The sequence below is a fragment of the Mixophyes fleayi genome, chromosome 10 (genome assembly GCF_038048845.1).
Source record: "Mixophyes fleayi isolate aMixFle1 chromosome 10, aMixFle1.hap1, whole genome shotgun sequence".
NCBI classification, from domain to species: domain Eukaryota; kingdom Metazoa; phylum Chordata; class Amphibia; order Anura; family Limnodynastidae; genus Mixophyes; species Mixophyes fleayi.
In genome coordinates, this window is record NC_134411.1 from 55,529,980 (window position 1) to 55,602,068 (window position 72,089).

Here is a 72,089-nt window from a genome sequence, read left to right on the forward strand (position 1 = left end):
GCGTGGGCAAAATCTTGGATACGCGCATGGGAGGAGGTGATCAGGGGGGAAGAGAGGCGACAGTCATAGGCAGATCCAATTCAAGTTTAGAGAATGTTTCGATATATAGCCCTTTTATATGTGTTGGATAAAAGGATGATCGTTTTTTGAAAAGATTTTTGGATTCAACACTAAACTCATTCTCATTATTGTCAATATTAATTTCCTTCTTTTTCATAAGGAAAAACTTTTTGATTGTCAATTTTCTTATGAATTTCTGTAGGTCCAGATATATCTTGAACGGGTCTGGTCTAGAAGAAGGGGCAAATTTAAGACCCTTTGAAAGCAAGGATAACTCTCCCTGTGTAAGTTGACGAGAACTCAAATTGAAAACATTATTGGGAGGGTTCTGCTCATTAGCATCTTTAATGTCCTTTTCCTTCAATAATATTTTTCTGATCTTCAGTTTTTGTTTAAATTTAAAAAATCTAACAGACTTTCCACCTCTTTGTCCTCTCTTCTTTGTATTATTTTTATTGAATAAGGGATTAGTGATATGATTCTTATCCTTACTGTCTAAAGGGATGAGGTTCAGAACCTCCTCCTTGTCTTCCTCTGCCACTGAGATTTTTTCTTTGGCAAACGAAGAGTTAAGTGGGAAAAAGAAAGATTCGAAACACCAAATCTATTAGGGGATTCGAAATTCGTAGATTTTGTATATTTATCATAAGTCTCTTTTCTAAATTTCTTAGATGGATAACGCCACTGAGAAAACTCATCAGGACCCTTGAAGATCATCAGGGATTTTCCTCTATCAAAAGCCTCTAATGGAGGTGTTCTTGTACTACTTAAATTCGTATTACTGGAATAATAGTTATTCTTATCCGGGATTTCTTTATTGTTCCTAAGGAGGTTAAGGTCTCCAGAAAATTTCTTTGATTTCTTAGAAACAAGAAATTTTGTGTCTCGATCTATCTTATTTCTAATGATATGTAAACTATCCTTCACATCACTGAGATCTTCAAAGGGAGTGATAAGAGATTGAAGGCTCAAAATTTCCTCTTCCATTTTGATAATTGAGACCTCTTATTTTGTAGGATAAGTTCCATTAAAGAGAAAGAACATTGTTTAAGAATCAAATCCCATTTTTCTTTAAATTCTATGGAAGCTGATGAATAAGAAGGGTTCTTAGTAATTTGTAGACCTTTAAGGATAAGGTGATCTGCCACATACTGTTTGTCCAAGGTGGCAACCTCCCACCATATCCTATTCTCTTTTAGTAATATACTTTCCAATTTATCTAATACTGAATCTAAATTTTCATCACATAACTTTACCGAAGAAGTGTTTCTGTCAAAAACATTGTTAGCTAAATCAATACGATCAGTCAAATGGGGAAACATAGTATCGCTGAATGAGGACAAGTATGTGTGTTTCAAAAAGCAAATATAATAGTTCTTCTATCATAATACTGGTTGCAATAAACAAATAGTATCCACAGGGTGCAGTTAGATAATCAGAGCTGTGGCATAGCTTAAGCTTAAGTTAAGCAGGATGCCTCAGACAATAGCCTGAGTCTCTTTTCAGAAGGAAATAAACATTCAGTGAAGGGGAGTACATTGCTAACTACCTGTCAAGTTTTATTGCTTGGGGTTGGGACAGTAGCCTACCAAAAGCTAATAAGGTGCTAATTTAAAGGATGAGTATTGATAAGTCATAGTATTGATAATATGTATAGTGAAGGTGATAGTAAAATTAGCGCCGATCTTTGTATGTTCACCCTAACGGTCCACTACTGGTGGTCAAAGAACCTGCATATCCCTATTGTAGATATATACAAATTGCCCCCTGGTAATTAGAAGTAAGCCTTAATATAAGCACACATCGATACCGAAATCAGCGGCAGTGCAGCCACTATCAGCTAGTACTTCCGGGTCTGTGACGTCATCACGCCCGACGTACGTTTCGCCTTTAGCTTTTTCAAAGGATCCTAGTGCGATAACTACTTCTTTTTTTCTTGTACATATTATTAGTGTACAGTTAATTATTATAATTATGAAATTATGTAGTTAAATAATAATCAGCACTCAGTGATTTAAATAAAATAGTAATATTCACTAAATTATCTTGATTACGATTCAATGTTATAATGTATGTTTTCTAATTTGCATGTTCCTAAATAATAAAATATGTATTATCCATTCAATATTGTGCATTTAGTGAATATAATAAAACAATAACATTTAATTGGTTACCCAAAAGGTTATTTTAAGCTATAATATATGTCCTTGAATATACATGCTCTTCAATATATGATCCATAATGTGACCCCTCTGAATGTAATATAGCAGTCTGATATACAACATCCTTATGGATTACTTATAGAGATACATTTAATGAATGATGTTTTATTTCCTCTTTTTGAATAAAATATTTATTATCTATGTTCTTTTAAGATCTCTTGTATAATTTCTGAATTCAATTTCTATCCTATTAAATTGCATTGAATGCATTAAGTAGCCACAGACTTTCTATCCAACAACAACGGGTTAAAAACTGAAATCTTCTTATCCAATCCAACATTAGCAAATCTGATTGGTTCATTGAACTTTAAAAGCCTCGTTTTTGATGTCAGTCAGTTTGCCTTGACAAAGCTTAACAGGGAAATGTGCGTTGGGCTTCTTTGCTATGCATGACTAATCCATTATCAGATATTTACTTAGTTTGAATTAGCAATTTATCAGCTTTTGGTAGGATACTGTCCCAACCCCAAGCAAGAAAACTTGACAGGTAGGAAGCAATTAACCCTGCTTCACTGAATGTTTATTTATCCTTCTGAAAGGAGACTCAGGTTATTGTCTCAGCAACCTGCTTACCAACTAAGCTATGCTACAGCTCTGGTTATCTAACTGCATCCTGTGGATACCATTTGTTTATTCCAACCAGTATTATAATAGGAGAACTAAGCAATAATAATTTTTTATGATTTAAACTGCTAATAACTTGTTATGTCAACTGGTTCTGAAACCAAATAATTAGAATAAACCTGTGTGACTGACATTTTACTGTAGCAACAATATCAAAAAGGATTATAATCGATTTCAACGAATATATTTTTTCCAGCAATTACTGATATGGGACAATATTACTGGAATATCAACATATTTATTTAAATTAATGTTTATTTGGAAATTGACTCCTTCTACGCTGATTATTTAAGCTAAGGAGTTCTATTAATATATATAAGTAAGTAATAAGAGTCATACATGGCAAGTTTTAAAACACTTTATTTTCACTTGTTCACATTTATATTTTGGTGCTCTTTAGAATCAAACTTTTTATCTTTTACTAATAAAAGTTATGTTTTATTCCAATTACTTGGTACATGTGCATTTCAAATAGGAGACCTAATACTACAAAGTGCACCTTTAAGATCCAGTTTTTTTTTCTCTTTTTTGTTTACTTCTGATTATTTGGTTACTGGATTTTAGCACAGCAATGCAAGAATGATCGCAACATATATCTAGAAATTTTGAGAATATGATACCGAAAAAATGTACAAATAGATGTGTAGTTGGTGTGTCTAACTAATGCGACAACATCCTTTTTTTCTGAACCATGATTACTTGTAAGGAAACACGTGCAGTCATCATTGCTTTGCACAAAAAGGGCTTCACAGGCAAGGATATTGCTGCTAGTAAGATTGCACCTACATCAACCATTTATCGGGTCATCAAGAACTTCAAAGAGAGAAGTTCAATAGTTGGGAAGAAGGCTTCAGGGCGCCCAATAACATCCAGCAAGTGCCAGGATCATCTCCTAAAGTTGATTTTGCTCCGGAATAGGGGCACCACCAGTGCAGAGCTTACTCAGGAATGGCAGCAGGCAGGTGTGCGTGTATCTGCACACACAGTGAGTCAGGGGGGATCTAGAAAATAATTTTACCGGGGCGATTTAGGGGGGCAATTTAGTCCCCGCCCCCTTTTTGACAGCTAGGTTTGCCTACAACTGCACACTATGTGCAGGTCTGTTCGGCAGAGACAGGCAGGGAGAGTGTGCTGCCCGGCCGCTCTGATTGTTTTTAAAACACTGTGTACACAAAATGTAAAACCGCTGACGTGACGCCTCAATAGGTGTGCAGCCAAATATGTACCACAAAAGACCCACTAGTACTTCAAAATATAGACATGTAACAAACAAATGGATACATATATATGGCGCTGCCTACACGCCCACTGTGTCCTAGGATGGACAAACAAAGGTGTTCTCCAAACAGATTTCTGAAATGTAAGATCATAAATACAGAGACAATAATAGTGTAGTACGTTCAAGATAACAGCTGTTAATAAAGAATACTCCCATGTAAATCCCGTGCGTGGATATTTCTATTGTGCACCCGTGTCTTCACTCTTTCTGTGACCCCCAAAGGGTATGTGCTTACTAGAATATAGATGGTAACACGCCAGAATAGGATCGAGTAGCACGGATACAAGTTCAGCAGTCCCCAAACTCGAAAAAACATAACAGAAAAGCAATCTAGCGCATTATCTTTTTAATAAAAATGAATAAAAACCGAAGACAAGCGGACTCGTACCAGAGAACAACGTTATCAGTGCATGGTAAGTAGAATACCCAATATCCTCACCGCAACCTCTCCGTCTGTTCGCGTGCAGCGTTCTCAGTCCCGGTTCCAAATGTATGTCCATCCTAGGACACAGTGGGCGTGTAGGCAGCGCCATATGTATGTATCCATTTGTTTGTTACATGTTTTTAAAACACAATCATGGCAGCCGGGCAGCACACTCTCCCTGTCTGTCTCTGCCGAACAGACCTGCACATACTGTTCAGTCGCCGGCAGCAAGCGTCTGCAGGTGATTGTCCCGATTGCCCCCCCCCCATCCCAACTGGATCCGCCACTGCAGTGAGGAGATGAATTTTGAAGGACGACCTGGTCTCAAGAAGGCCAGCAAAGAATCCACTTCTCTCCAGGAAAAACATCAGGGACAGACTGATATTCTGCAAAAGGTATAGGGATTAGAGTGCTGAGGACCAGTATAAAGTAATTTTCTCTGATAAATCCCCTTTCAGATTGTTTGTGGCATCTGGAAAAACGCTTTTCCGTAGAAAGAAAGGTGAGCGCTACCATCAGTCCTCTGTCATACCAACAGTAAAGCATCCTGAGACCATTCATGTGAGGGGATTGTTTCTCAGCCAATGGAGTGGATTCACTCTCATTTTCCCTAAGACCACAGTCATGAATAAAGAATGGTACCAAAACATCCTCCAAGTGCAATTTTCACAACCATCCAAGAACAGGTTAGTGATGAAATATGCCTTTTCCAGCATGATGGAGCACCTTTCCATAAGGCAAAAGTGATAACTAAGCCTTTGACACTTATGAAATGCTTGTAATTTTACTTCAGTATATCATAGCAACATCTAACAAAACGGTCTAAAACACTGAAAAAGCAAACTTTGTGAAAACTAATAATTGTGTCATTCTCAAAACTTTTCGCCATGATGACTATAGACAAGGGGGGAGGGTCATATCTGTATTAACATTGCCTCTAAATTTGTCAATTGACTGCACTGACAGAAGTTACAATTGGACCATTACAGTCTAAACATGGAGCACATTGCCATAAGGCAAAATTGATAACTAAGTAGCTCGGGGATCAAAAAAATCTAAATTTTGGGTCCATGGCCAGGAAACTCCCCAGGCCTTAACCCATTGAGAACTTGTGGTCATTCCTCAAGAGGCGGGTGGACAAAAAAGGCCCACAAATTCTGACTCACTCCAAGCATTGATTAGACAAGAATGTCCATCAGTCAGTATGTGGCCCAGAAGTTGATTGACAGCATGCCAGGGCGAATTGCAGAGGTCTTCAAAAAGAAGGGTCTAAACTGCTAATTTTGACTCTTTGCATAAATATTTTTTTTATGTAATTGTCAATAAAAGCCTTTGACACTTATGAAATGCTTGTAATTTTACTTCAGTATATCATTGCAACATCTGACAACATGGTCTAAAAACACTGAAGCAGCAAACTTTGAGAAACCCAATACTTGTGTCATTCTCAAAACTTTTCACCATGATGACTATAGACAAGTGGGGGGGGGCATATCTGTATTAACATTGCCTCTAAATTTTTAAATTGACTGCACTGACAGAAGTTACAATTGAACCATTACAGTCTAAACATTCCTTTCTTCTAGCTGCAACAGGGATTTAATATGTACAATTAATTAAGTAATATACTCTACTTCTGATGGTGTTTTTTTTAGATTTTCCAGGAAGGTATGCACAGGAGGTACAAATTATTTTGAACACTCGAAAAAGGCTAATGATGCACTCCTTGGTCATAGAGACAGGTCCATCGCAGGTAGAAGAAATATTATCACACCTACCGGTTACCTTATGGACCGAAAATGGACAAGACACTGGATTGATGGTGACTGTAGCTCCTATAACTGTTCATCTAAAAAGTGTAGGCAAGTGTTACACACTCGCCTTTCCTCGCTCCAGCGCCGTCCTCTCTCCCTGCATCTGACAGCGCTTCTGTGTATCGGTATTCACATGACCGTATGCTGGATGGGGGAATTTGAATCACTGTGTATATAAACTTCGCTCTGACACTCGTTCAGTGTCAGAACAACTTGTGTATATCCTGACTCTGTTCCTGTGTGCCTTGCTTGTTTCCTGTGTACCAGTTCCTGCCTGTCTGACCATCCCTGCTCTCCTGCATTTGTGTATCGGCTTGACTACCCATTGTTTCAGTGCTATCCGTCTTTAGTGTTACAGACCTTTGATTGTCCTGACCTTGCTCCTGCCTGTTGATTCGTAATTCCACTGCCAAATTGTGTTACCAGACCCCACTTGTCCTGACTCTGATTTGCCTGATGACTCTATACTATGTCGCCAGCCTGTGTATCGGACCCGACTGTCTGACCAATCTCTTCATGGCCACCTGTTACCTCTACTTCCACAGTGCTACATCTAGAGGCAGACCTGTGGGCCGTGTTTTAGGGCTGTTGATTCAGGGCTGTTACAACGGACAGGATAGCTGAACTCGTGCCCTGAGAAGGGCATGTGAGTTGGCAGAGGATAAACTCAATAATATGGACTCTTTTGGGGTAATGCATGACTTTGGGGCACTCTGCTTAGGAATTTTATGACAGCAGCAGGCACACCCGCAGCACACTCACACCACATATAAGGACTTCTGACAGTGATACATCTACCCAAGGAAGTAGACGTTATCAAGTGTAAAGATACATATAATAGGGACCCTACATCACTTGGTAATGACAGAGTGGATGAGGCAGCTAAGAGAGCAGCAAGTGATCTCTAAAAATAAATTTGACCAAATTAATGACTTTTGAAGCTTTCTGTCTGGAAGTTGAAGGGATGTGGTGAAGAGTCTCCGGACTCTGGATAGATGGACAAGGTAGGCCAGTGGCTTCCAAAGCATATGTCACCTAGGTAAGGAGGGTATGTGCAAATTGTTTAGGGCATACTGATGTGCACTGGGTGTCTCTTCACAAGCTGGCAAGAAGGCAATGTCTTGTATTTGCTTGTCTGAGAAAGAACATGGGAAGAGCGATACCAACAGAGCCATCCCACATTCTCCCTACAGATGGACCTTTGCAGGTCATACATATCGACTTTATAGAAATACCACCCTGTAGGACTCTCAAGTATGTATTAGCATGTATCAATGTGTTTTCTAACTGGGTAAAGGCTTATCCAGCTGCTTAGAATACTGTTGTTTTTACTGCTAAACAAATGTCCAGGAGTTATTTGGTTTGATATACCCAAAATCATTGAAAATGATTGGGGTACACATTGTTCTGGGGTGTCTTTTATCTTATATATATTAACTCATGTTTAATGATAGTAAGATACATACTCCTTATAGGCCACAAGCCAGTGGGAAAGTAGAAATGGTAAATTGTACTATCAAGAACAAATTGAGTAAGGTGATTGCTGAAACTGGATTGCCGTGGCCGGAAGCATTGCCACTAGTTCTCCACAGCATTAGAACAACTCATAGACCACCTCTTAACCTGTCACTTTTTTGAAATGCTGTTTGGCAGAACACTTTATTTGATGATAAATCCCCAAGATGATTTAAAATGCAACAATAAAGTGACAGTTCAATATCTCATAAAGATGAGCAAACAGCTGAGACAGCAACAAAAGAACCTCCAAATATTGTTCCCTGATATGCCAAACACTAACTGTCATGATGATGAACCTGGGTGTCACACGGCGGTCCTTCGGCTTTTATAACCGAGGTCCAATACTCCCACCTGCTTCACGTTGATTCCATGCTCTGGCTGCTGGCGTCCTGTCTCCGGTTCTGCGCATGCGCGCACTCTAACTTTTATGCCCTCTGCATGCTCCCCATTGGATACCCATTCTGGCGCCAAACTTTAAAAGGCACTTCACCCTTCTCCTCAGTGCCTGTTGATTGAGTTACCTGACTGGTATTAGACATTTCGTCTTTCTCCCTGCGTGTTCCATTTGGTCTTCAGTAGCTCTATATCTCCGCTGTGCCGCCGGTTCCAGAGTTCATGCTCCATATCTCCGCTGTGCCGCTGGCTTCAGAGTTTGCGCTCCATCTCATCTATACCGCTGGCCACAAGAGCTAAGAGAATTCCCGACGTTCCATGCCTAGGTTAACACCACGTTTCCTTTCCCCAACTTCAGAATACGAAACAATGCAACTGGGACGGTTTTGCTTGACTCCAGAGGAGCGCAACCGAAGATTCAAGAACAAGCTCTGTATCTACTGTGTCGACCCTGGCCACATGCTTAATAATTGTCCTAAGAGGTCGGGAAACACCAAGCCCTAATCTGTTCCGGAGAGGTCAGATTGGGTAACGTTAAACCCTCTCCTCCATCTAACCTACCTAAGATTTGTTCTTTTTCTATTACATTGCACGGTCCATTAGGTCCTATTCATTCCCACAACTTGTTGGATTCTGGAGCAGCTGTGAATTTTATTTCACTCTCCCTCGTGTCTCAAGGTTCTTTGCCCACGCATCCTTGGAATCTCCTGTCTCTATCACTGCTATTGATGGTTCCCGCATTTATAATGGACTAATCAAGTGCATCACTAAGCCTATTGTTCTTCAGGTGGGAGCATTACACAGGGAGATAATCTCCTTTCACGTCTTGCCGTCCTCTACCAGCCCGGTCATCCTGGCAATGCCATGGCTCCAACGGCATTCACCTCAAATGGACTGGACCACCTCCCAAGTTTTATCCTGGAGCCCAACTTGTTTTCGTTGTTGTCTTTCTCAAGTTCAACCCCTTACCTCTACTAGCATCTCTTCTGAGACCAAGTGTAAACTCCTCCCAGAACAATACTCTTCATTTTTGGATGTCTTTGATAAAACGAGATCTGAACATCTCCCCCCTCATCGGCCCTGGGACTGTCCCATTGACCTCCAACCCAGTCAGATTTCTCCTCGAGGATGTGTATATCCTCTATCCCTGCCAGAGACCTTAGCCATGTCCAAGAAAATCTTCAACGTGGGTTCATTAGACTCTCCTCTTCTTCTGCTGGAGCCGGATTTTTTTTAGTTAAAAAGAAGGACGGTTCATTACGACCATGTATTGATTACCGGGGTCTCAATGCAATAACAATTAAGAACCGATATCCCATCCCACTCATTACAGAACTTTTTGACTGGATCAAGGGAGCCAAAATATTTTCTAAATTAGATCTCAGAGGAGCCTATAATTTCATCAGAATCCGATCTGGCTACGAATGGAAGACGGCATTTAACACCCGTGACGGTCATATGAATACCTGGTGATGCCCTTTGGTGTGTGTAATGCTCCGGCGGTCTTTCAGAGTTTCGTTAATGAGATTTTCAGGGACCTCCTCTATGAATATGTTGTAGTCTGTCTGGACGATATGTTAATTTTTTCCCAGAATATTCAGTCTCATCGTGCCCATGTGGCAGAAATCCTTTCACGACTCCGCAAGAACCAACTTTTTTGTAAACTTGAAAAGTGTCTCTTTGAACAACTTCGGATGTCATTTCTAGGCTACATAGTCTCTGGTACGGGATTAGAGATGGACCCTGAAAAGGTATGAGCAATAATTGAGTGGCCTCTTCCTCTCGGCTTGAAACCCATGCAGCGTTTCCTGGGATTCTCAAATTACTATCGGCACTTTATTAAGGGATATTCTATCATTGTGGCACCCATTATGTCACTCACACGGAAGGGCGTCAACCCTAAATCCTGGTCCCCGGAGGCCCTGGAGGCATTTGAATTCCTTAAGGAAGCCTTTTCCTCTGCGCCCATTCTCCAGCAACCCAACACCACTCAGCCATTTTTTCTTGAAATTGATGCCTCTAATGTAGAAGTTGGAGCTGTCCTTTCTCAGAAATCTCATCTCAATCTGTTTCATCCCTGTACATTCTTCTCCAGAAAGTTCTTAACGGCAAAGAAAATTTACGCTATCGGAGGCAAGGAGTTACTTGCCATTAAAACAGCCCTGGAAGTGTGGCATTATCTGTTGGAGGGGACTAGGCATCCAGTTACTATTTTTACAGATCATAAAAATCTTCTTTATTTACAGTCTGCTCAGTGTCTAAACCCCAGACAAGCTAGATGGTCTCTTTTCTATTCTCATTTTGATATCTGTATCACGTTTAAACCTAGAGAGAAAAACAAACATGCCAACGCCCTATCCCGGGCTTTCTGTATTGACACCAATACTGAAGAGACACCATCTCAACCTAAACAACACCAGAAATTTGCTGACAAGCGCCAATATATGTGGGGAAAAAAATACAAAAATATCATCAAGTATAAATCCCTATGCAAAACAAAAATAGAGCAAGGGTATAATCACTTCTCCAAGCACCAAATAGCATTAATGGTAGATCAAATATAGTCCCATTTCATATGGAAGTCCACACAAATGTTAAGTCCAAGAATATAAGCAGGGTCTTCTATAGTGTAGCCGATCCACTCACAAATGACCCATGGATGTACATAAAAGAAAACAGAAAACAAACAAACATAGTGCAATCTGTTGAATCAATATGATGAAGGATAATGTCCCTTTATAATGCCCGTGTACTGGTTAAGAATACAACCAACACCTCATGGATAATCCTCTTAACCCCATAGGAGTGTGTACTTACTAGAAGAAATACCAATCAAAGCATGTAGTAAGCTTTTTATATTGAATCCTCGATCCAGCAGGAAGTTCACTCCACCATAATGAGGGTAAAAGAGAAGAAGGAGAAAAACTCTATAGTGTAAAATCTTTGACGTATTTTATCCCAGCATAAAACACAAATAGCGTACAAATATCTCCAAACATAAAATCCCGTTAAGACGGGGATGGCTGGACCCTTACCGTCCTTCTCTCTGAAACGAGCCTGGCAGATGTTATGAAACTGCAAGACGTGTCTTGGGTAACACTCCGGCAAAGCCCGCTCCGTAGGAGAGAAAAGGGCTTGAAGGGAATCCCAGCTATCCATTTCAATCTATTTTGGATCCCAAATGTCTAATTTCCGCTACTATGACGAATGCCTGCTTACCCCCGTCGGGGAAGACTTTTGTTCCACCCACTCTCCAGAAGAAACTCCTAACGTTGTTCCATTCCACTCGTTTTGCTGGCCATACCGGGGTTTGTAAAACCACTGAATTAATTTCTCAAAATTATTGGTGGCCTAAGATCCATCTTGATGTCAAGGAATTTGGCTCTTCCTGCAGTACTTGTAGCCAACACAAGTCCTCCCGTCAGTCTCCAGCTGGCCAGCTAATTCCTCTGCCCATTCCGGATAAACCATGGACACACATTAGCATGGACTTTATTACCGACCTACCACCCAGTAAGAAACATAACACCATCTGGGTTGTGGTAGATCGGTTTTCGAAGATGGCCCATTTCGTTCCACTCATTGGCCTTCCTTCCTCTCCTGTCCTTGCTGTACTATTTATCAAGGAGATTTTTCGGTTGCATGGCTGTCCTACTGAAATTGTGTCGGATCGAGGTGTTGAGTTCGTGTCCAAATTCTGGAGAGCCCTTTGTAAACTCCTTGGGAATAAGTTGAATTTTTCATACTCCTATCACCCTCAGTCCAACGGACAGACTGAGCGTGTCAATCAAGATTTGGAAACCTTCCTCAGAATGTTTTCCTCTGCAAATCAGGATGATTGGGTAGATCTCCTACCATGGGCTGAATTTGTACACAACAACGCTCTCCACAAATCCACTTCTGCATTTCCCTTCTCTATTGTCTATGGCATCCATCCATCCTTTCCTAAGTTCACTTAAGGTCCCAGCTGTTAACACCTTTCAGCGCAGATTCATTTCCATCTGGAACCAAGTAAGGAACTGTCTTAAGAGGTCTTCCAAAAGTTATAAGTTTGCGGCTGATAAAAAGCGCTGAGCTACTCCGGCTTTCAAAGTTGGTGAAAAAGTATGGCTCTCCACAAAAAACATCCGCCTAAAAACTGTTTGTATGAAACTGGCTCTGCGGTTCATCAGTCCTTATACCGAGTCATCAATCCGGTATAATGTTAAATTGTCTCTACCAGCCTCCCTCCGGATTTCCAATTCCTTTCATATTTCGCTGTTGAAACCACTGATTATCAACCGGTTCTCCTCCACTCGTATTTCTTCTACGGTACCCAAGGTTCATCTGGACAACGGGTTTTAGGTTAAACAAATTTTGGACTCAAAATTTTGTATGGAGGATTGAAGTATCTGGTGGACTGTTAAGGGCTTCGGTCCTGAAGAGCGCTCCTGGATCCGCGCTACGGATGTTCACGCCCCGATTCTCATTTAGAAGTTCCCTTTCAAACCAAACCAAAGGTGTGCGGTGCCCACCTTTAAAGGGGGGGTACTGTCACACGGTGGTCCTTCCGCTTCTATAACCGAGGTCCGACACTCTCACCTGCTTCACGCTGATTCCATGCTCCGGCTGCTGGCGTCCTGTCTCTGGTTCTACGCATGCGCGGACTGCATGCTCCCCATTGGATACCCATTCTGGCTCCAAACTTTAAAAGGCACTTCCCCCTTCTCCTCAGTGCCTGTTGATCGAGTTACCTGACTGATATTAGACGTTCCGTCTTTCTCCCTGCGTGTTCCATTTGGTCTTCAGAGCTCCATATCTCCGCTGTGCCTCTGTTTCCAAAGTTCACGCTCCATATCTCCGCTGTGCCGCTGGCTTTAGAGTTTGCGCTCCATCTCTCAGCTATACCGGTGACCACAAGAGCTCATGCTCGATATCTCCGTTGTGCCTCTGGCTGAAGAGCTTCCGCTCCATCTCTCAGCTATACCGCTGACCCCAAGAGCTCACGCTCCATATTTCTGCTCTGCCGCTGGCTGAATAGCTTACGCTCCACCCCTTCATTGTACTGCTGAGTACAAGAGCTCACGCTCCATGTCTCTCAGCTATACCGCTATCCACAAGAGCTCACGCTCCATCTCTCTCAGCTATACCGCTGACCACAAGAGCTGACACTCCATCTCTCTCAGCTATACCGCTGACCACAAGAGCTCATGCTCCATCTCTTTCAGCTATGAAGAATTGGATACTACCGCACCAAGTGTTTACATATCCAGACTAATATTTTTTATATCGCATATATAATTATATCTTGTGCACCTTAACATTTAGAACAATTCAGATTGAAAAACACAAGTAATAGAGGAAAACATGTTTAACAAGGGCACTCTGTAATGATTGTATTATTTAAAATATACCTTTTATTATTTCAATTAAAATATTCATATAATGTTTCCATAGTAAACCTAATTATCATTGGCAGCAAAATAATAAAAAAAAAAGAAATGTGGTGAATAATAAAGATTTTAAAATATAAATGTAATTAAAATGGCAAAAAGATGGCCAAGCCTCGCTATGTTGTTTTAATATAATCCGAGATATAATTCATTCATTAGATTCAATCTAATACGGCATTCATTAGCAACAGCTAGCACAGGACAATATCAGATATAAGAGGGACTTAGATTCTCCGAGGTTACATAGCAAATTAACCAAGATATTTACTCGGTAACAACCAGTACTGGACAAATTATACCAGGCTATAAAGACCAACTAGATATAAACTTTACTAAATACTCTTTTATAGCAGACTAGTCATGTGATTAGTGTTACCACTTATGGTAGTAGTGAAAAATATCTTTAGATTCACACCCAATGTAATAATATACGGAGATTTATTTAATAGTAAAGGTAATAAATATAAACCTTACTATTTATTAATCCAGATATAAATATACTTGGTTAACGTAGAATCTGTATTTAACACAGATTACTTACAGCGGGAGGACTTTAATTAATGAATTATATCTCAGATTATATTAAAACAACATAGCGAGGCTTGGCAATCTTTTTGCCATTTTATTTACATCTATATTTTAAAATCTTTATTATTCACCACATTTCTTTTCTTTTTATTATTTCACTGCCAATGATACTTAAGTTTACTATGGAAACATTATATGAATATTTTAATTGAAATAATAAAAGGTATATTTTAAATAATACAATCATTACAGAGTGCCCTTGTTAAACATGTTTTCCTCTATTACATGTGTTTTTCAATCTCTCTCAGCTATACCACAGACCACAAGAACTTACGCTCCATCTCTCTCACCTATACCCGCTGACCACAAGAGCTCACGCTTCATCTCTCTCAGCTTTACCGCTGACCACAAGAGCTCACACTCCATCTCTCTCAGCTATGCCACAGACCACAAGAACTTACGCTCCATCTCTCTCACCTATACCCGCTGACCACAAGAGCTCACGCTCCATCTCTCTCAGCTTTACCGATGACCACAAGAGCTCACACTCCATCTCTCTCAGCTATGCCACAGACCACAAGAACTCACGCTCCATCTCTTTTAGCTATACTGCTGACCACAAGAGCTGATGCTCCATCTCTCTTAGATATACCACTCTCCACAAGAGTTTATACTCCACCATTCAGCTACACTATTGTCTACAGAGCTTGGGCTCCATCTTCTCTGCTGTACCCTATTCATCTCATTTCGCTCATTTCCCAAAAGGGTCTCGCCTGACACTCTGGGTAAGGGCCGCAACCTGCGGAGGACGCAGCTAAGACCAAACCACCTTGCGGTGGTCCCTGGTGAAAACCATCCGTTTGTTAGACTCCGCGCCTTGCTAGGAGTAGCGCCAAGTTGGGCAGATCAAAGAATCCAATCTCGCAAACAGTGACACTGGGGAATGTTATGAGCCGCAATTTGTTATGTTCAGGTTGTTTAACAGACAAGTGGGAAGACAGGTACTAAGTGTTGATGACCAGCATCACATCTCTAAAAGTAGCAGAAAATAACAGGAGAAGTCAACAATCCAGAGAAGGTTCAAGACAAGGACGAGGCTGATACTACAAACCTGTCACTCATAATTCTGTTCCATGAGACTTAAAACCGCAGGCAACAACATCTGAGCCAAGGGTTTTGCAAGGACTACTCTCCCATCATGGAGCAACAGTTATTCTATTTTTATTTTTCCAGTATATTTCTCATTCTTATTTTTCTAAGACAATCTATTTTAGCAGCAGTAGCCTGGTGATGGAGATTGGTTCAGGTGATGGTGCTGAAATGATGGAGAATATGGTAGCACAATCAGTTCAACCTAACGCTTTATTCAATTCAGGGTAAAGAAAAGATCTGCTATCCTTGGAGCTCGGAGACATTGTGAGGAGCTATTGTCTGAAAAATATTTTTCTATACTGTGAACCCATAATCAAACAGAAGTGCATCCAACAATGTCAGTTGGGTGGACCTCCATTAGATTATTATCATGCATTGGTGGGTAAGGTCTTAAACCAAACTGAATGCTGGGTGTGCTCTAACATGCCTCAGAGGCAAAATAATGTAGAGTTAGTACCCTTTCCACTAAACATCTCTGAGGTATACAAATTACGGGGGGGGGGGGGAACTACTTAAAAGTCATTGCTTGGATTACAACTTGGTTTCATGAAGTACAGTTGTTTTCTTTGTGAGTGGGACAGCAGAGACCGGAGAAATCATTGCGCTCAGAAGCAGTGGTCAAAGCGAACATCACTAACCCCAGGAAAGAAGAATGTTGTCAGTACACCACTGTTGATCCGGAAATGTATATCTATCTCCACTACATACAAAGCTTGGTCTTATGAAGAACTTTATTAAAGCAATTGATCAAGTTGGACTTGAATTTTTAAGAATTTTTTTTCCAAGGATCAGTAATTCAAAGATCAGAGAGGGGATCTTTGTAGGACCTCAAATATGAGAACTGATATCAAGATGAGAGCTTTGATGGTCAGTGGAATCAGGCTGAAAATGCTACATGGGAGTCTTTCAAGAGGAGGCAGCCATTATGGGTGAACCAATAAGCATACATCCCAGTTTCAGTGGGACAGTCCTGACTTAAAGCTCTGTCCCATGAGAGGGAATGTTGGAGAAATGTAATGGGCAGTCTAGCACTTTACAGCCCTCTGGTGGCATAGTCAAATTTGTACTAATCCCGCCTACAGTTTATTTGCCATTACTCAGTAGACAGGTCTCTGCTGTGTCTCAATTTTTCACATGCAAAGAAACTTGAGTATTTGGAAGTTGAGCAGAATAATCAGACAAAAGCCTGCCCACAAGTGTTGATGAAAGACCCATCGATATTAGTAGAGTACAATTAGCCAAAAAGGCTGAAGGATATCATACAAGAGGCTACACCAATAGACATAAGAAAGCGTTGGTTGGAAAAGTTCCTCAAGGTTACTGTTTAAATATTATTCAAGCTGAAATTTGCCTTAAACAGATGGAAAAGTTATGAATGGGGAACTTTACTAAGATATTGTGTAACACTATAACAGACCATACTATGCCTTATATTCTTTGAGATGAGGTATATTATATAGGCAGGCGAAGGGCTTACAAATGGTTAACTTCAAGTTCCAAAGGTACATGTTACCTAGGAAGAGTTATCCCTGAAATAATTACTATTTCTCATGATAAAAAGACTGACATCCACAGAACAGCTCACCTCCATACATCAACATACACAGTACAAACACAGAGGCAAAATAGTGTTATATTACATTCCTGCAATAAAAATTTGAAAGGGTGAGAGTGTTGGATATACTGTCAAAGAGTGGAACTGTTACAGTTTAATAATTGAACAAAGGTGGTAATTAATAATTTCAGTACACTACAATCAGCTGCGATGTGATCAATATGCAACGCAATTATTCTTATAACAACATGTAAATAAATTAAAAAAATTTGTATCATTTCATATAAAATATAAAGTAGTGAAGAGGCTAAATAATGTTTATAACTTAATAATTACATTGAGCTTGGTATCAATCTGTTTGTAATTGCATGAGAACGTTTCCAGTATTTATGTAGCATTCACACTTTGTGAACACTAGTTATAAATAATAATATATAATATAATAATATAATATAATAGTATAATAAGAATATAATATCACTTTTTCCTACACTAAATAACCAGTTCACAGTGAACATAAATAACAGTTCATACAGGTCTAGGGGTGGGAAACTGGAGAAGGACATCTGGCAATCTCAAGGAACAATGACCAGAGGAATCCACCTCTGGCTTTGGAAACCAGTGCGTTCTGATAGAAGCTTAGGTCAGTGCTGATGAACGCATGCGTATGCGTACCAAAATTTGTATTATTATACTTTGTGAATAAAACTGATGTGCTTTGGAACCACAGTGATTGCAGCAGGCAATATTTATTGCTGACAATAAGTTACTGACATAACACAGGGTTGACAGCCAATTAAAAAAATTGTTGACTAGTGATGAAAGAGGTGAAATACCTGGAGTATACCACAGTTAGATGTTTGATTAAGCCACAACATAATAAAATTAAAAACTTGCCCCAATCTGTAAATTAGAAACAAGCGAGAGACTTTTAAGGGATCATGGGATATTATCGAAGGATTATAGCGAATTTTGCAACCATAGCCGTGCCAAATTTCATGTACAGACAGATTCCACGGATGTAAGGATATATGCTATATTGTTCCAAAATAGAGATGGGGAGAGCACCCAATTATTTATTTAATATGGAAGTTGAAGGAACATGAAAGACGGTATGCCATTGCTGAAAAGGAAGCATTGGCCATTAAATAGGCTTGAGAGCCACTGAGATGTTACCTCCTGAGAAGGTAGTTTAAACTTATTACCGATCACTCTCCCTAGTAGTGGTTGTGGGAGAACAATAACGTATGTGCTACCAGCTGTCCCATATCTTCTGTTTAGAGATACAAGTGTTCTGGACCCTAGATTGAAACAGGTGGGGTGGATTTGTGACAGAAATTCTGGGAAAGTGAAGAAAGGTATATATGCCTCAGGTTTCTGCCCTATGCATTTTAGATAGAGGGCAGGCTGCATTCATTAGGCCAGTCCAGGTCTTCTGATCTTCCAAATCAGAATCATAATCAGCAGATTGATTAATGGTGGCACTTATAAAATTTGTTTAAAAGGCTGTGTGTGATCAGTCTCCTCTCTCATTACCTTTGCAAAGAGGCAGGATAGCTCTGATACTGTTTTGTGAGTGACCTTAACTTACTTATTACCAAGAAGTTGTTTGTTGGCTGGACATTAGGTCCCCCACAGTTAGAGAACTTATGTTTAGTTAGTGCTGGAGAGGCAGGATTTATTTTACTATATATTTTTATGCCATGAATAAAAATTAACCTTTACTAGGTGTACTAAAACTAGAGATGGGCGGGCTCGGTTCCCCGAGAACCGAACCCACCCGAACTTTGCCTATCAGAGTACTGAGCCGAGCAGGCTCGGTACTCTCCCGCCCGCTCGGATTCCAAATCGAGGCCGAACGTCATCGTGACGTCATCGGATCTCGGAGCTCGGTTCTCGCGATACTTGAAAATTATAAATACCTGCCTCCACAGCAATCCATCGCCATTTGACAGAGAGAGAGAGCAGGGTATAGTCACAGGCTGATTAGAGCAGGGACCGAGAATACAATTCTGATAACAATTCGGAGTACAATTCTTATTACAATTCTGATTACAATTCTGATAACAATTGATAGAAAAGAGAGGAGGATAGAGGAGTCTTTTTTTCAATATTTGGCACTACAAGTTCTTTGGGGTGTCCCCCATTCTTTTGCATTAATATTTCTGGCTGTCAAAACTACTATCTGTCAGCAGACTTAAAATATAATATTTAGCACTCACAAATGCTTATGGGGTTTCCCCCATTCTTTTGCATTAATATTTCTGGCTGTCAAAAGTCCTGTTTGTCAGCAATCTTAGAAATAATTTTTAGCACTCTTAAGTACTTTTGGGGTGTCCCCCATTTTTTTGCATTAATATTTCTGGCTGTCAAAAGTCCTATCTGTCAGCAGTATCTAAAACAATTTGTAGCACTGCAAGTGCTTTGGGCTCAGAATGGATTTAAAGCAGTCCACATATGAGCAGAATGAGCAACCAGGTTCTGTCACTAGTCCTGATGGTACTGTTCCCAGTACGTCATCTGGGCAAGGCGATGTCAAACTACACAGTGTTTTGAAATCAGTCAAAAAAACACACCCCAAATTTTTTTTTACTGTGTTGAAGCGAAAAAGAAGTGTAACTGAGGAAAAGTTAAGTGCCGATAAAAAAAAAAAAATTGCCAACATGCCATTCTACACACGCAGTGGCAAAGAGAGAATGAGGCCTTCACCTTTCTCTATTAGTGGCAGATACAAAAAGGTTACCGAGCCTACAAGTGGTGCACAACTACTGTTACGCGTCAAAGCCAAGCTGCAAGATAACAGTAAGGCATTAGAGGATAATGTTTGCTCTGAATCACAAATGACACCAATCCCTGTGGAGAGTCCATCCAACAGTGGGATGTCTAATCGTGAGCATTCTGTTAGTGTACCCATAAAGAGGGACCCTTTCAGCAGTTCTGCTGATGTGTGCCTGAACAGCCCGAGTGTAGCCGGTAATACACCAAGTGATGATGACACTTTGTCTTTAGAAGGATGTGGGGGAGATTTGGGTATCCGAAGAGGGTGCTGATGATGATGCGGTTGATTGTGTAAGTCCTGCACCAGAGGCAGCAGTGTGGCACCAATGGCAGCAGTTCTGGCATGTGAGGTTCCGGCACCAATTTGCACTTTCCAAACACAAGCAGGGATGACGCAGGTGGCAGACCACAACAGTTTGACATCTGGGCTGGTTTGAAGGATTTGTCAAAAAATTGTGTGACCTTGACCATAACTCCAACCAATCCTACTATAAACATGCAAAGGATGGTGGAGGGCCTATCAGGGATTAAACTGTATTTTTCCTAATTTTACTAATAATGTTTGGGTATAATATACACCCAAAGACGAGTGCTCAATTGCTAAGAGTCATTGATAAAGAGGAAGACAAGCAGGCTATTCTGTAGAATTTGCAGGCACATTGTGCTTCGTTATATAGGTAACACCCAAAGAGAAGAGCTCCATTGCTCCATTACTAATTGTAATTGCTGAAATAGAAATAATAGGGCTGACAGTCTTGGTCTAAATCTGCAGTTACATTTTATTGTACCATAGCTCACTCCGAAACAAGAGAGGTGGCAGGGTTTAGTGATAATCTTCCTCAAACAATACTAATTCATCCCACCATCATAGAAGTCTGTGCAGTATGATGTAATTGCCGATAATGGTCTTCCAAATGGAATGACTAGTTGATTTTAAGGCAGAGCTGTCACGATTTTTGGGCAATTCTTTTACAGCAGAGCAAATATCAAAATGTTGTGCGGACTCATCTGCATCACCACTGGGTGTCTTGGGAAAGCAATTTTTTTTACAACAAGCAGTTGCCAGAGAAACTGAAGGAGAAGACGTCCAAACAAGATGTTGATAAGTCTGGGATCTTTGCGAAGAAAATTAAGTATTTACTCTACAATTAAAATATAGTTATCACATTTACTTTGTTTTATTTTACGCTATAATTTTCTGTAGCACCTTTTCAAAATGTATTATTAAGGCAATGACTTGACTCAAGCTAACCGTGTCTGCACTTTCTTCACAGGTAACTACTTCGCTGGACTAAAGTATATTCTCCTCAAATGCTAGTATTCTTGCAGCTGCTGCATTCTCCTACATGCTGTTGCAGAAACCAGATATTGACCATAAATGTTTCTGGACACAAACAGCATCTCCTGCATGTCATTTTTAAAAAGTTCTGTAACACCAAGTTGATAGTGTGTGCAAAACAGGAAATGTGATGGATTTCAAGCCCGCTGTAATGATTGACCAATATTGGGGTCGTAATTAGAAATGACATATCCTCAGGAGAGTGCAAGCAGGATTAGCCATCTTTCCATGACATCCCTTAGTTTTTGTAACAGATTGTCAGCTGTATGCCTCTTACTGAAGTCGCTGATACACAGAGTAGCCTACTTCTCAAAAATGTGACGTACCTGGGTACATGCTGCTGCTGTCCATGCTGGGGAAGGTGAATGACCAACCCAGTGGGCTTTCACAGTCATATAATCTTTAGTTTGCCCAGTTCAGCTTGTCCACATATCTGTGGTTAAGTGTACAGTGGGTAGAATGCCATTTTGTCGCCCAATAATTAAATTTTTAGGAACTTTCCGGTACAGGAGAGAATTAGCTTTTCTAGTAAAATGGTATAGTGCTGACCTTTGCTAACAGGGACAGAACACCTCAATTAAATGTCTTAAAACAACTGTATTAATAGTGGACATTGGACGCAGATCTAACACTAGCATAGTACCCAAGGCGTCTGTGAATCGCTTTGCGACTGGGTGACAGCTTTCATTCTTGCTTTCTCTTGCAAAGGATTGTTTAACTTGCAATTGTTGGTTCAGGGGATATTGATTATGAAGGTGTTGGGGGGGAAGATTGCAGGTGCTGGGATGTAGATGAGAGAAGGGAGGTAGGAGGTAGATTATGCTGGACTGCTTGTTGTTATTTTTTTTAACCTAAGTTTATGATGTTCCCAACAGTTTTCCAAGAACTCGCTGAAAAATGACGAAACATGGATGAGGATCCCAGATGGTTAAGGTCCCTACCTCTACTGAGTGTGGCTTTAAAAACGCTACAAATGGATGGACAACTCTCGTCAGGATTTGTGTAAAAATAATTCCACACATAAGAGGCGGATTTTTGGTCTTATGCCCAGGCATGACAATGGCCTTTTTGTTATCACTGGCAAGAACTGTTGCAATGTTTCTTTTCAAGTGTATGAAAATCATATTGTGACATAGGAGGTGGTCAAAATTGAATAAAAAATGACTAGAAATTAGTGTTACAGAGGTTAATAATAATGTAGCTACAAAATAATACCTAAATTATGTTATTTTAGCACAAATAAATGTAATTTTTTTAACAAATTGCAAAACAAAACCAAACAAAACCAAAACCAAAACCAAAACACGCAAGGGCGGTTTTGCAAAACCAAAACCCAAAAAAAAAACAAAATCAAAACACAAAGGTAATCCAGATCCAAAACCAAAAACAAAACCAAAACACAGGGGTCAGTGAGCATCTCTAATTAATACCCTTGAACTGTTGTCACTTGTCTGGTGTAGTATATGCATAGTTTTCTCCATAGGAAATGATGACTGACCAGAAAGACAAATACAATGGAATTTATTTTTATTGCTTGCATATTACAGTTCACTATATGCTTGTCTTTACATGTTTAGTTGGCAGCAACAGTCTGGTCCAACCAGCCGCGGAGCTCAGTGACACGGGCATAGACACCTGGAGTAGAGACTGAACATGAGCTGCTTCCCCAAGAAACAATACCGACCAGTGTCCAAGCACCATTTTTCTGGCAAACAAGGGGTCCACCTGAATCACCCTACATTTAAACAGATATAAAGGTTATTGACACCTCATAATTATACCTTCCACCAGTAGAAGCTGTCATATTAATTGTGATGCAAAATGAAAATGAAATACCATGTATAAACTTACAGGAAACAATGCTTCTGATATTCAAATTGCAATGAACTTTTTAGAGATTGGTTTGACATAACGGTGGCTAAGTGGTTAGCACTTCTGCCTTACAACATCTTTGAGGAGTTTGTATGTTCTCCCTGTGTTTGTGTGGGTTTCCTCCGGGTGCTCCGGTTTCCTCCCACACTCCAAAAACCTACTGGTAGGTTTATTGGCTGCTAACAAATTGACCCTAGTCTGTGTGTCTGTCTGTCTATCTGTGTGTGTATGTGTGTTAGGGAATTTAGACTGTAAGCCACAATGGGGCAGGGACTGATCGGAGTGAGTTCTCTGTAAAGCGCTGCGGAATTAGTGGCGCTATATAACTAAATGGTAATAATAATAATAATAGCTGTTTGTTTTTTTACAAAAAGAATCTCTGAAATAAGTGTTTGTTTTCATACAAACCGGAAAGTACTATGCATTGTCTCAGGCAACAGGTTTTGTCAGGCTTCAAAATGTTCGGAAATCATTAAAAATGTAAATATTTTTGAAGCAAATGTGTAAAGCAGTGGTTTACCATATATAAATGGTGATTAATGTTTGTGTACGGGATGAGATTCTAGTTGCTAATCTGGGCAGCAGGGTGAGTGGGCTCATCTCTGCATATAAATTATAAATAGTCCTTTTGTATCTCTTTACTGTAAAAAAGCTACCAAATTAGGGTTATCACCTTGACTGCAAAAATACATGGCTTCCTGTTTCAATTTTTATTGATTGTGCTCGTTTTATATCATGTGCACCAAATCCCATTTTATCAGCAAGCTGGTAAATCTAACAAAGGTTGCGTTCTGAAGAGAAGCACAAATTTATTATTATTTTAGAACCCTCATCTGTCAAGCAAACTTACATCAATGTAACTATATTATTTGTTTTGTTGCATTTATTTTCCTCTATTGACTTGTGACATTTCATGTCATAGGCATCTACATTTAAATCTTTCATACATTTACATCTTATAGTCAATGCTTTGAAAACATATTTCAGTTAGTATCCACCATTCCTTCAGTTACTGTGAGTGACATCAGCTGTTGCAGTAATTATATTTCCACAAGCAGCTCACTTGTACCAGCAAAAGCATATACAATAATTGACATCAGCCGATGTAATACATCCAAAATGTAAAACTGCCAGCACAATAGTCAGTCCTGCATCTAATTCCAAACAACAGAATCACTATTGAATTTGATCACAGATGTGGGTGACAACTGAACAAAATCTGTTAATTTGGCACTCATACTGACTCAGATTTGCAACGTACGCCGAGTACAGTTAGGGTGTAATTGCAAACGGATTCAGATACACACTGAGGCGCAAATACGTCTCTTAGTAGCCATATCGGTTATGGTTGCCTGAGGACTGGTGCAAGTCCACACTGGTGATAATGGCGATGGTTGCCACCACTAACTAGCTGCTTCTGATTGGTTGATTGTAAATTCACCACTGAAGCTGATAGGTGCATTCTTCATTGACTGTGCCTATATTATTTGATTTTATGCCATATTTCAGAGTTGAATTAAATGTTTTTTTGCTACTTTAATTTGTATGCAATGAAGAATATTATATCTGTTGTATTGTAGTGGGTGATGCAGCGCTTGATGCAATTTGTGAAGCATATACCTCAGCAGATGTGTAAAAATAAGTTATTTTCCAAACGGCTTTTTACCATTTATTTTTTGCCTCAACTTTTTGCTAATAAAATAGCAGTAGTCCCAAATATTAACTACATTTTATTAATCCAAAATGTGTACCTAGATTCAGTTTCATACAGAAAGCAAATATAATTTCAGATTGGACAATTATGTTTTTTTTTTTCGTTTTTTTTCTACACCTATTTTTATTTTCTTTTTTCTTCTATTTTCTCTTTCTATTTTCTCTTTTCATTTTCTTTGATGGAATTTGTTTTGTTCTGATTTAGTATAAGTTTTATATATGTTTGGTTGACATTCACTTCATTCCATTTATATCATTATCCATACATATTGAGTAAAGGATTATTTTCTTCACATACATATTTGTATTGTGTGATCAACACTTTTTGTCAAAACTAAAATTATATCTACTTTCCATTTTATACTTTATAAGGATTGACATATTTTCCATCTATAAAGGACACATGTAATGCAGAACACCTTATTTACATACTATAGGTAAATATTGGTGCGCTGGGTACCGTATATACTCGAGTATAAGTCGACCCGAATATAAGCCGAGGCACCTAATTTTACCACATAAAACTGGGAAAACTTATTGACTCGAGTATAAGCCTAGGGTGGAAAAAAACGCTAATTTAAAAAACTAAATAAAAATGATAGGTTCAATCTATGAAATCATTTTTAGCTAAACCATAAATAACAGTAGATGACAAGGAACATTCATAAATGATTATAAAATCATTGGGTACAACCTAACCTAAATAAATCAAAGATAATGTAAGCAATACCCTAGGGTGCTCTTTTGTGAAGTAAATTGATGGGTTTGTAAAAAAATGAAAAGTACAGTTTTGACAGGTGGCATCCCTGTATATATGAGAGAGAGTTGTAAAATGAAGTACAGTTTCATTTTAATTTACATCTATATTGGAACTTATTTTTATATATGTTTAACCCCAAAGGAAAGGTGTTTTAGGTCAATAAAAAGCTTAATTTACCCATATAGGTTTCCGATTACCATAGGAGAGAGAGAGAGAGAGAGAAATATAAAATGACAATAAGACAAACATAAAATTACCTTATTTTAAATAATAAACACAATAAAGGTTATCTAAAGAAGAATATTCTGCGCTTTAACCTAAGTTTGACTAATGAATAAGAGCTGTGTATGGGATAAAACAATATTCTTTATCAAATAGAAATGTGCATCAAATAGAAATCAGATTGTTACCTAGCCGCAGCATCGCTTAAGAGAGAGAGAGAGAGAGAGAGAGAGAGAGAGAGAGAGATTTTTCACTTACCCCCGCAGTGGAACGCATATGCGTTCCAACAACAGGAAGTTCGGCATTTGCATTTCAAATGCCGAACTTCCTGTTGTTGCAACGCATATGCAGAAGTTAACAGCCGAGGGACCGGACACCAGGTAAGTTCACCCGTGTATAAGCCGAGTGGCCTTTTTCAGCATACAAAAATGTGCTGAAAAACTCGGCTTATACACGAGTATATACGGTATATGCTTTTTTTTATTAGATAGTTTTATTGGTGGGAAAGTTACCTCACTTACCCAAGCAGCACCATAATTTGTTCTAATTATCAACAAATCATAGGCAGCGCTTGGAAATATTAAGCTTTTTATAAGTTAGAAACAGGTCTGAGACATGTGTTACAAACTAAAAGCAAGAAATGTAATTTAACATAACAAAAGAAGGCTGGCAAGGTGTCTGCTATCAAGAGAGGTTACAGAACATCTACAGGGACCTCCTTTTAAAGGCAAAGGGGGAATGTCACCTGTTTGTCAAAGCAAGGCTGTGGGAGAAGTCTTGACTATAAAAGACTGGGCTGGGCCTGTGTGCATTGTAACTGATGCAAACTAGCGGCCGGTCACCAATTAGAGAAAACTGGGACTAGTATGTGTCAGTTTGCCTGGTGTCATCCTGACAACATTGTTTGCTGTTTAAAGTGGTGCTGTTTATTGTGTTGCAATAATTAAAGCACTTAATTTAAGCAAGAAGTTGCCCGTGTGACTGATTTCTGTGTCACATGAAGGGAGCTCTTGCCACAACTGTTACTTCAGGACTCATCTGCCCAACACTGGCTTTCTAGTCTGTACACTGGAAGATGAATGGGCAATTCACTTTGTAAGTCATGCTCGAAGACCAAACATGGAGAGAACCTGTTTGTGAAGAATCTGGGAGTACATTTACAGACTCAGTATCTCTGATCATTCTCCTTGCTTGTCAAATAATTTTATCATTCAACGACTAACAGCTAAAATAGTAATACAGAGCTATATGTTTTTAAAATGTAGATACAAACCATGCAAGAAGAGGATCCAGCAGCTCCAGCACAGACCATGACGTCACTGATGTTGCTACCCCAATAATTCCTACACTGAGCATTGGAAATCACAGGCAGAGCAGTCTGCTGCAGTTTGTTGGGTGTAAGATATGCTTTATACAGAAAGATAGAAAACACATTCAGCTATATAATGATTTGCAAAAAGCTAAAATATACAATTAATACATTATAACTTGGAAAACCCTCCAACCAAGAAACTAAATAAATCACTTGTGCATTCTTCTTCCACCTAACTATTTAAAGCAATTAAAAGGTCAGTTATTTTACAGAAGAAGTTGGTTAGTTGGACAGCAACAAATGTCGATATATTCTACGCAAATAAGAGCTGCACATGAGCACACATATTTTTACTATTATATAAGTTATTTAATAGACTGCATCTAGAGTATTGGGTGTTTATTTTGGCACCTGTCTATTAAAAAATATAATGTAACATTGATGGTCTTCACCCAGAAAAACAAACAAACATATTTTTTATTATTATAATCTACAAAATCATCTATAATACATGTACATAATATATTTGTAGTTTTTGAGCAGTGATTTAACTGTTTATCTGAAGGGTACAGGGGAAATAGCTTAGATTGCTATGAATTATTTGTTAGTGGTTTTCCTGTTTGACCTAAATTCTGCATTCCATGTTATTAAAACTGATCATGAAACATGATACAATCTGGGAAAATACACTTTGTTCCGACAATAATAAAATAAGCTGTGTTTTCCTGAAGGAAAACAAAAATCCGTGGACAAACGACTCTAGAGACAGCAGGAACTAGGAATGAGGGTATCAGAAATGAGCTGCTTTTTTGACAACGGCAATTGTGTTATTAAATTGTAAAGAGAGACTAAATAGTTTATTTTGTTCTGCCTTCATAGACAGATGTCTTTTATCAACAACATTGACTGCCTATATAAGGAACATTGAGCCACTAATTGCAACGTGCATATATACTCATACATCATTGGTTCTCACCATTGTATCTGGTCAATCCCCATCCACTGGTAACACAGATACGACCATCATCATATGCCTCACCGGGATTAGCAAGGCACACTGGAGATACAGTGCTACCAAAGACAGCGGGACTGGCAAGTTTAACCAGAGAAATGTCATTATTTATTGTGTTGGAGTTCCAATTGGGGTGAGTAAAAACCTTTAAAAGATAAAAAGAACAAGTAAATACTAATAAAAGTATGTAAATGATAAATATTGAATATCTAATTATATGTTTGTTTATGTTTAATCTAATGTTCTGGTTATTGTTTGACAAAAGGAAATGGTGGGATCTATAAATCTGTAACATTTTAATCCCTGTCCCATTCTGATTAAATTACAAAACTTTGCTCATTAATAACACTAATACAGTCTCAGAATTGTATTCTGAATGAATCTGAGGTCAGTTTTTGAATGTTTAATTTAGCAATAGATTTATGCATGCAATGCCTCCTTTAACATGTTTTAAATATGCATAATATCCAGTATTAATGTTGTATAGTCTTTAAAGAGTAAATAATTTAATGTATACTTTACAAATGTATTAGCCTTAAATAGTGACATAAATAACATTGCAAGGGCCAAAAGAGTCTGAATATTCTTGGAACATGTGACTATAACCACCAAAGTGGTTAAAATACTACAGTAACACTCACTCTTGAAACAGTAAGAGACTGGATGGCTTCAGCAGATGAGCTTCTGTCATGCTCTCCAATAACAACACGGTCAGTGCTCCTATAGGTTAAAAACAGCACATCATGTAGCAAAATAAAACAATCAACAGGTCTTGTATCTCTCTATAATATTCTTCTTTCTTATAATAAATGTAATTATGGTACATTAACAGCATATCAGGGTAATAATGTCAGCAGGATTTTGACATGTATCCAGGCAAAATTGGACCACAATAAACCAAGACCCTGATCAGCACAAACAACACCTCCAATTTATCCAAACACACCCTAATCTGCCTAAACTTGCATATTTTATTGCAAATCCCCATCTGCTTCAATTTATCCCCACACATTTCAGCGCCCACAATTCTTACCATTCATTCTCCACTTTATGGGCCTGATTCATGAAAGTTAAGTAAAAAATTGAGTAAGAAGTCTCCTGGACAAAACCATTTTACAATGCAAGGGGTTGAAACTTGCTTTCTATTTTGCACATAAGTTAAATACTGTCTGTTATTTCATTTAGCACAAAAATATCAACTTTAAATTTTAGTGTACAAATAAGCTATCAAGTATTTCTGTGCTACATGAAAGAAGAGACAGTATTTACCGCAACTTATGTGCAAAATAGAAAACTATTTTTTTCTTAACTTTTCTTAATGAATCAGAGATATTTAAAATGCAAACACCATGGTATAATAAAATTCAGTAAATTTATTGTGATGCTTTAAAATCCATCAAGACAGTATCTCATATGATGTGCTTAGATGCAACGACTCGGCAGCTAAGTGACCCAGTAAAATATTTTAAAATGTTGGCAACTATGCAGTTAGCACTGTCAATTTAGCAGCAAAACTGGGATTCCGAAAAAATAATGTATTAGCTTGTCTTCTTTGTGTTCTGTTGTATTAGGTGTCATTGTCAACATTATATTTTAGGTTATGTAAATTAATACAAGATCAATCTATTCATTCAATTGCTAGTCATTTGGTCATCTGGCAATCTGTTAATCAACTATTCCTTCACATTTTGAGAAATAACATAAACTATTCAGCAACACCTGCTACAATCTTTACTTACTTAATCAATAACTCCACTTTATACCCCATTTTTCTTCCAATTTCATAAATAGGTGGTGCACATTTTATATAAAATTAGAAATGCAAGGTCAAGCATTTAAAGTATGACATGTTAAATCACCAAGCTGCATGAGTTCAGTTGAAAGCTCTCACTGTAAGGAAGGTGGGGCAGTTCCCTAAACTTCAGACTTATTCGCCTATACCAAGGCAGTTGAGATTGTATAATTTCAATCAATTGGAATGCAGCATGTGTATTTCATATGTGACAGGTTTAAATGTGAATGTGTGAAATAAAAGCGAACACACACAAAATTCCAAAATCAATACTGTGGTCTATTTAACAAGTGATCAAGAGCCAAATGCTGACTCAAACGCTGACAAAAGGGTTTTTCCCCTATTTGCTTTTTAGCAAAGGGTTGATAATTACCGTAGCTTACTGCTGTCTCCATAAAACTCTAAAGGGATAGTAACACTGGTGAATTTACTAAGCTGCAAAAAACTTTGCTGGTCTTTACTTGTCTTTTAAATTAGGATCCAGCTGAAGCCTCTCCAGCTTCGCTGGTTCCCTCACGTGTCAAAGGGTTATCTCTATATGCCAGCAGCATTAGGTGAAGACCAAAAGGCTTTGAGGAGGAAAGGAGCCAGGGTTCCCAGAGCAGCTCCACCAATAATAAATTGCAGGGTTATTTTATTATGTATCACAGCAATTTTCCTAAACAGCTGCATATTATTGTATATGTTACACCATGCTTACTACACAAATACTGCAGTACTGCATGTAAATAACACTGACCAAAGAACTCCCAGTCCTTAAATCTCAATATCTGTTTTCTAAAATATGAAGAGTTAGCACACTCACCAATGGCAAAGGATGAAAATATAGTTTAAATTTGTACATTGTTGATTTAAATAAAACGTGTTTAGTCTGAGTAAATCCATATGGGGTAGATATTAGATTTTTTTCCCCTTTTACAATAAACAGACAGTTATATTTTAGCGTTGTTTGCATCACAAAAGTAATTTTGTTATCATTAAACTTACGCAACACTACAGTGAGCAGCGGTTACCACCCAGCTGCTGCTAATCAGGGAACCACCACAGTAATGCCATCCAGTCCTGTCCTGCAAGGCGCAAACATCAAACCATTAATAGATGCTTCTTAGTTTCCGATAGCTATGCATAGCATAAATACAATATCCAATATGAACATGCATCCATCAGTTATAAAGTACAGTAAAATATGATGTGTAGTAAATGTACATGTAGTAAATGTATGTGACATTTTACTTTACTAGTTTAGGTTAGGATAAATTAAGGTGAATTCATAAGGCAGAGAGGCACCATTTATAATGCAGTAGCAAATGTTATTGAGTAACGAGTAACTATTAGATAGTGATGTGGTTGACATTTTCAGGTATAATGATGCTTTGGAAATATACTAGAAGTGTTTGCAATGGTTTCTACAAAACTAAACTTAATTAATGATGATTCAATTGTCAAAACATATCTCAAGAATAATTCAGTCTGCTATTATAGGGCTTCTCCCATGTGACTTCTTTCAAACATAATTTAAAACAAACCCTGGCAACTTTGTCTGCAAATGAAATAGCTTTTCAACCTTAGTGAAAAGCAGTTTTTCTTCAGGTTAGTTATTTAGGCCCACTTTAGCAGCAATATTTTAGAATGCCTTTTTCCCATTCTACTTCTGAAACCAATTGGGCCAATGCTAACTTGGGAGTACAATTGTTTGACTAATGTCAAATGTTCTAATTTGTATTGTGCCCACACACAATAGCATACACATACATCTGTTGATAACATCTGTCACATCATAAATAAGAGAATCCCCTATGGATTTAGGTAGCAATAAAGTGATGAGTAGGGTGGGTTTTATTTAATAATCTATTTGTCAGTGTATGGGTGTTTATTTTACAATATTGTTCCAGGTGGGCACTGCAGGTCATAGTGCGTCCTGGATGCCCTGGATAAATGTTTACTTTGCAGACCCATAATGAAAGATGTTTTTTTCTATAAACTATATAAACCTTATAGAATTCAATTCAAAATGGACTTTTGCAATTGCAATAGGTATCCTTGGTGGAATGCAAACCTAAATGACAATAAGAATAAGCTGCTTGCTCTAATTATTTATTTTCTTGGATAATGTCAGTTCTCAAACTATAATCTAGATGATAAATGTGTGATTAATATAATCCAGATGATACATATGTGATTAATATAATCCATCCCCACCATCTTTTTACTAAATCGAGGTTCTGTGATTGTACTAAATACTAAATTCAGCTGCTTTACTGTATATTAACACTTTCAATAAGCTAGTAAGTTTTAAAAATTCATACACGTGCGGCCTCATGTTTTTATATAGCCACAAGGAAGCCTGGTGACTTCTAATACTTATTCTATACTTCTTATAATTTACAGTTAGTAAAGTGTCCCATATGTATTATTTTGGTTACAATGCCTGTAGTGTAAACTTTTCTTGTCTATGTTAATTTACCTGTAGGGAGACTTGCCAGGGCCAAGATCCAGGAACTGCTTCCTCACCATTCACAATCCTGGCATAACCAGTCACCACTGGGGGGATACGTGGAATTCCACAGCCTGGTAATAAAAGTATTGGAATTAGATAATGTACCACTTTTTAGCAATGTTTCAATGATAATACAGATAAAAATGAATGAATAAATTCACAAAAGAACAGTTATGTATATATGTATATACATATATTAATATCACTTATATTAAATAAAAATTAATATTATATTCACAAATATCTACTATCATTTAATAATAATAATTAGAGAAATAAAAAAACAAAACTGATCTTAAAAGTAGATGTGATTAAACATTACAAACATATTTTTCAACTTATATTCATTCAGGTAGGAATGATACTATTAAAAAATTAACATTGATTTCTTTGTTACTTTAAAATTTGGTAATCCATAAGTCAAAGTCTCAAAGCTACTTTTCCCCAGTGATTAATTACATTTTTCAACTGTTGGTTTGTTTTAGGGGGTTAGTACCTAAGTGTTCCACAGATTTATTGCATACATTCACTTTGAAAACAGCAAAGTGTCTTTGGTAATAATTTAAATATGTTGGCGACATTTAAAGAAATTGGCAAACTTATGTATTAATTGCTTCTGCAGGAAATTCAGGTATGGTTGTTGTTGTGAACATATTATGCCAAATGTTAGACATAAGCAATGCACTAATGCAACAAAACTACAATACAGTGCATCCTGGTAAATTATTATTATTATTACTATTATTATTATTATTTATAGAATGCTATATTACTCTGCAGTGCTGTACTGTGGGGAATATGCATTATACATAAAAAGCAGTAAAACAACAGCAAAATACTGAAATAAATGCCAGAAAAACACTGGAAAATCATACATTAATAACAAAAAATATAGAAGACACAAGAAGTAAGCATAAGAATGTACAGGTTAGCAAGTTGATTAATTGTTAGGTGCTAGAGTTGTTGTTTGATAAAATAGCCTTTAATATTTAAAGTAATGCAATTAAACTTACCATAGGCTGCACTGACAAAAGCCAGACAGGAAACAAGCCACAGAAAAGCCATAACTGCTAGTGTATACTGGTGAAGAACTTGAAGAGCTTATATAGGAATGGAACTAAAGGTGATAAGATGGCAATTTGCTTAATGATTGGATGACAGGTGTATGTTCAATGATAACAAATACCCCTCCCCTTATTGAAAGTTTGATGTGGAAAAAGGCTATGTACATTGGTGATAAAGGTCATTGCCACATAAAAATAGAGCTAAAGGTTATCCACAGTGTGCTTAAAAATGGCATCTTCTGCAGGGCCATCTTAACAACATTATGGGCCCCTGGGCAAAGCAGTGCACCGGGGCCCCTAGAAATAGATTTAGATATAGATATAGATATATAGATGTATACAGATACAGATATAGATATAGATATAGATATATATATAGATAGATAGATGTACTTGCTTAGTGACCCTTGAAGGTTTTTTTTTTGCAGGTTTTTTTTTTTGCAGGATTATTTATTCTCATTAAGAGCCGTGCCTATGGGGCCCCCTTGCCCGTGGGGCCCCCGGGCAGCTGCCTATCATGCCCAATGGAAAAGATGGCCCTGATCTTCTGAAATAAAGAGTAATACAATTTACTTGCAGCAATTATTAAGTATTCATATAAATGTTTTTGTAGCAACTATGGGCCTGAGTCATTAAGGCACACATACTGAGCGCATCGTGCAGTTGTTCTCAACGGCACGTAAATCGGCTCTGCATACTCCCAGAGTCAGAAAGAGCAGATCTCAAGATACGTCTGGTGTTGACAATGGAGGTAGTTCACTCTGCTCTAATAGACCAGACACTGCAGGATTTGAAATACATATGTGGAATATGAAATCTCAGAAGAACGCACAGAAAAAAAATTATTAATCAATTAATGTTACCCATCAATAATATAGTTATTTATAATTAGAAATGGAAACTGTATAAATGAAAATAAAAATTATATATTTTTTTCCGTTGAAATGTCCTTAATGTCTACTGTACATAAAATACATTTTAACAGTTGCTCCTGATTTCAGACATATGTTATAGCATGCATATGATACTGACTCAGGACTTATACTAGACCCTTAGCTGGTGAAAGAGATACGGCAAAAAAACAAGAAACTTTCACACACACAGAGCTTCATTCCGACGTGGCTGCATTCGCTTGAGTTTGGCACGCCCACATTATGCATCGAGTATGGGTACACGCCCTTTCCCCACCCCGTTCATTCCCAGAAATCGTAGGCCGTTGTAACAGTCATTTGCATTGGCATACGCAGCAGACTTGCTTTCGTTGACTGCCGAGTGTCCTTTTTCTGGGCATGCGCAGAAGGGAATTGCGTACGATACGCACAAAAAGCAGAGATACGTCCCTTAATGACTCAGGCCCTATGTGTGTATTTATCAATGAATGGACAATATGTAACCTTTCGGGCAGATATAGTACAATAGAATGTACTCATACTTTGAAAGTAGACCTATGTGTTCTCCCACAATATTTAAATATTTCCCTATATTTTGGTCAGTCTGATATGTGATTGCTGGCCCCTCCTACTGATGCACTCTATTTCCAGCAAAGCCTTTAATGAGTAGTTACACATTTTAATAATTAGGGGGTTATGATAAAAAAAAGAGGAGGATTAGTCATGTATTGTCTCATGTACAATTGGACGTAAGTTCATTTCCATAGCACAAAATACAATTTTCACTACTGCAACGGCCCAAAATAGACTTGCGCCTGAGTTTGTATTCAGTCAGCCACATGTTATGTATACAACTCCTTACACTTATAGAGGCAGATTGTGGGAGGTAAGGGGCATGCAAGCATAGGCAAGGTCCAATAAGGGGCATTTTTTAAGTAAATGCCACTGATGTAGACCTAGACGCTGATACATCTGTTAGGAAGCATATCTGTTGCGGGTGCTCTACCACTAGTCTAAGTTATGAACTGATAATGATGATGATCAGTTGAGATGTGTCTGATTTAGAATAATAGGTAGAATGTATATTTTTGTCTAACGGAATTTACGCCTGTCTAACTCTACATGTGGCCCTTATATTGTAATGATTTGTATGGGACCTATGGGCAATGTTTTCTAATGTGCCATGTATGTTAACTTTGAGATTGTACCTACGTTACTTTTCAGTGTGTGCACATGACTTCCAACTGAAAATGTTAACACCAGTTCCTGTTTGCAGGGAGTCTCATAAGGCCCAGAGTCCTACCCTACAATCAAACTCATCATAATCATACAATACAATGCATATCTTATGACACGGTAACTTAAATTTGTTCAGTGAGTAACAAAACTACACCAAAATTCAAAAGTGGTTAATCAATGATCAGAGAAACAGGTGGGACAGAAAAAAAACTCCCAAGCAATGCAATCAAGTGATAAAGTGCTGATAAATGTGCTAAATATAATTTGCTGAAAATATTTCCCTTTGCAAGACTGTTGTAACAAAGCGGTAAGTTCCCCCATAATTTTGAGTTTTAAAATTGGGACCTGAAAATTATTCAAGCCAAAAAATACCTTACTTCCCTTAAGGTCATGCATAAGATGAAAAAGTAAAATATACCGTATTTCCCCATGTATAAAACGCACCCATGTATAAGATGCACCTTAATTTTGGGGTCCAAAATGAAAAAAAAGATGTATTACATAAGTGGATGGAGTGATGGTTATGTTAAGGATGTTTAACTACTAATCAGCCCAACTACGGTAACATGCCTAATACTAAAAGCCCATCTAGCATAGTGACATGTATACGGTACATACCATACTACAAACACGCTGAGCTCAATTATCGGCGGTCATCGGAGCTGCCGGTCACGTGAATGACAGCTCCGACACATCAGAGACTGTGGGAGGCTCCTGAAGGCCCTTTTCCCTGAAACTAGGAAGCACAGATCGGTTCAGCGGGGACTCCTCTCTCTTATCCTCACACCAGGGATAATCTTCTTCATTCAGGTAAATAGCGCTGGCAGTGTATAAGACGCACCCTTTTTTTAGACCCAAAATTTTGGGGGAAAAGGTGCGTCTTATACATGGGGAAATACGGAAATTCATAATTCTCCCCTTTTGTAAAATCTAAAGATGACTTCCAAGGTGACTTTTTTAATATCCATAATAAATTGCAGTTGGGGAGATCTCTCTCTTGCTCTCTTTCTCACTCTCTTTATAGATATATATATATATATATATATATATATGAAATGTGTTTGTTTGTTTTTAGGCGAATATCTTCGACACCCCTGCACTGATTGGGATGAAACCAACGTGAGGTGGTCCAATTTGATCCTGCCCAGGTGTTAGTTGGACCCTAACCCGACAAAAGCTGATGTACGTTGGGCAGAACTTTGACCTGTAAAGCCTGTTCTGTGCCTTCCACTGGATGGATTTGGCTAACATATATATATACATATATATATATATATATATATATATATATATATATATATACACACAATACTGTGCAAAAGTTTTAGGAATGTGTGGAAAAAATGCTGCAAATTAAGAATGTTTTCAAAAATATAGAAGTGTTAATAGTTTATTTTTTATCAATTAGCAAAATGAAAAGTCAATGAACCAAAAAGAAATATAAATCAAATCCGTATTTGGTGTTACCACCCTTTGATATTCAAAACAGCATCAATTCTTCTAGGTACACTTGCACACAGTTCTTGAAGAAACTTGGCAGGGAGGTTGTTCCAAACATCTTGGAGAACTAACCACAGATCTTCTGTGGTTGTAGACTTGCTCAAATCCTTCTGTCTCTTCATGTTACCCCAGACAGACTCGATGATGTCGCGATCAGAGCTTAGAGGTTAGGTGTTAGGGGTCGTTGCTCTGCTGCAGAATAAAGTTAGAGCCAATCAGATGCCTCCCTGATGATATTGCATAATGGATATGTACCTGCCTGTATTTCTCAGCATTGAGGACACCATCAATCCTGACCAAATCCAAACTCCATTTGCTGAAATGAAGCCATGCTTCATTGTTGCCTGCAGACACTCATTATTGTACCGCTCTTCTGCACTTCTGCAAACAAACTGTCTTCAATTACAGCAAAATATTTAAAATTTTGACTTATCAGTCCAGAGTACCTGCTGCCATTTTTCTGCACCACAGTTACTATGTTTTCGTGCATAGTTGAGTCGCTTGGCCTTGTTTCCATGTCGAAGGTATGGCTTTTTGGCTGCAATTCTTCCTTGAAAACCACTTCTTGCAAGACTTCTCCGAACAACAGTTGGGTGTACCTGGGTCCCACTGTTTTTTTACAGTTCTGAGCTGATGGCACTGCTGGTCATTTTCCAATTTCTAAGGGAAGTAAGCATGATGTGTCTTTCATCAGATGCACTAAGTTTCCTTGGCTGACTACTGCGTCAAAGGTCCTCAATGTTGCCTGTTTCTTTGTGCTTCTACATAAGAGCTTGAACAGCACATCTTGAAACTCCAATATGCTTTGGAATCTTTGCCTGCAAGAGAACTTGCTGATGCAATATAACTACCTTGTGTCTTGTTGCTGTGCTCAGTCTTGCCATGGTGTATGAACTGTGACATGAAACTGTCTTCTACAACCTCACCTTTGCTGCAGAGTATGGCTGTTCATCATCCAGTTCTAAGCCTCCTGCACAACTGTTTCTGTTAATGACTGTGTTTCAACCTACATATTAAATGATGATCATTATCATCTGTTTGGTATGATTGCTTAATCATACACCTGATAATAATCATAAAAAATCCCTGACTTTGTGCAGGTGTACCTAAAAGAATTGATGCTGTTTTGAAGGCAAAGGGTGGTCACACCAAAATATTGATTTGATTTATATATCTCTTCTATGCACTCTCTTTGCATTTTGTTAGCTGTGTGTGTGTATAAACATATATATATATATATATATATATATATATATATATATATTATAAGGGCACGGTCGTGCCCTTATATTAAGGTTGCATCTAATAAATGGCATTCCACAATGTTAAATCTGTGAGAGAGGGAGACATGGTGTTTGAGGGGCTACATTTTAAAAGGTGTTAAATCTATTATGCTAAATTTGGCATGCTAATGCAGAATCTTCCATAGGTGCTGCATACCTAATTTCAGAAACAAAGAATAAAAAAATCATGAATTAGAAATAATCTAAAGTTGAAAATCTTGCTGTTTTTCCCACTTTCTGTTTCCCGTTTTTTTGGCGGGAGGGCGTAACTCAGTGTACAGGAGGTTTTAAGACTTGGGGTCTGTTTTGTTAGAAAGCTATTAAGGATGAGGAGTGCCTTTGATGGGTGACAACTTTGAGAAACATATAGTTTTTTTAAAATTTGGTGGAATATGCCCCGTTTTAAAGGTAGGGGATATCACAGAATTTCATAATGTTGAGCATGCCAGAGGTGTGTGTTGGGTGTACTCAGAGTGGCTTTACTTGAAAACACAAATATGGCTGACCTTCCTTGCTAAGAAATCTTCTCTGTGAGCTGGAGAGACTAGCCAGATTTACGGAGTACAGGGAGGATGGCTGGGGTTCTTTGGCTGCGGGGCACACACACAAACATTTTTAGCCCTGGTACTGCTCTGATAATAAAGTTTAATAGGTCTGTGGGGTTCCTGAGCGGCAGCAACAGAGCCCGTTTAAACTTCCCGCTCCTCAGTGACGTCACTTAATTTATTCAATGCACTGAGCTGGGGGCAGGAGATTTAAAAGTGCTCTGTTACAGGTGCAGCCTGCATGAACTGGTGTCTTCCCCAGGCTCAGCTGCCCCTCATGCTGGAGATTGAGCCCGCAACATACACCACGCTGACTATCTTACTGGACTCCAGCATCGCTGCAGTGGTCATGGGGCATATACTTATAGAGTGAACAAGTAATGAAACAGCCTATTTATGTCCTGCTACAATGTCCATTGCTATAGTAGCAGGCATCAGTTGAAATCTGACAGAAGCCAGCAAAAAATCCCTGAAAGTTCAGTTTAAATGTTAGATGCCCAAGCTACATCTGATAAAATTTGATGCTTGTGCGGCCACACTCATTCACCCATGTTTAAATCACCCTGTTTGATACTGTACTTAGTGTCTACGATCTTCCTGTTCATGTTTGTTTCATGTATATTACTGCCTATCCGGACAAATGTTTATTTCTTCCCTCTCTACAGATTAAGCTTGCCGATATAAAAAGTTTCTGTACAGAGAGGACATCAGTGGAGGCATGCAGCGGCTGTTTCCTCGACCTAACCTGTCAGTGTGGTGTGTTATTTCTAATGTCCCTATAACACTTGATATGTTTGCAAATCACCCATAGCCGTTCTGGCTTGTTATTGGTAGCTTACCTGTAGGTTATGAAGCTAAGCAACTGTGTCTTTGGTCTGTTTGTGGAAAGGAGACCTTAGGGCAATATGTGTTCTCACATAATATGTTTGGATCAGTTTTTCACACAACTCAAAATGTTTACATCTTACATGTAAAATATGGTTCTTACTGTCATAAGATGGGAGGCAGTAGTTATGTAAAGCTACCTCTGTAGAGAAAGTTATATCTGAATTGCACTGTATTCTATATGTGCTTGTTATTTATTCTAAGAGTTACCTTAGTTTATATGCATACAGCTGATGAGGCGTGTAGGCTATTTTGCAATGCTTAGTTCTAAAACTAAACAATGCTTAGTGGGGTTAGAAATTGGATGGGAGACCTTTTATTGTTTTCTCTTAAAAATGACAAATTTGTTATTTTTATATATATAGTGTAACAAAGGGAGGCATTTATCTGACAAGAAGCAGAGAAAGTATACAAACAGAATAAAACATTGGCACAGTTATGCACCTAGGTTGAGGTTAATCCAGGTAAAAACGTATGTGTAGTTTAAAGTTTGCTAACTTACATGATTTCCTGTCAGCAAACAGACAGGGTGTGTCTGATTAGTCCAAACAGAGGCAGTGATGGGTGTTTCCTTATAAAGAGAAGGTGGGTGTGTCACCTGCCCATCAAGCTAAAGCTGGGGGAGGAGTATCATGTATAAAAGCTTGACTGTGTTACTTGTTCAGTGAGACCAACGCTGGGGTAGCTGGCTGGTCCTCAGAGAGAGCTGGTCTATGTGTAGCTAGCGTTTAGGGTCTCCAAGTATTGCTGTGAAATCTGTACGGTGTCAAAACATTTACCATCCTCACAATAAAACAGCATAAAAAGGAAGAAGTTGTTCGCGTGTGCTTCTGCAGTAGCGGGCTCTTGCCACAATAGGTATAATAGTTTTAGGTTTTTCTTATTAAATTTCAAATATGGCTATTCCTATTAATGTGGCTGGTACAGCCACGTTAGAGATTTTTTCACTTAATGTGCGTAGAGACAGGAGAGTGGCTATTTATGATTTTTGAAATACATTAGGGGGGATATGATTTGTCTTCAGGACTGCGGAATAGTGGAATAGAGAAATCTTTGGGTAAGAATACCTGGGGAAAGGGGGATAGCTTTTGGTCTGGAACAGCTAGAAATAAGAGTGATGAGGTTGTTTTGTTGATTAGGAATAAGGGTATTGTGGTCAAAGATTTTTTTGAAGTTGAGGCAGGGAGGTGTATTATACGTATAGTAGAATATAGGGGTTTGGGGTTTAGGCTCCTTAATATGTATGCATCGGTGGTTAAGAGGGAACAGAAGATATTATTTTAAAAAGTTAGAAGGATTCTACCTGGAAGGATTCCTATTATGTTGGTGGGGGATTTTAACTGTATCATTTCTAAGAGTGGGAGGTTAGGTGGGATGGAAACAAAATTGACATCACCAGGAACTTGCTGAAAGATTTACTTAAAGATTTTGCCCTGTTAGATGTAGTGGAAGCGTGTCATATCAGACCACCTCCAATGACTTATTGGACAGATAGAGGGACGGTGTCATCCAGATTAGATTACATCTTCATGTCTAAGGGGATGCAAGTTTCAAATTATGATCAGCAGTTAGTAGCTTTCTCTGACCATGAATGTATTAAATGTACTATTAAAGGGAAGATAGAGGGAATGTATGGGAGGGGAGTTGGAAACTCAATGTCAGTCTTTTGGAGGAAGAAGAGGTGAAAAAAGACTTTGCTAATAAATATTTTATGTGGGTAAGTAGAAAAAGGGAGCATTGGGATATTTTAACTTGATGGGATTGGGTTAAGGGAGAAAATAAAAAGTTCTATACGAAATGGGGTATCAAGTTGGCATTCAAAAAACATTCTACATATGAAGCCCTGAATAAACACTTAGGTTTCTTGTACAAACTGAGGGAATTTTGTGTAGAGGTGGGGGAATAGATAGTAAAAGAACAAACATAAATTAATAAATATTTGACAGACAAGGGGAAGGGTAATGTTTTCCGCTCAAAAGTTGAAAAAATGGAGAAGGACAAAAAATATTCACGATTTTTCTTAAATTTTTTTTGCAATAGTAATAAAGATATCAGCAGTATCCTAAATAAGAATTATTGTGAAGTGACAGGTGATAGAATGTTAGCTGCTATTCAGGATTTCTATAGGGATGTGTATGAAAGGAAAAGTTGTGATGACAGTATGGTGAGTTAAGTGTTGGCGGCAGTGAATGAGAAGGTAAAAGAGGAGGACAGAGAGTTGTTGGTAAGTGAGGTGAGTGAGAGTGAAGTGATGGAAGCTTTGAAGTGTATGGGAAGGAATAAAACACCTGGGAGTGATGGATTGCCTGTTGAGTTCTACACCGGTATGTGGGATTGCGTGGGAGCGTATTTTGTTAGTGTGTGTGAGTATATGTGGACGAGTGGTAGAATTAATGAGAGCATGAAAGAGGGTAGAATTGTTCTTCTGCACAAAAAAGGGAATAGAACATTGCTAGGAAACTGGAGACCAATCACATTATTAAATTTAGATTATAAGATCTATGCTAAGGTCTTGGCAAATAGGATGAGAGATATAATTGACAAAGTGATTGGGGATGAACAAGTGTGTGCAGTGCCCGGTAGGAGGATGTTTGACAATCTAGTTCTGTTGCAAGATGTGATTGGGGATTGTGTGAAGCGTAGGAAGAAATGTATGGTTTTAAAGATTGACTTTGAAAAGGCGTATGATCTGGTGACTCATCATTTTATGTTTAGTGTGTTGCTTTGAATTGGTTTTCCTGCAGTGTTTGTGGAGAAAGTGAGAAGTTTGTATGAGAATGCGAGATGTAAGGCTATGGTGAATGGGAGAGAGAGTGAGACTGTGTTGGTAGAGTCCAGGGTGAGACAGGGGTGTCCACTATCCCCTGTAGCTTTCATATGTGACATTGAACCTTTACTTAGAATGATGAATACTGATAAGGTTTTGAGAGGTTTATTAATTCCCAGGAGTGGGGTTTAACAACTAAAGATGTTAGGTTATATGGATGATATTGTAATAGTGTGTGATAGGGAGTCGAGTTTAAAAAGAGCTAAATGACAGTTGGGTCAGATCAGCTTGTAAAATGGCGACCTCCTTCTTAACTGTCTCCTTAAGTCTGGACTTCAATAATTCGAAATCTCTCTTAGAAGGGAGCGCAGCCTTTGTGGATAAGGATTTTACCAATTATAGGATCGCCCCAATATCTTGATTGGTACTCACAGAGCAATCAATGGAGGTGGATTCAGTTGAGGTAGCCATTTCTGCAGCCTTGGAGACTTCTAGCGAGGACGGAGGGCTATTATCATGTTCTGGTGGAGTAGCTGCAGAATGAAGATATTGCCGTAGATCCTGACCTCTAGGTGAATCTGTGGGTTTTCCGTGAATCCGCTTGGACTGGCCTTTCTTATCTTTGCCCATTAGATGATCACTCCAAAATCGCCAAATAGAGAATAGAGGTACAGAGGTTAAGTATAGACTTGATTTGAACCGATGATCTGCTTTGTCACATGTCACTTCCCCCCAGTGGATGGATTATTTTGCCATCTAGCCAAAGCGTAGTACAATGTTAAAGTCCTTCATGAATAGACAGAGCCCTGTCTTTAGATGCATGATTAGTGCTCAAATGCGCTGTCTTGCCTTGGCGGATTTAATGTTCCAAAGACTATGTGCAGCCAGATGGGTCACAGTGTACTCACAGGCCAGCCATCTTAAAGCATATTGTATTATACTTAGAGCAGTGAAGCTGTAGAATAGTTGTGTGATATATAGTAATAATAGTACTTGCACTCTTTGAAATTCGCCACTAAGTGGCAGCAAAGGCTCAAGTATAATGCTTTAGGAGCCAGCAAGAAAGGCTGGCTTTGCAGATACAAAGGGTGTACAATCAAACACGGCAAATTCTTGCAGGGGAAGACAGCAATTAAACAGAGGCTTACCGCCTTCTGTAACCAAGATATATAGCCACAGGCATCGCTGGAGGGTTGGAGAGATCCAGAGTGCCCCACCGTCTCTCAGTCTGCCCTGCAGGTCTGGGCAGCCACAGCCGGAAGTGTGGATGCCCGGCACTTCCGGTTGCGCCTTTGGGGAACTTAAGCTGGACCAGACAGCACCCCTCGCTGTGGAAGGAGTCCAATTGTGCCAGATGACGGGCAGGCACCAGAAAGCACCAGCCTGACGAATCCAGCGGCAAACACCCCCCAACAGGCTGCGCCCACGGGACCCTCCAGACCCCACACCTCGCTGATCTCCAGCGGGCAAACGGGTCACCGATGGCCACTCAAGGTGCAGGACGAGGTGGATCTTCTCCCCCTAGAACACGAGCGGATTCGTGGCCAAGCTGTGCCCGTGACAGCACACAGGCTCCACACCACTCTTGCGCTCAGTAGGCCCGACGGCCACACTCCTCATATAGAGTACCCCTCCAGAAAGTCAGCAGCTGGGGAGAGCCCTCGATATCTGGGTGCAATGATAGGGCTCCTGACACGCAGTCTGGGGTTCAGTAGACCAACTTTAGCTTAGGTTAGGCAAAAACTTCTCCGGACCTCATCAGACCCACGTCTTGTGTCGATGGCGTCCAAACCATGCCCCCGTAATGTCGAATTTAAAGAAGCAAAGGGTGGACCCACTCCCTGAATTACATTATACAGGCGACGGGTCCACCCACGCTTTAAAACTGGCAATTTCAGTCTGCCCATTTTAAGTGACGTCAATCGCCCTGGAGACATTTTAGTGTGTATAATAACATAATGATTGAAAGTCATCACAAAGTGCTGATTGTTGGTTCTTTTGGTGTGTTGTCCTGTTTAATAATCTTGTTCCAATCACCTTCTGATCATGTAGTGTGTATCAATTCAAGAGCAATCCACGACCAACTGCCGATAGTTCCTCAAACTGCGACTCCTTTCTGGGTGCTTGTAAATTTCTGATGTCTATAGCTCTCCCACATGGTGTGGTGTCCGCATGTCAGTCAATTGCCAAATATGTGCTTCTAGTGGAAAAACAATAGTGGCTGTCTATTGCATTTATGTGTATAGCATATGTCTGCTTGCCTAATTATACACCTTTGTCTGCACGGTCTGCAAGAAAAGCACGTAGCTATGATGTATAGATGAGTATTGGATATGTCTGCTTCCATATTTATGCCCCTTTGTCCATCTAGTACAGAATAAAAGCACACACATTTGAAATGCAAAATATATGTATTAGATTTGTGTGTTTGCATAATTATACTCCTGTGTACATGAACTATAGAAGAAAAGTGTGTACCTATGTATTATGGGGTGGGTACGAAAACCTGACGCTGTGAAGACCAACTACCTAAAAAATTACGCGAAAATACCGACATGGACATAATGATGATAGACATAATTTAGACGTGATGTACAAATGTCTGAAAATATCCATACACATAACATGCCTACATGCATACAATGCCTACAAAACCTAAAGCACAACACAACAGATCCCTACAAGCAATATAATCGACAGTAAAAAAACGCCTACATACTAAATATCGACGTACATATATTGCCTACAAATCCGAAATAACAACAAAACAAATGCCTACAATAAATATAATCAACATAAAATAAATGCATACATAAAAAATGTTGAATGACATGTATTGTCTACAAAGTAAAAAAATTCCAGAGCATGCTTGCCATTACTGTTTTATGTTTTTTAGTAACTTATTATGCTATACTCCCAAAGCATTAAGCCAGTTAATATGTTTACACAAGGATTAATCAGGCGCTATGAATCATAAATAATGACACGTGATGATGGGCCGCAGCTCCCTAAGACAGGTATCCAGAACGGTCAATATAAACAAATGTACCAAAAAAAGAAAATAGGGGCGCTGTATCCAACAATAATATTTAATGTTCCATTAAAATTCAGTAAATGTAAAACAAGTGGAATACAAGTGTATACACAACAAATATGTCTGTAGCACAAGCGCAGTAATAGATCTCATTAAAACAGATGTATATCACTCAATAGCATTCTCAATAATACACTCCTATACCTCGGAGGTTATTATTATTATTAATTTGTATTTATAAGGCGCCACTCAGTGTCCGTAGCGCCGTACAGGGACAAACAAGTACAATACAAGGTGGGACGGCACGGTACAGTAAACAATAAGCACAGTAACTCAGTAAGCACAGCTAGAGAGAGGGGGGAGGGAAGACCAGCAGGCGCCGGAGCCCAAGAGGAAGGGCGCGGATGACGGGGAGACCCCCAGAGGGGTGGGGGGAAAGGTAGCTGGAGAGCAGAGTTAAAGGTGCAGGAAACAGGAGGAGAGATGGCCCTGCTCATGGGAGCGTACAATCTAAGGGATCTAAGGGAGGTTACAAACAACTATCAATTGCATGCATTCAGAGATGATAATATCACATGTAAATCTAGTACTGATCTATGGCATGTAGATAGGCGCTGCAGTGAGTTGAAACAGTGGAAGGCCTTTACCATAAATGGACAACTGGCGGTCTTTCATATAAGCATTGGTAAGCTCTTCTAGTTTTGCCGAACACTCAGCGGCCAAATGAGCATGTAGGCAGACGCTGCAGCAGGTTAAAACAGGTGGAAGTCCTTTACCATAAATGGACAGTAAGCGGTCTTTCAATTAAAGATTAGTACGTTCTCCTAGTATTGCCGAACAGTCAGCGGCCAAGTGAGATTGGAATTAGCATGCAGACCAGCTGCAGCAGTAGTAACGGATGATCTGTATCAGAATATCGCCCACTCTTCACGGCCTGTATGAACAACAGCACGGAGGCAATGAATCATAGATCCGCTTGATCCACTTACTTGGAATGCAGCTGAATACCCCGGGGTATGAAAGGAGAATGCTGAAGTTAGCTGTATTAGTAGAATCAATAGAAATGTTCTGACGCGTTTCTCCGTGTCAGTCACGGTTTCATCAGAGGAGTAATACTAATGAATTTTCCACATGCCATTTAAAGCCGGTCCGTGCGTCACGTGACACTATCCGGCCAATTAAAGAGTAGTGATTCTAATCGTTAGTTTGTTTCTAACCGTGTATAGCTAAAGCTATATAGATACATACAGAGCAGTTACTTGAATTAAACTGGGGGGCAATCAGAATTAGCCCAAGTACAAAAGGTCCTGTGCCATCACACCACAATTGCCCATAATATTCATGAATAGTTGTGATGGATCCTGTGTTCTATTTTTATTTGTATTCTGTATATAATATAAATGAAAACATTTCTGCTCTTAATTTCAATTACACATTGCATCCTATAACCAGAAAACATATCATTTATCAACTGCAAAATAATTTTCAATAACACATTTTAAAAACACTACCATAAATTGTAATTATAAAAATTACTAATTCAAAACTTTCTACTTAGCAATTTTAAAAATATACTTACCATTTTTGTAAGAAATGTAAAGGTAATATTCTTGTACATCTGTTTTCAGATTTGCTTCTATGCAATTTTTTTAAAAAATTTGTCCTGTAGATCTCATTTTCTTTCCACTAGTCTAAAAAGCAAGAACAATTTAGCACAGAAATTGCATCAGTAAATACGTCATAAAATATATGCCATCCGTGGTATTTTATAAATCTATCTGATTGTCCAAAATTTAATTGGCCTGAAGAAATGCATAATCTGCAGCCTCCTCTTCTTTCCTGTTTTAAAACAAGTTAATACATTTAACCATGTATAAAATTCCCTCAAAGGGAAAAAAGACTCAGGCACACATAACAGGCAGATATCCCAATAATTAGAGAAATAAGTCCGTAAATATACCCAAACTCAAATCATAAATACAAAATAGGTTAAATACCAAAAAAAGAAAAGAGAACCGCGCTGTGGAAAATAGAGTCAAATGCACATATTCAATCAAATTGAGGACAAGGATTAGTTCAATGAAATCAATTTATTATACTACAATCAATAACACAAAAAAATTATAAAATAAATGTAAAATGGAGCAAGCTTCCAATAGGCTGATAGTCTAATCGTATGTAACTCAATCTGTGGAATCTCACTGATAAAACATGCTAAACTTTTCAAGGAATCCTCCAGAGTCCATTAGAGAAAAGTATCTCAAAAATCCAAATCAGTCCAGTGGAGTAATGATTCCTAGGTGCAGTTTACTGATATTATAGGCATTGTCAGGATCTGCCTGCAAGCCTTTGCATTGCATGCTGCTTTGCCTGGCAGCTCCTGCCTTTGGACTTTATTATTGTGTTATATATATTTTGGGGCAGTACCTCTATTCAAAAAAAGGTGCTGCTATTGTGGCTTCCTTGTGTGTACTAAGGGTTTCCCTACTTATACCTGTCACTCCCAGCATACTTTGCTGGATTTTGTTGTTACATTCTGTTGTTACTTTGTTGTTCCTGCCTTCTGCTATGCTTCTGAATACTTGCTGCTTGGGATCTCTCCATACCTCCTGCTTCCCTGAATCAGCTGTGTACCTGGTACTTTCTGTAAGCTCATATTACCTCCTGCTTCCTGCATCAGCTTTGTACCTGGTATTTTCTACAAGCTACAAGTATTTACTGCAAACTCATGATTACCTACTGTTTTGTACACTTCAGCAAATAAACATTGAGTGTTTTTCACCATATTCGTGGCTCCTAGCTGTATTCCTGAATTTAACCGTGACAGGCATGAATATTGTAAAAGTTCATGAATATCGAGGTAATATACCGGATAAAGATTTAAAATCTAATGGTTTCCCATATTTATGAGGTTATCAGTTCACATGCCGAAAATGAGGAAAAAAGAATATATACTCTTACCGGTAAGAAGTCTTATTGAGTGTATCCTCCAGAGGATTTAATAATACATTTAATCATAAAGTTTCATAAAAGAATAATTATTTTAATATGGTAGCACTGCGGTCAACATTGCACATGGCCAGTGACTTTAGCTCAGCACACACTCACCGGCAATTCCCGGGAAGCCAGCTGGAGATCACTTCATTCTTGCTTGAAGATCTCCACAGCCACACGGTTTCCTGCAGGAAAGATACAATTTTTAGTAAAAGAAGCCCTCACTTTGCATTACACGATGGATGCGCTGCAGTCACTTTTTGTAAGTTAATTAAACAATAAATAAAAAATATATTTCACATGCTTGAACATTGTACAGCATTGGCAAGGTGCTGACAGTTTGAATTAGTACACACTTACCATCAAAATTTTGGTTGCGAAATTAGCAGTTATCATTTGCGACCAAGTACAACAAGTTGTATGCAATCCCTTTTAAGAATGTCATCAGGTCCACAGTTTCTCTTTGACTGATGCAGATTTGTAAAGCTCTTTCCCTTGTCTTATGTTCCTTCCTTGGTGGTGTTCTTCTCGTGTTGGCAGTCACTTTCTCGATTTGGGCTTTAGTTGTATTATGCTCTTTTATGAAGTAGGTAATGAGGTTGTATACACCTAACTTTTTCTCGCCCAAAGTACTGTTCAACCACCATTGCTAACCTTCCAATTTATTATTGGTTCTTGGGAAACCCAAACTGCTGTTTTCATGCACAGACCAAATCCTTGGGTGAAGCAACTGTGCTGTTCTTGTTGATTGGCTGTGGGTTCTTTTGCGAAGTCTTCCTAGCACTTAATTCTCCTCAAAATATTTGACAACTGCTTCAGCATTTTGTGGAAAATGTCTTATTAATTCCTCAAAAGCAGCTGGTATTTTGTTAGCGGGCAGAAAAGCCAGGGCTTGCAAATGCCTCATCTAGAGTGCAAAACCGGTGTCCAGGCCGTAGAGCTGAGATAATCCTGCTGTTTGGATGGTTTTGTAGATGCTCTGACCCAAATGAAACAAGCAACATTTATGCGTGCAGTTTACAAATTTGCTCTTGGTGGCACTGATTGCAGCAATCTCAAAACCAGTCAAGATGTACTGTGGAGCCAGGTCAATGTCATATTTACATGCATATTCCTGGAGGTCTTGTAGAAAACATTCATAGCACTCCTGGCTTTTACTAGACAGTGTATAAGGCACAAAACATTGGGTGTCTTCATCTGTACCAACCAGAGCATGGATGGTGTAGATTTGGCGAGAAAATATAGGGCAGGTCTTAAAGGTGACATCCATCACCCAATATGCGGCTTCCTGAAGTTTTTCCAAATTCTGCAGAGTGGCAAAGACTAATATCTGTTTGCTTCCAAAAGTGCTGTCCTTTCCAAGAATTTTTTAAATTGTCAGGCACATTGATTTCATTGATGGACGTAGGCTGTGCTGTCATATCAGTGTTTCTCACCATCTTCACAGTTTGCCTGAGAGCAGCTCAATTGGGCATATAAACTGTGCTTGTTTATGGCATTGCTGCTGTCACAGTTTGAATGATCTGGGCTAGGCTCTTCTGTGTATTTCTGGCCCGTTCCCTGATGTTCTGTCTTGCCATAGCAACATCAGTTTGCTCTGCCCTCACAGGGTGATTATGTTCGCTGTGTGAATACAATTCCAGGGTATGTGCAAATTCAATGGTGAAGACCCAGGATTGACAAAGTCCATTTTTGTGTTCGTTGCAACACCAATAGCACTTTTCTCCATGCAGTTTGTTTTTGGTGAAAAGAAACCCATCGACATTCAAAAGAGATCCACCCTTCTGCGTTGGTACGAGTGAAACAGATTCAGAAGCCATAATTTGAAGTTAATTGTTATCCCCATCTAAATGTATTACAAAAGTTTAGTCCACTGGGTTACAAATGTGGATACCAGAAGAATAGAAAACAGGTATAACAAAGTAGTGTATAGCAATATTCGTTCTCTGTAACAGAGTTAGGAAATGCCAAATTAACCACACAAACTAGCAAGCTTATTCTGCAGCATTAAATGGCAAGTTTACAGTGTTTGCTACCATGTTTCATAGGGGCTAATCTGAGGTGCGACTATTTACCTATATGTTGTCAGATATTACACTATGTATGACTGTCTGAAAGATATCACAAACTGGCAGAGGTCATCCTGTGTCTAGCTGAAGTGATTTACTGTTTTAAATTCAAGTACTTTACACTTCAAACAGACACATGGTCGTGTGAACTTTAAAAGCCTGTTAAAGTAGAGACATGTTGTCTGTTTGTGAATACGTGCAGACTGTTATGCACAGACAAATTACACTGGAAACCTACCAATGTGTGTGATTTGTCTAATGAACAGATCAATTAATTTAAGCGACTGTGATTGCATATGTAATCAATGTGCTTGCTCTCATGAACACCACACAGTATTTTATTAAAAAACAACTGCTTAAACTTTAATATGTTCAGGTTTCTATTTTAAAACTTCAAATGGGGTATGTAGTGAGTGGGTAATGGCAATGTTGTCCTTGAGAATCGTTCTAGATGTATTATTTTGACTTTTTCTTTTACTTTGATGTGTTCAAGTAGTTACAAATAATTTACTAATACATATGATTTTGTAGTTGGAATTAAGAAGAAATAGCTCCCAGATTTTGAATGAAGTAAAAAAGTCTTCATCATTCTATACAATATTTCATTATATTTAGTAAGTGGTAAGTCAGGGGTCAGAAACCTTTTTCTATCAGAAAGGCGGCAAAAAGCTTTCCAAGCCAAGATGTGGCAGATAGATATATATATATATATATATATATATATATATAGATAGATATATATATCCCTCGTATTTGTGGCCAGTGTCGGACGGGGTCATAAAGGGCCCACCGGGGACTGCAACGCTAGGGGCCCACCAGCAGGGGTGTGGCCAGCCATCATAGAGGCGAGACCAGACACTAGAGGGGGAGTGGTCAGCCCACAAAGGACAGCTAGCACCATAAGGTAGTATTTAAAGAGTACACAGTCTTGACCTGCCCCTTAGATTGGGCAGAACAGTCAACAAAAATCGGGATTGTCCCACTACACCAGGCTTGGCTAACCTGTGGCACTCCAGGTGTTGTGAAACTACAAGCCTCAGCATGCTTTGCCAATATATAGCAGCTTATTGCTGGAAGGGTATGCTGGGACTTGTAGTTTCACAACACCTGGAGTGCCACAGGTTAGCCAAGTCTGCACTAGACTTAGAACATTTGACAGACTGTCCTACCTGTTCTTGTCACTTTTACCACCTGTGGATGCTGGTTTCTTTCGTTGCGGCTTGTCTGGATCCTGGAATGTTGGGAGCCCTATTTGGAAAAAATAATGGGTACATTTAGAAAATTACAAACAGCCCCGGCGTTAAATCAATAGGACCCACAATTAATACTTAGCCACCACCTACCACACACACATTATAAAGCCACAAGCCCGCTGTGCCATCACACACACTACTGTGCTCCTTAATCACCATGCTGTGCCTCCTTATGATCACACTGCGCCCACCATGCTGCTTTTGCTCCCCCCTTTTCCTGGCCCCCTTTCATCACCCTGTGCCGTGCTGCTTTGGCTCCCCTTCACACTCTGCCATGCTGCTTTGGACCCCCTTCATTCTGTGCCATGCTGATCTGGCCCCCCTTCACAATCTGCCATGCTGACCTGGCCCCCTTTCACACTCTGCCATGCTGCCTCGGCCCCTTATCCCTCTTCCATCCCTCTCACTATTTCCCTCAGGGCTTCTCTGCTTTTTTCTGTTTAGAAAAAAAAATGACAGGCTGGCTGGCTTGGGAGCGCACTCACTTACCTGTCTCCTCTGTCTGTGAAAAGCTCCGACATCCTGCTCCTCTGGGTGGCCGCAGCTAGTGATGATAACAGGAAGGCAGCAGGAACTACTCCTCCCCTGCTGAAAGTAAAAAACACAATACTGCGAGAGCTCTCTGCACCTGCGCGGTAGTGTTTGTTACGAAAGTGTCGCCACCGCCGCCATTGCAAGTCAGGTCTTCCCCATACGCTCCGCACTAACAGCGGAGGGGGTGGAGCTTTAACGTGGCTGGGCCTACTGGTGGATAGCCCGGCTGCCCGGCAGGCCAGTCCAAGGCTGACTGTGATGTTTCAAGGTGCTGCAAAGTTGGGAAGTATGTATATGGTATATAATAGTGTTTTATATGTTATATAATATATTAAGGTGTATTATGAGGTATATAATGATGTATTATATGGTATATAATATATAATGGTGTATTATTACGGTACATAATATATGTCTTATATGGTATATAATGGTGTGTAAAATAAAATTCAGTGCAGATATAAAGACACATATGTATAGGTAGGAAGTTCCATGTATATATTATAATTTATAATAGGAACATTATCCATATAGCATATTTTACATAGGAAGAAGAATAAAGAGTGTATTAGACAGACCTATGAGTTAAATGCTCGATTACTAATGGACACAGTATAGGAAAATAATTTAGATATTTAATGACAATATGTGTCCTGAGTATAGGAGATCGGTGGCCATTTTCTTGTAGTACAAATTAGTGAATATAACCTAGAGTAAAAATGCTGTACATTATCTCTAGGCAAATGAAAACAATGTCTTGTGAACGTTAGAGACTATCTTACTGGGGAAAAACGTAATCACTAAAGTTAAATTATTAATTGATATTAGTGTCCTTACTTCTGAAGAGTGGCGGCCATTTTGTTATAGTCTCCCAGACACCACAGAAACTCCTTCCATTCCGAAGTGAAAAACACACTACCGCGCAGGTGCATAGAGCCCAGACATGGCTCTCTACACCTGTGCGGTACTGTGTTTGCTGCCGACATCGCCAGTCATGTGCTCCCCATAAGCTCCACCTTAACAGTGGATGGGGTGGAGCTTCAATGCGCCGGGCCTACCGGTGGATAGCAGGCTGCCCGGCAGGCCAGTCCGAGGCTGTTTGTGGCCCCAGTTCATGTTATCCCTCCCTATTTACCTTGTGAACTTAACAGTGTGAAACTCCTTCAAAATTTGATTTAACAGGGGTGTTCATTTACAGTAACCCCTAAATATTATAGTAGACATATGCATTGCCCCCTAACCCTATAACTCTCAATTGTCATATCTGTACAACACTCTGTGAATAAATGTAATGTCCACACAATATAATATGTTGAAAAAAATGTTATTGAATAGAAAATCATTGCAAATTTAGTCATGAATATTGAATCTGTGTATAATATTGTTGAGATTGTACAAATAAAATCCTTAATTCATACAATCTATTTAATAATTTCAAATGCTAAATTTTGAAAGATGGCTGTACAGTGATGTTGAAATATTGTCGCACTAAAAATTCTTGAGACGGGAATTCATTCTATGCCCTGCTATGTTATTTTCTTCAAGGAGAATGGTTATTTGAACGTTGTAGATTGTTATCTGACATCTGTAACAATAGAGAAATCAACATAAGTGTATATGTTACATATTGCATTTTATAAATGTTGAAAACAAATTTTAGTTTTATTGGTAGATAAAGCACAAATAATTTATAAGCAATATGTAATATATATGAAATTTAGAAAAGTACACAATTATTACAAGTCCAAAATTTATTTTAAATTCAGATTTACTTACATTTACACATTCTGATTGATTGACTTGGCTGCTGTCTGGATCTTAATAGTGTTACATGTTATGTTCTGAACACTTTGTCAACACCCTTGACCTTAATCACAAGACTACAAATAGACAGGGCCGGATTAAGGGAATGGAGGCCCCTGGGCTAAGGGGGCCTCCATTCCCCCGTGAGGCCCCCAATGTGAGCCAAAATTTCCTAATTGTCCAAAATTTGCCTCAGATTGTTGAGAACCAATCACAGATGAAATTGTGGCTGGCTTCTGTTCACTTGCACTATGACAAAATTGTTGCTCATGCTGTGTTGGTTCAGGTGACATTTGTACTTCCAATGAAGAGTTCGCGCTTCAGGTGTTGGCACTGTGTTTTTAATTACCTCAATTGTCTCTGTGTCCAACACTTCTTCACTTGTATTTCTTTCAAGGGACACAGCCACTGTAAACACTTTGTAACATAGACTTAAGACTAACAAAATCTATAATGTCAGATACGCCCGACCTCAAGGTTCATTGACGAATCTGTACATGAACAGAATAAATTATCCCAGTCATTGTACATGAACAATCGTTTGGGTCCTCAATTGCATCTGTCACAGGTACTACAGTTTTTAAATACTAGCAAGAAACCACTCTTGTTACGAAATGTCAATTGAGGACCCAGATGATTCTTCATGTACAGTGACTGGGATACTTTCTTCTGTGTCATGTACAGATTCGTCAATGAACCTTGAGGTCGGCGTATCTGAAATTATAGATTCTGTTAGTCTTAAGGCTATGTTACAAAGTTATTACAGTGTCATGATAAAAAATTTAAATTAAAGACTTCATCTTCATGCTCCTGGTGCAAATGGTGACGCTTGCCTTCTTTCTTCTTTCTGTGGAAATTTAAGGCAAAGTAATTTAAAAATTTCAGAAAAAATAATTAGTGCTGTTTAAAACATATCAAACATGTGTTGTGGCTAGGAATATGCCAACATTTGCACAAATAAAAAATAAATGTGTTTGGTTTGACCCAATATTATAGTACATTTGCACAGCTATGTCAATGGATTGCTTCTGTTAATGTTTCAGGGACAATATGTTTTGCACTTTAAAAATTATTATTACAAAGCTTACCATGAGACTTGGAGACATCCTTAGGTGTTTTCACTGGTGAAATATCTTCATACAGGTTTCGTGACTTCGAGGAGTGCCATTGACTGCAGAAACAGCTTTGGAGATAGAATTCCAGATCTTCATCCTGACCTGGCAGCTGGTCTTCAAAGCTTCTTTGCCAAGAATCTTGTACTTGACTCGCAATACCTGAAATAATATGTAATAACATAAAAAAATGAATGTAGTACAACAAAGTTTAAAAGTAGATTTTACATTATTTGTACTTGGTTTATGTAACAAATATTTTTTGGGGGGTTTTACATGAAATGTGGGTTTAACACCCACCATTAAGTTGATTGACATGGGGTCAAGAGCCACTACATTGTTTGACACATTGCAAATAATAAATAGGGCTGTTGTTAAACTCAGTTTTAAGCAGTTAAAGAGAGACAGCACATTTTGAATTTCTAATTAACACAAGATAGATATGTGTATCAACAGTAAGTATGTGTATTTCAAAATACATGTGGGTCATATATTTGCATAATATAATCTACAAAAAAACTATAAATCTTGTCTGCAATACAGCTATTGTTTATATTGACTGAACAAAAGAAAAAAATGGATAGAGGTGGCCATTTTTAATCTGATTTTATATCTAAAATGTGTAAAGACAATAGATTGTATGACTTTAGTTAAAAATATAAGACACATGCTGTAAAAAAAAAAATTGATTTACAGGGAAGGTATACATATTACACACTGCATACAGTAACTATGCAGTAAGTTAAATTTTAATATACAGTTTACCTGTCCATGAAAGTATAGGTATAGGTTATGTCATTATAATTGTTTAAAATAATCACTGAATGTGATATGGACATATTTACCGATGGATGGGTCAATACATAAAAATATATTAACCTGGAAAACTAAAACTTGGTTTTCAGCCTCAGCAAATGGTGGACCGCGATTTGAGGTACTCGATCCCTCGTCTGGATCTTCATCATCAGTTGAATCCTGGTGACCCATGTGATGTTCCTCTTCTTACTCAGGAATGGCGGCTGTCGAACCAGATGGAAGTTGTTCCATCCCAATAATGATCTGAGTCACTTCTTCTTTACTCGAATGTTGATCAGGTCACTCTTCCTTGCTTGAGTCATGTGGGGAAACAAGCCTCCAACGCTTCCTAGACATACTGGGCAATATAATATTAATTTTAAAAAAAAATTGCTTTAAAAAAATCAGTTATTTCTTTATGGTATCAGGCTCAAATTCAGGACAAATTCAGATGAACAATCAGCTGTAGGGAAACACAATTTCTGGAACCAGAAACCAGGTCAGCAAGTCAGATTCACCACAGCAAGCTCAGCAAAATTGTAGAAATGGCAGAGGACAAATTTGTGCCAAACATTTTTATACTGCATGTTCCGAGACGCAAACTGTATCAATATTATGATAAACATTCACATCTGATAGGATAGAATTAATATATTCACATTTCTGTGACATCATCAATGTGTTCTGATTACAAGTACCGGGTCATTATTTTGAACAATTATGACTTTATTAAAATTACAATTTCATGGAGTGTAATGGGATAAATTGGAAATAAAAATCAAGTTTATAAATAAGACTTGGATGTATGTATGTTTTATATGCATTAAATGGAAGTACCTTGATATTATTGAACACATGTGTGCTGTTGTATTACAAAAAATGGACAGGATGTTTAATTTGCTTTATGTGAGACATAGTCTGATTACTGTAAAAATATTTGCATGTTAGTAATTTGGCTACAATAATTTAAAGTATATTAGTTTACATTACTGATATGGCCAAGTACCTTCATATGATTACTTAGGTCGTAGGTGCTATTGAAAAAAATGTCCGCAATTGTTTTTTTTTAGCTCGGTTATGGGGGGGGTGTGGAATCATTATAAATTGTGTAAGGATCAATGAAAGTATATTATTATACATTCCAGATATGCCAAAGTACACTAATTTGATTCCAAAGTTTGCGGGGGCCTATTGAAAAGAAAAGGCTGAGAAAAAAATAGGTGCGATGTTGTTATTTCATTAGGTGGGGGATACATTAGAAATGGTCAAGATCAATTAAAGTATAACAGTCAGTGTAATGTCAGTATGTAAAATCTGTCATCTTTAAAATCTGTCATCTTTATCACTATAATGGTATTTTGTGATGTAGGCATTTAGTGTAGTCCGCATAGAAAGTTTTTGTTTTTATGGTTGAGTTGGAATTATATGTATCAGTATATTAAGACTGTCATCTTTATAGAGATGTAGGTGTTTTCAGTTGTACACATTATAGTGGTCGTGATTTCATGTATGTCGCTATTGAACACATGTCTATCATTGTCAGTGTCGCAATATCACGTGTCAGATTTTTATAGTTATCTGCATTATATATATACGTCGGGTGTTATTGCTATTGCTGATGCATGTTGTCAGCATTATAGTTGTGGATATTATGTTGGCGTCTAGTTTTTGGTTATCAGTATTTATGTGTTGGATTTTACTGCGTAGGTTCTGTAAGCGTCAGGAATATGACTACCACCGTGTATCATATAGATGTGTATTGGAAGTAAATTAAAAGTCTGCTTCCATACTTATACACCTTTATACATTTAGTGTTGAAGAAAAGCACATGGGAATTTATTTTATAGATATGTTTTGGAAGACCATACTTGTCTATTGAACATGTTTTATACTTGTGCCTTTATTTTAAATAAATCTATATATTAATCGATAGTACACAAAATAAACCACACATTGTTAATCCAACACATTAATTGTTGAACAATATCCAAAAAATTATCCATTGAAAAATATAGAGAAAAGCAAAAATATAATAATTTATACTTCCACTGTCAGCTTTAACACTTTAGCGCTTAACCTGGCTATTGCTTTGTGACATTACCTTCTCATACACTTGAAACAACTCCAAGAATTTTTTTTCAAATTTCTTGAATTTTTTTGTTAACATCAATGATGTTTGTTCATAATTCTGTAAAATATTCCTTCAGCTTCTCCATCTTCTCAACCGCACTCCTGCTATCACCAGAAGGACTACCAATATTCTTCTTCAGAACTTTCGCCAAATATGACGATGGTACCTATGAGGAAAGGAAAAATATTTTTTAGATTTTTAATTAAATCGAACAAAGAAACGGAACACATGTTCTTTTCCACCACAGTGAAAAGTACCATTTTCTAACATTGCACACTGCTCGAAATAACTTTATGTTGTGGTCTCTCCTGGTGCATCTCTGCAAAGCTGTCCTTTTGGTCCATAGGATCTGTAAAACAGGCGCCATTTTGGTTATTATAATGCTACAGGGTGTTCCAAACATTTCTAACAACGTTTACATGTCATTACAAATACCTTCTTTTATTGTAGCTTTAATATCACTGATTTTCATCTAACTTTTGTCTTGTTTATAACAATTAGTTTTTCTTGAACTTTAACATTTGCAGTATCTGCACAGCACAATTCTTTGTGCATTCTTTTTGTACATATTAATTATACTTTCTTTTATAGAATTAAAAATTGTCATTTGTAAAGGAAATCACTAGCAAGCCCTTCTAACAGTTATATAACATATTAACTTTGCTTTTCACATGTAATATTCACTTTTTCAATGCTTTTATGGATTTTTATAAGTCTTCGTTGTTCTTTATTTTTTAAGTCTGACCACCAATTTTTCACTTGAAATTTGGTAATTTTCTTCCCCAGTTTCTCCTTGAATTGGTTTAGCAGTTTTTGCATGATCACTTCTTTTCTGTGATTAACTTCTCAGTATTTTCACTTTTGACAGTCGTAGTCATGCTGGTCCAGCACTTTTGTCATCATCTCTATCTCTCTAGGGCTCATTGGTTTTGCTCTTTTAATGTCTGCTAATTGCATGTATTCTTCTTCTCCATTCCCCACACTCCTTCATCAATTGTTTCACTTTGTTCGTGCACCTCCACCGACACCTGCTCCTCATCTGCCATCTTCTCGCGTCCTATGATGTCAGATAGTCTCATTGCTATTTTTATAAACACAGACATGGCCGTTCGTTTCAGATATGGACCAATCAGGGATGGTACAGGTACAGGTACAGAATGAAGCATTGTGGGTGAAGTTCATTGGTGTATAATAACCTCATGTTTGCTGATATGTCATATTTAACCCCGAAAACTAGATAGAATGCGAAGGGATACTCCGATAGTTTTACCACCTTTCATCTGTTAAAGTTCAAGGTACATTCTTTATGGAAGGATAATATATGTTTTGTTGTAGGCTTGTGCTCATTTCAAATACGGCTTCAATATATATTTTGTAATGGTACGGTTAACGTTTGTATTTTGCTTATATTTATTCTAGTGAACACCATTTTATCTGTTAAGTAATAATTACAAACTTTTATTTCTAAATTTACATGCATATTTTCTGTGTGAAAATATAACTATTTTTACTTACATATTTTGTAGATAATATTTCAAAATGGCATATGACTGCAATGTGGAGCTCATGAAGAACTTCATTGAGACTTATAGGCCTCATCCCTGCTTGTGGATTAATTCAATCTAAGGAATATTCCAACAGTCCGTTGCAGAATGTAGCTATCAAAACTTGTTAAAACATGTCTTCCACATTACCCTGGAGCAAATGTTGAGTGGGCCAAGGGGAAGATACAGAACCATAGGACTGTATCAAAAAAATAACTAAATAAGATTGAGGCCTCAAATAAATCGGAGGTCTGCTGCAGAAGATGTATATGTGCCAAAGCTGTAGTACTATGACCTCCTGCACTTCATCCGTGAAAATTAAATAACAAGACAGTCCACCTGCAACATTGATACAGACAGTAGTTTTCCCCCATATGAATTGGTGCAGAGGGATGATGATACACCACCAAGTGGAACAGTAAGTGAAAAATGTAACGATGGTGATGCATAAAAGGTTTATTGTATTACATATTGTATAATATATAAATCACAATCAAGTGTACATAGATAACATGCTTCTGTACATAAACTGCACAATGTCATTCTGCCATGACACAGCACCCACACCGTGAAAATATTATAGGTATGCCTCCCTGTTTAATTTGGCCATGTGACTTGCATTTTTTAACTGCCCTGGTATCAACCCCACAACTTCAGTTATTTCCACATTGTTGTCCATATTGGTATGCGTTCTGCGCACACAGGTTTTTTTGTGCCTAATAAAGTTATGTAGTACACAACAAGCCATCACCACTTTGTCTACCTTGTCTAAATGTAGATTTATTGATGAATAAAAGATTCTAAATCTGTTACTTAGAATTCCAAAAGTGTTTTCCACAACACGCCTAGCTCGTGACAGCCTATTATTAAATATCCACCTCTCTGTCGACAGATTGCATTGTGGATACGGTTACAATATATTATTGTGTAAAGCAAAGGCTTCATCGGCCACTAATACAAAATTAATTCCATATTTTGTGTCACTTCCTGTCGGTAGATTAAGTTAATTAGTTTGACATGGAAGGGAGTCTGCTCCAATGCACCTCCATCTGATACCTTCCTATGTTTCCCAATGTCCACAAATAGGGATTTGTAGTTGGCATCCACTATGGCCATTAGAATGATGCTGAAAAGCCTTTATAATTGTAATAAGATCCACTTTGGAGGGTGGCATAATTCGAACACGTTTCCCATCAATGACACCACCACAGTTTTGAAACTTTCATTGCCTTTCAAAATCTTCAGCAATATTTTACCATTGCTCTACCGTTGAAGGGAACTGAAAGATAAATAGGTTTGAGATTGTTAAATTGGTACATGCATGAATTGTTATACTCATTTTTTTTATATTAATGTGTGATGTTGCTGACCAACAGGAGACAACTTTAACTACAATGATACAGGGAAGCCAGCTAACAGTTGACAACCAGGGCATAACAGAAGTTGCACCAGAGAAAAAAAAGTGGCCAAAAGATGAGAAAGAAATGGCTCTATGAACTCAAGCAAAGTGATGCGCTAACTGAAAAGATGGTGTAATGCGCAAACAATTTGATGACAAAAAAAACACCACAAGATTTATTTGATCTGCTTGCAGAAATTCTAGCAAGTAAAATGAAGAGAGCAAGCAGACCTATACAAATCCAAATAGAACGTTTGGTGTGTGACATCATCTGTAGGTCCACCGTGGAGGAATTGTGACCAGACTCAATTTTAACGCCATCCAACCACAGGCAGGCACCCTCTTACACATTTCAGCCTACCCAAATTAAACATTCAAATATGGAAGGTCAGTGTATTATGCCAAAACCCTACATGACTTCAACACCAATGTCCAGCACAAGCATGTAACACTACTCTAGGACTTCATACCCAATGGATAACAACGAACTGTTGCATTATGAACAGCTTATTTGTTTTTTTTTATTGTATTGCATATTTTTTATATAATGTATAGTTTCTAGTTTAATATAATAGTATATTGTTTTAAAAAAAAAGAGTATTTGTTTTACCAACCTTCATATACTGTTCACGAAGAACTTCAATTATAGCATCCCAGGTCTCAGGTATGATTAAACCCACAACTTGAGGTGAAATTGCTGTTCTGTATTTGAGATCAGCCAGTGTCTTTCCTGTGGCCAAAAATCTCAGGGTAGCAACTGGTCTCTGCTCTGCAGATATTTCCTTAAATCGGTGCCCTCCTTCTGGATAAGGGGTTACAAGTCGCAGCAGTTCCTGGAATTCATTTGCAGGAAATTCCGGAAATCATCAGGATTGTTGTATCACCTGCAGCAGGAGTATATTAGAGAACCACTCTTTGGTCCAACAAGACTGATTCTTTCTCCCTCTTTCCCTCCGGGTCTGTGCTTGCAGTCTTCTGGTCATAGTGAGTAGCAAAAGACCAGTAGCTTGCTGTTGTTCAACAGTATCCATAATACTAAAATAAATTGCTGCTGTGCAGTTGCGAAAGAACATACACTGTACACAATGATGCGTTATAGAATGAATGAAAAAGATGTGTTTTGTTTTCCTTTTAAGAGTTTTTAGGAGGTTCTTACTGGAGATGTTCTGCCCTTAATTTAAATTTCTTGGGCATATTGCTGCAGGGACCTCATATGTCGTCTCAGTGTGTACGAATTCAAAATCTTTTAACACAGCAATATGGCCGTGAAAAGTTGCTGCCCTGATGGATAGTCTTTCATTAATCGTTTAAAACTTGTCTAGTGTATACGCATGGATCGCCCGAGTGATCGGACCTTCAGTCATAGATACAATCATTGTAGATGATATTAAAAAAGTACTTTTAGGACTGCGCTCAACTCTTTATAGGTAAGAGCAGCTACACTGAAATTAATCCCTTCCTCTATTACATCTGATTCTAATAAAGTATGCGCTCAATTGCCTATTTAGACATAATGTTGTATAGGGAATATTCAAAAGTGGATCCAAAGGAATAGAAGAAACAATTTAATAATAATTAATCACATCTAAAGCCACACACAATGTGTGTATCGAATAAATTAACAATACAAAGCAATACAGAAATTGCAGGATGAAATGAACAACCAACAAGATAAAATAAAAATGAATGATGTGAGGATTGAATTAACCAGGCAAAATTAAAAACGATTGACTGGCAACTAAAAACGGACTAAATAAAGTCCAATATCACAAAGTACATATGAATCCAGTAGTCCAGATAACATTTGCTGAGTCCTCTGGTAGAGGAGAAATGTAGAATGAAAAGGGGGAAAGTGAGAACCACCAACAGGGTAAAGATCATAGACTCACTGTCCTCTGTAATTTGGTCTGAAGTGAAGCGATTGACAAGGTGTAGCATCTGCGGTTTGATGTTTCCAAATCCTGGTGCGCTAAATCCCCAGGTGAGCATCGATAGCGGGGAAATGATAGTGTACTGAGTGGAACCAAGCGGCAGGGGACGTGTGTTCCACAATGGAATGCGGGGTGTCTATTTTCTGTATGACATCACAATATGGGCATGGACATTGTGGAATGCACGCCGCCTGCCGTTCGGTTCCACTCAGTTCACTGTGTAGTCAGCAGCATGGCTATTGTTTGAACTGTGTACAGAATGGCAGGAGGTCCTACTAATCCTGATACCAATCGAATAGCAAACTATTTACCTAGTGTAATTAGTTGCATTAAAATCCAACAGGGTATTGTGTATAAAAGAGACAGTATATTGCACGCCTGTAATGTCAGCATGTCTAGCAGAACTTTACTAATTGAAATACTAATTGCATAGGTTAAATCAAAGTGTAAGTCCTTGACAGGGTAAAAGGAGTTTGCTAATTGTATCCAAATACACATCTTGATAGTAAAATCTTTGGATAAGTAAAAGCTCTGCATTACTCAGATAAAAAAATCCAATTACACTATAACCACATGTGACATTAAATCATTCTATACATTTATTGCACATCTGGAAGGGTGCAACCATATAAAACATATCCACTTCAGGACCAGATGGATTTTATTGTGAAAGGTATTGATTTTATTCTAAGGCCTAATTATTTTTGGTTCGGGGTGTGCATTTACAGACAGATAAATGGTACAGCAATGTGAACCCTATTTGTCAGTTTCACAAATTAAATATGGTGAAATGGGAAAATGACTGAATAAAGCCCAACATCACTTTCATAAAAACATCTAATACATTGGTTTAGGTATATAGATGACATTTTAATGTAAGTGAATGATTTTATTGCATATAGAAATTTAAGCAATTTAAACTCAGCTGAAGTCAGTGCTGAAAGAGTTAATTTTTTGGGTCTTGGAATAATTGTCAAAATGGCTAGATCAGCACTAGAACATATAATAAACCTGTTGATTGCAACGGTTTCATTCCATCTTCTGGTAATAATTATAGTAAATGGTTAGACAATATTCAAAAAGAACAATTAAAGAGAATCTGGAGAAATTGTCCTGAAATATCCACGTATATTGAAAAGGGTACAAGTCTGATAAAGACATTTTAGGAGAGAAATTATGATACCTTAAGGGTGATGAGAAAATTTGCAAAGGTTAAAAACTTAGACTGAAAAAACAGTGGCATATTTTTTGAATGATAAGAGCATATAGAAAGTAAATCAATGATTATTTACAAAAAAGCAAAAGAGCAAATTTGAAATCAGCGAGAAGATTGATTATTAAACAAGAGGGATCATTCAGCTCTTACCATGTCCCTGTGGCCTACAATATGTGCGACATATGGCAAAAAATATAAAATTCGGATCTACAAACATATGTACAACATACAATTAAGTATCCAGACAAAAAGCATTACAGTGCATTTGATGCTGTTCATAATAGAGACTCCAAGTTTCTGTGTTTTATAGATATATAAAAAGTAAAAAATTTGTGGAGGGTAGTTGATTATGAAGGAAGACCTTACAGGTAGGGATCAAATTGATCTATGACATGCAGGCCCTGACTCCACATGGTTTAAATATAGAATTAAATTTAGCTATTATTGCTTCTAGTTTTTCATTTTCTATTATACTCCTTATATTCTAACTTTATTATGGGCTTAAAGTAAAGCAATCATTTTTATTTATTATAGGGTAGCCTATGGAATATACATGAGGCACACCATAGATGTTTTCCACCATAACAATAGAGATTCTGTAATTTAGTTTTATTAATCTATTTATCATGTATTTATTATTTTAGATTTCCTTATTCCCTGTTGTTTTTATTAGGGATGGATTTAGTATCAGATATTAGGACTGATAAAGTTGAAATTAGCAGTAGACACCATAGGAGATACGAGAACAGTATATGCTTTTTTTTACGAGGTAAAGATATGCTGAGATGGAAGGTATTGTTAAGTTGTATGGCATTCTGTACATATTAATAGACATGAAACCAGAATTTTGATATAGATAACTTGTAACATGTTTATTTTTAATTCTGCTTAATGGTTCTATCATCACAGAGGAGAAGTGGTATCTTTAAGAAGGACTCATTTCTTATTTCTATTTTTTTGGCCTATTTCCTTTGTAAGGGAACGGGAGGAGACCTAGACCATCCCTTTGATGAATTCCATCATTGGATGAAACACATCAGGGACAGCCTCAGTCATTACAGGGATATGTATCTGCCAAGATAACAGAGCATAAGAAAACCTAGAAGTGCACCAAGACTTGGAAGTGGAGATTGCATGTCACATGTGTTACAGTTGGAATGTGGAATTTCAGCATCTGTACAGCAGCGTGACACAAGAATCTGAGGATTGTCAGACTACTACTAAAGCAAACTGTGTAGCAAAAAACATCACAGCTAACATCACACTAAAGCAAATTGATACACATTAAAGCAACAGATACCATGACATATGAGGAATACTCCAGTTTTAAAGGCTTTTAATGTCACTGTTTATTTGTTTTTTTTGCCAAGTTAAAGCACAATTACATAGGTCCTTTGCGCAAGGGGAGAATATAATGTTATTTAAACTGTGCTTCAACTTTACAAAAGGAGTGACCAGGAACACACTGGCATGGGATGAAATAACCAGGAACACACTGGCATAGATGGAAATAACCAGGAACACATTGACATGAATGAAAATAACCAGAAACATACTGGCGTGGATGGACTTTACTAGGAACAAGAGGGCGACTTTATCAATAGAAAGGACTTGCACACTACTGCACATACTCGAAGAAACCAAGATGGTACCTGCTATCTATCGGACCATATCTGGTGTCAGATAGGAAGGAGATCCCAGACACTACCTGAACACAGAAGAGGAGCACACCAGACCCCAGAAAGGGAATCAGAGGGCCCAGTACGTGATAATACTATGTATTAATTTGCAGTCTCCATGATAACTATTTCAGTAACAGTCCTTATTATAACAGTCTAAAGTTCCGTACATCTAGCTAAACAGATATAACAAGAAGTTTTGTAAGTTTTTGTCAATTAGTGGGTAGTGAATACAGAGAACAAAACTCCTGGGGCCTGAGTCATTAAGGAGAGCAAAGCATTAAAAAAAGGGTAAGTTTGCACCTGGGCAAAACCATGTTGCATTGGAGGGGAAATAGGGCATGTCCTAGATTATCTTTAAATTTCACCATACAAATAAAGCTATCAAGGGTACAAATCATCATCATCATCACCATTTATTTATATTGCGCTACTGATTCCGCAGCGCTGTACAGAGAACTTACTCACATCAGTCCCTACCCCATTGGAGCTCACAGTCTAAATTCCCTAACACACACACACACACACAGACACACAGACTAGGGTCAATTTGTTAGCAGCCAATTAACCTACCAGTATATTTTTTGAGTGTGGGAGGAAACCGGAGCACCCGGAGGAAACCCACGCAAACACGGGGTGAACATACAAACTCTACACAGATAAGGCCATGGTCGGGAATTGAATTCATGACCCCAGTGCTGTGAGGCAGAAGTACTAGCCACTTAGCCACCATGCTAGCTATCAAGCCAGTATTTTCCTTACATGCAAAATAATAAACTAATTTGCACCTGTGACAGGATGGACTGCCTATGCCACTCTGTCTGTTGCTGCTGGGAAGCGACTGGGCTTACTTTGCCACCGTTCCCTTTCTTTATCCCAAATGCGTCATTTACCACAGTAGGTGGGGCTTACAAACGCTGCCACCACTGGACTCCTTTACCGGCATCCAGAACCGTGTTTCTTCTGGATAACTGACGCTGTGAGTGTACCCCGTTACTGGTGTACCTGGGTTGGTACTCCTGACCTCTTCCTATAGATCAGGGTTGCTGTGGACTTAACTCCCTACCTGATCTTCTGCCTCTTCCCCTTCACTCCCCTTCCCTTATCCTCCTTCTCTCCCTCCCTCGTGTCTCTCTGTCTGTCTACCCCACCTCTTAGATTGTACGCTCCTTCGAGCAGGGTCATCTCTCCTCCTGTCTTCACTTTAACTCTGCTCTCCAGCTACCTTGCCCTCCTCCTCCCCGTTCCCTCTTGCTCCCTCCTCTCCTCTCTGGGGGTTTCCCTGCCCTCCGTGCCCTCTTGGGCTCCGCCGTATGCGGGACCTTCCCCTCTCCCCGCCCCTCTAGCTGTGCTTTGAGATCTCGGAGTTACTGTGCATTTTGTTTACTGTATCGTGCTGTCTCACCTTGTATTGTACTTGTTTGTCCCTGTACGGCGCTACGGATACCTAGTGGCGCCCTATAAATAAAAATTAATAATAATAATAATAATCCCCCCTGGCCTACCACACTGGCCAGAGCTGCTGGGTAGCGGGCAGAGCAGTGGTGCTGGGAAGCTTGGTCCAAACCTCAGACAGTTGGAAATGGATTATATTTTAGGTCTAATCTGTAGGTCACAGGATTTTCAGCATGGAAGTTGTTTTCAAACAGGTCTTTGAAGCAAGTGATGTTTATTTGCAGTCACACTGATTGAAGGTATCAGTGATCAGGTCAGATGGAACCAGAAGAACAATTTTCAATAAAAGTCAGTGCTTTTTATTCAGATTTGGACACAGCCTCAAAGGGTAAGTCAGTCTCCTTGAGGTTTGAGCTATTTTAGAATCAGGATGCAATTTGTTTACCTAAACATGGATTTACATGCAATGCAATGCTAACAATATTTACACTTATCTGTGATATCCTAAAACTTGCTGTGATTTCCTGTATCTTGTGCTGTGTACAATGTTCAGACAGGTTCTAACACTCGGAACAAAAGGCCACACAGTAATGACCCCTTGCTGGACCTTCAACCAGAGCAGGCATTTGACACTGCATCTCAAAAGACTCATTTCCTGCCATAGACTCACTACCCATATATGTCTAATTGGAGATTTCCTCTGGCAATGTTAAAAACAAAATAAGTACATTTGCAATTATATAAATAAGCTCCCTGTGCTACTTCCTTTAAATAAATTTATACCATAACTTACTTATAAATGATCCAGTCACAGCACCCCTTTCATTGTAACATGGTTTGTCTTGGAAAATATTTACTCCTTTTTTGCCTTTCCTTAATGACTCAAGCCGCTGGTGTTTCCTTATTACAGAATTGTGAGAAATCTTCACCAGCTCCATTGTGAACTGATAGAAAACAGTTCACAATGACAGCTACAAACACCTCCTCTTAATTCCTGTTATCAGCATCCCTTACTCTGCAATCAGTCCTTAAGTGAAAAGGTCAAGTGAATCAGAACAGTTATCTTACCTGTTTGTAGCTTTTATAAAGTCCCTCCGTTCCACCAAACTTTTCTAGGAGCAAAGTTTTGTTTTGGATTTCTTTGATAATAAAGAAGACTTGTTTTGTTGGAGTGCACATCATAATTGTACCTTACCTAATCCTTAGACTTCAGCATTGACACCCACTTTTCTACCTTCTCCAATCCCTTGATGTTGACTTCGCCTATGACTATTCTACCTTCTAAAATCATTTGACTTCAGCTTGTACCTCACTACCAGTCCTCTAAGGACTAAGCAGCTTGGCCAGGCGTGGAGTGTCTCTGATTGCTACGCCAGCCATGAGGTTCTTTCCTAGGAGCCGCCAACATTGTGACATTTTGCTCCTGTCCAATATGAACCAAGCTGGCATAGAACTGTGGTGTGATACTTTGCAAACCCATCTAAATGAAGCAGAGATTGTCATTCTGAAGAAAGCTTTCCTTGCAGATAATGCCTGCTATGAAAGGGCTGGTCAGCTAACTCAACCACCTGACCAAAGGATCTCGGTTTGTTGACCAGGAGCCAAAATTACTGCAGCCTTGCATTTTGATGGCAACCCTGAAGGGTGCAGCAGATTTCTGACATAAATTCACCTAGAATTTGAACTACAAACAGTTGTGTTCCCCACAGAACATATCAAAGTATACAAAATCCCCCTGCTAACTGTCCATGAAAGGGACAATCTGCTGATGGATAACAGTTATGACTTTTTGGCCACCTTGAGAATGACCTTTGGCTCTCTGGGTCGCACCACCAATGCTTATGCAAGACTGACCCGCATTGAACAGCATGGTTGATCAGCTGCATGGCATACCTTTTGAATTCCACACAATCATAGCAGAGACCAAATGGAAAGATTAGGCACTGCTAGCCTCCTTCTAGAATCAGTGGACCAAATTTCAGATGAACGTACTTGCTGTGACCTTCTCACCTCCCTAGAGGGACTCATTACCATGTGTATTCTGTTCAACACCTGCGTTTAGGAGCATCCGCCTCAGTAAAAAGATACAGCTATTTACTATCTCCCATCAGCTCACCAGCCATGGATAATCAGTATTGTGGCATCCAAGAGCTTTGAGGAGCCCATGCAGCTGAAGAGATTTTTGTCGAGCTTTGGTAACCCACAAGACCATCTGTGTGCTGATGTGTATCAGTTCCAGTGCCCTCGTTCAGCTCAGCCACTCCTCCAAGTGCCCAATAATCCTGGGTTATCCCTTGTACTACATTCACAACCCAGTGATCAATTGGAGGTCAAATGAGATGCAAGGGTGGGACGACACTTGCTTACAACCAGAAATAATTGCAATAGTATGTACTACTACCCAAGGTGAGGAAATAAAGTCTGGTCCAAAGGTACTGCCCAAGGAGTACCAAAAGTTCATCAGGGTCTTTTAGGAAGAACAGGCAGATGCACTCCCATCCCACAGAGAATGGGACTGTCTGATTGACCTGCTGCTTAACACCATGACCCTGAGTGGCAGGAAATATCTGCTGTCTGAACCTGAAATGACCACCATGACCACCTATATAGGAAAAACTTAGAGCGAGGAATCATCACGGAATCCAGATCCCCACCTATGCAGGCTTCTTTTTATAGCAAAGAAATACATTATCTTAGCAAAGGGCATAAGAATAGTACCGGATAAACTCTCCACTATGCTCAATTTTCCGGTGCCCACAGGTATCAAGGCCATCCAGAAGCTTGTGGGATTAAGCCACTATTTTTGATGTTTTATCCAAAACATTTCAAGAGTAGTTAGACTGTTTAGAATGTCTTTATTGCTATTAAGTTGTTTTTATTGCAATTGTTAGTCTGTTGATATAATTCTCTTGCTTATTCTAACACTTACACATCTACTGCTGTTATGTCACACATTTAATGCTTAATCTCTTAGAACTAAACTAAAATCATGTGATTTATTCATATCTGCCCTCCAATTTTCTACCCAATACACTAATGTGCCTGGAATACCTGGCGCTTGTTGGGAGTATCTTTGGGGTTGGTGCTGCCGTTACGGAATATGCGGGTGTTCCAATTCCCGAGCCCGTTGATTGTCTTGTTGTCCTTGCCGTGGCGCAAGCTGGATCTCATTCTCCCCCCCCCCTTCTATCTTTCCACCCCAGGTTGCGCCACGGCAAGGACAACAAGACACTAATGTGCCTATTTCATCATTTATATAATTAAGTTGAATTGCTTGGTGGGCACAAGGGCATCCACCTGAGGATCGGTACTGCATTCTTGCTTCCGTTCCCAATCTCTCTCTTAGGAGTGTTACCCTACTAATCATATTTTTTGGGATGAATGAGTGGATGCTAAGGAAAACCAATTCATAATAAAACTCTAGAGCAAAGAAACATGTAAAGTGTCTGTCACGGGCACTAGGAGTCTTTACCCAGGGATCACCAGATGGTAGGCTTACCAGAGCAATGTAGATGGTAATAGGGTACTCTGGTAGCTGGGTGATCACGGAACATGAAATGATGGCCGATGAGATGCTCAGGAAAGTCTATGACTAGCAACACCGGTAATAATGAGGTAATGATACACAAGGAACTGTATGGACAAGGACACGTGAAGGTAGTCAGTGGTCTGCGATAGCAAGTTGTACCACTGCTATAGTGAGGAGGAATGTCCAACAGAAACAAGGAGGTGATGAGAGTCAGCGGTCTGCGGGTAGCAAGTTGTACCGCTGTCTGAGTGAAGGAATGGAATCCAAGTGGAGGTATCCAGGTAGTCAGTGGTCTGCGGTAGCAAGTTGTACCACTGCTATGTGAGAGGATAATGGAACAGGTGATACCGGAAACAGGGATCAGTGGTCTGACATCAGCAAGTTGTACCACTGAATATATATGTGAGGAGGTGCACGGGGGAAGACTGCAACACAGGATATACACAGGCACCTTATACACGATCCACAGTAATATGCACAATATAGATATATATATATATGTAAATGACTGATCAGGTCTGCAATCTAGAAAGTCTCTTGAAGTAGTCCAGCACAATGATAACACAGTCAATGATGGCAATAGACTCAGCGGATAGCAGACTCCAGAGAGAACCAAACACAGTCCAGCAAGATATGCAATACACAGCACAGTCAATGAGAAGTATGCATACCGTGGTTCAGCAGTAGCAGTCAGATGGGATTGCAGCGGTACCTGAGCGGCTGGAGACCGACTGGATAGGAAGTCCCTGGATAGGTGAAGCAGCGGTCTAGCAGGTGCAGCGCACAGGTGAGTAGACCGACAGGGACACGAATCCACAGGAGTCAGCAACACGTGGAACTGGACTCATAGGAAACCCAGGAGAATGGAGATGATCCAGCAGAGGGTAGTAGAAGAGATACAAATCCAATGCTGACAGGAGGGTAGAGACCAGTGGAACACGTGAAGGCGTGGAGAGTGGATCAGCAGGAGATGGACGATAGCGCTGACCACAGCGGCAGGACTCAGCGGCACACGGAGGTAACCAGTAGCAACCACAGGAACCAACAGCGATGGGAAACAGGAGTGCAGCGCAGGGCAGGAGCTGTAGATCACGAAGTGTAGCAGATGGTAATGAAAAGCGGCAGTCTCGAGGAAGTCACAGCAAAGATGAGATGAGAGTGTAGTGCACAGAGGCAGCGGATAGTAGTCAGCTGGCAGTC

At 38.8% G+C, this 72,089-nt stretch overlaps 1 protein-coding gene and 1 long non-coding RNA gene across 2 annotated transcripts; both read right to left on the reverse strand.

The window, feature by feature from the left end:
- Positions 1–22,623: 22,623 nt before the first annotated feature.
- LOC142104229 (chymotrypsin B-like) lies at positions 22,624–51,106 on the reverse strand. The gene is made up of 10 exons (XM_075188795.1): positions 48,860–51,106; positions 48,614–48,684; positions 47,085–47,196; positions 33,312–33,909; positions 32,266–32,369; positions 30,789–30,868; positions 28,651–28,729; positions 27,974–28,154; positions 26,959–27,092; positions 22,624–22,853 (listed from the first exon to the last, which is right to left on the reverse strand). Exons 4-10 carry the CDS (start codon positions 33,361–33,363, stop codon positions 22,692–22,694), a joined length of 792 nt encoding a protein of 263 aa, XP_075044896.1. The 5' UTR covers positions 33,364–33,909; positions 47,085–47,196; positions 48,614–48,684; positions 48,860–51,106; the 3' UTR covers positions 22,624–22,691.
- A 3,752-nt stretch (positions 51,107–54,858) lies between these two features.
- LOC142104231 (uncharacterized) lies at positions 54,859–60,080 on the reverse strand. The gene is made up of 5 exons (XR_012679536.1): positions 58,454–60,080; positions 58,167–58,362; positions 56,150–56,423; positions 55,247–55,432; positions 54,859–55,005 (listed from the first exon to the last, which is right to left on the reverse strand). It is a non-coding gene; the product is annotated as an uncharacterized LOC142104231 (long non-coding RNA).
- Between the last annotated feature and the right edge of the window lie 12,009 nt (positions 60,081–72,089).

What these genes read in the sequence shown, in the direction of transcription:
- LOC142104229 (XM_075188795.1), bottom strand. Translation starts at nt 33,363, where the DNA reads ATGGCTTTTCTGTGGCTTGTTTCCTGTCTGGCTTTTGTCAGTGCAGCC. An exon ending in GCTGCTCACTGTAGTGTTGC is followed by an intron (nt 28,730 to 30,788) that starts GTAAGTTTAATG and finishes TTTAACCTATAG; the next exon opens with GAGCACTGACCGTGTTGTTA. An exon ending in CTGGATCCTCTTCTTGCATG is followed by an intron (nt 22,854 to 26,958) that starts GTTTGTATCTAC and finishes GTTTAAATGTAG; the next exon opens with GGTGATTCAGGTGGACCCCT.